The 61,382-nt window shown below is 38.9% G+C and overlaps 1 protein-coding gene across 5 annotated transcripts; it reads left to right on the top strand.

Moving 5' to 3' along the window:
* The first annotated feature begins 6,569 nt into the window (after positions 1-6,569).
* Positions 6,570-45,621, top strand: LOC136832753 (uncharacterized). Of its 5 annotated transcripts, XM_067094279.1 has the most exons (4): positions 6,577-6,687; positions 21,880-21,976; positions 35,833-36,010; positions 36,493-45,621. In XM_067094279.1, exons 3-4 carry the CDS (start codon positions 35,967-35,969, stop codon positions 41,600-41,602), a joined length of 5,154 nt encoding a protein of 1,717 aa, XP_066950380.1. In that variant the 5' UTR covers positions 6,577-6,687; positions 21,880-21,976; positions 35,833-35,966; the 3' UTR covers positions 41,603-45,621. The 5 variants fall into 5 exon arrangements, with proteins under 5 accessions (XP_066950376.1, XP_066950380.1, XP_066950377.1 ...); XM_067094275.1 differs by having other exon boundaries at positions 6,570-6,687; positions 35,833-45,621; XM_067094276.1 differs by having other exon boundaries at positions 21,880-21,967; positions 35,833-45,621.
* The last annotated feature ends 15,761 nt before the right edge of the window (positions 45,622-61,382 follow it).

The raw sequence follows: 61,382 nt of genomic DNA, 5'->3' as shown, positions 1-61,382 counted from the left end.
ATTATAAGTTGAATTTTTTCATTGCTAAAAGTGGGGTTGATGCTTTTCGTGCTTGCAATTGGTTATATTTAGATATTGTGATGTTTTGAGACCTAGAACTCTGAACAATAAAAAATCAAACACTCTTTCTTCAGACATTCTTTTTATTCATGTGCTTGCTGTGGTATTACAGGTTCCGAAGTTGTGTTGTTTTCGTGTAGGCAACCTAAATCTTTCATCAAGTCCAGACGTGATTTAACCTTTCTAAAAGGGTGTCCTGATTCCTCAATCTCTCCTGTTTCGCTGTCTTTCACTCCATAATAGGTTTTCTAGTGAAACAGATAAGAAAGAAGTTGGAAGGGATTACTAGGTGAGAAAACACCAAAGGAAATGAATGCAAAGTCAAACCAAGCATGAGTTACCTATCAAGACAAGCAGACCAGTGAAAGGATTCACGAATTGCTTATAGCTATAAATGGCTAATGTGAGAGGTCATAAGGACACTCCAGAGTACTGCAGAAGGTACCCTGGTAATTGCAATAGTTTTTTCACACAATATATCCCATTTATTTGTCTTTCCACCGAGTAGATTCGTTTAGTCTTGTCTTTCACCAAATACTATAGTTACAAAACACTCTTCACTGTATACTGCATCACCATTACTATAATGTCCGCAAGGCTATTCAGCTCACCTACTGTCTGCGGCGCCCTAGTAAACTTTGGTGACTATTCTTCGTGAACTATACTCTTTTCTTAACGTATGGTGGCACACCATGCACCATTGTCACTAAGCAAGCAATTGGGAATGACGTAACATTTGTTTCTTAATGATTCATGTGGGATGCAAAATTCTTAACGTTGTATGTGAAACTCTAGGATGCTGTATGTAATTCGTTCTTATTCAGGTGTATGTTAATGGACAGAAACTTTTATTTTTATTTCCGTAATAGCTGAGAAGTTTTATTTGCTTGTATGCCTAGCTCAGTTTGGTCATTTTTTCAGCATGGCAACTTTAGAACAAATGTGCTTGAAATAAAAGCAATAAAAGATAAGTGGTATTCTGCGTACCAACCATTTCAATGCATTTAGAGAGAATTCTGGAAATTCAGATTTTATTTGGAGATTTGAGTTCACAGCCCAACAATGCAGTTTCAGATTCTTCCGAAACATTTCTCATTCACTCGCATTCCTTTCCTTTCTATGGCCATGTACTCACTGTTACAACTTGTTCTCCTGCTACACTCTAGCTCCAGTGCTTATTATCCAGGTTTCCCTCCATAAAACAATCAGCTCGTCTCTTCGTCACAGTAGCATTGCAAATTATTTCAATACTCTAGGACTTAGTAATATATATATATATATATATATATATATATATATATATATATATATATATATATATATATATATATATATATATGTGTGTGTGTGTGTGTGTGTGTGTGTGTGTTTGTGTGTGTGTGTGTGTGTGTGTGTGTGTGTGGAAGCCTGGTTGCTATTATTCTTAGAAAAGGAGGCTAGTAACTTTGATTGCAAATTTTACGTGGTACTAACGGCGGTGGTTAGTTTTTCTTCATTAAGATGAGGGTAGTACTCTTCAGCTAATTTCTTGGGGCCCTCAATTGAGTTCTTAAGACTCTTGAAAAAAGGCTGTTGATTCCTGTATCGGGCAACTGAATCAAATTATTGCTTGTGTGATTTGTATGAGGCTTTTTCAAGGGATGTGGGTGCCAATTTTGAGACAAATAGTGTTTGAAGAGGGAGAGTATTCATGTTTACTCAAAAGGATATTAAATGGGGAAGAGAAGAATGGAAAAATATTTATGTAAAGAGAGAGAGAGAGAGAGAGAGAGAGAGAGAGAGAGAGAGAGAGAGAGAGAGAGAGAGAGAGAGAGAGAGAATTTCCATGTCTCATGGTAAAAACAAGTGTGACCATTGGTTAAAATGTTACCCATTACATTTTATGCTGATGTAAAGTCAAAACAAACGAGGGAAGCGTCTGTTAAATTCTAAGAGAAGAGTGTGCATCCATTAAGTTGGCAAGAACTTAAGTTGGCGTTCAGACAGCGAGAAGGTACAAAATCATAAAAAAAAGGAAAAATACACAGAGTTTGTCGAAGCGAAGAGTTCCAATGGCTGAGACAGCAAAGGAGGAAAATGCGGGTATATCACTGTACGAACCACGCATTTCTCAACAAACGTGTTCAACTAATTTTCCTTTAATTCTTAGAGGCGCAGATAATGAGAAAACGCAGGATTCAAAGCTAACTGCACTAAAAAGGCATAAGACCAAAAATAAAATAAAAAGAACATTTGAATTTATCCACTTTTTAATATATGGAAAGTTCAGTACTTATATTTTTTTTATCTGACCTTGTACTATTTGTGTTATGTCAACAGAAGCTGCTGAAATCACTAAGAAATGAAACAGTTAATATCAAAACTTAATATTGGCTGTAGAGCAGCTACAATACAAAAATGACCCCGGTCTTGGGCATATAGGGTGTCAAGAATCTCCCGATTATAAACACTGAGATAAATCGAAAATAGGAAATGAGAACGTAGGAGCCCTGAATGCCATCAGAAAGATGGACCAGGTGGAATATGAATTAAAGAGATGGCTTAGATGTTTGTGAATCACGGTGCATTGTAATGGAAAAAAAAGAGGCTGCGTGGTGCTAATCTGGGTATTTATTCCAAAGAGTATAATGATTTAGTTGAGAAGGAATAAGTATAAGCGTAACACCAAATGCAGACAAGGTGCTAAGTGGAGAACAGTGAGTAGTGGGTCGTTGCTGGTAAGTTATAAATCAAAACAGTCAAATGTGTGTATCACAGCATGTCATGTACCAGTGAACGAATTCTCCAAAGAGAATAAAAAAAAATTAGAGTAATATAGATGTGCAGAAAGTCATCGATGAAATACCATAAGGAGATACGAGAATTATTGTTGATGCTATGAATGCAAAAGTTGATAGGAACAAAGAGGGTATGGAAGATGTAAGTGGGCAAGAAAAGCCTGGAGAGAATGCAAAGGAAATAGGGAGCAATTTATGAGTTTTTGTACTCTAAATATTTGTGTAATAGGAGGCATTCTTTGCCAAAAAAAAAGTCAACCACAATCACACTTGGACATCTCCAGATGTCAGTCATGGAAACCAAATAGATCACATTGGCGTTAACCAAGAGAGATAAGGAATAATGAGGAGTGCTAGGAACTATAGAGAAGTAGATGTCCAAAATGATCACCAACTTGCCATTGCTACACTAAAGCTGAAACTGAAATGACCCAACAAAGCCTCCTTAGAAGGCATGCTAGAAAAAAACTTGGAAGCCTTCACCTGAGATAAAGGCCCACTCCTCCCTAAGGTTTAACCTTCGATCTCGGCAAACCTCTCAGGGTTTTCGATAAAAGTGTCTATAACATCGTTCTTCTCACCAAACCTGGGTATCTTGTTCAAGCTTATGTGCGCATGTTTGTCTTTGCATATTTAAACTCTCAGTCTTTCAGCCTACTCCCTCGCTTCTTCTCTTGCTTTCTGGCTTTTTTTTTATGGGCTGAGTCTTGCCGTTCGTTAACAAAAACTTCCAAGTCTTGACCTTCTAGTCACATTTCCTTAACTAATTCGACTAATTTACTTACATTTTTAATTATTTATTTGTTAATTTATCTGTTTTTCTAATAGCTGATCTCCTCTTTCTGTGTTTCCTATTACCTTCAGTTACTTTTTTCGAACGAACCCCATGTTCTTTAGAAGCTTGAATTTCAAGTCAGTACCCCCTTTGGGCTTGTTCCATGTGAATAGGGTTCTTCCGAATAATAATAATAATAATAATAATAATAATAATAATAATAATAATAATAATAATAATAATAAAAATCTCATAATAGCACGAGTCACTAAATGGTGAAGAAATCCACAGTGGTGTAGATGTAAACATATATCTCTAAAATGTATATTTACATCTACACCACTGTGATTTCTTCACCAGTAATAATAATAATAATAATAATAATAATAATAATAATAATAATAATAATAATAATAATAATAATAATAATAATAATAATAATATGTGTAATAAGGCTCTAAAGTAGCTCTGGCCAATACTTTTTAAAAAGCTTGATTAATATTGTCTTCACGTATATAAAATTATAATGTTTGTTCCAGTACTTATATAGCAACATATTACTGAGGACAAACAGTTACCTCTCAATGAGTACAGAAATTTCCCCAACAATCACAAGTAAAAGCACCAATATAATTCTATTGACTTGATAAACACAGTACAGTAGGCGTCTTCTTCTTGCTAAAATAAGCTAAAGAGGTTACAAGAGACATGTTTACAAAATGACTGGTGTCTTGAGACTCTTAGTTCTCTTACATTCTGAGTTTCTTATAGATGCTCAACCATCATCCCGTGGAGATTCTAGACGATCGACCAAGCAATGGAAAGACTCATATCCAACCCAATCAAAGGAAAGACGATGAACTACAATCTCTACCTACACCGAGTTGGTGCGTATGGACCAAGCGCGTGACGCGCTCTATGGGAAAATTTCTTCCCACAATGGTCTTCTAAAGTCTTCATAAAATAGAAAGCCACTCCATAGAGTGGGCAGTTTAATTAGGGAAACGTCCATATACATGAATTTTCTTCAGTAATTCTCATCGAATGAGACTGAGGTTTTAATGGTGCATGTCCAAATCCTGGTAAAGCAACCAAAGGTTGTATCACATGGGAAAACCTAAGGACTTTTCCTCCAGTCTGGATAAAATGCAGTCTAGTGTATGAAATATGTGAAACAGTCGTATTAAAGGTAATTTTCTATTTTGTATCACAGTCATTCGTATTTCTATGTTGCATGTTAGTTTTTTAGAGTGAACTTATGACATTTCATATTTTTTTCATATAGCTTTATTCCAAACCAATAAACTTTATCACAAAGAACGGAATACAGGTCATACAGGACTTATTTAAAATAAGAACAATAAAAATAGAGTAAAAAATAAATATAAATATACAAGTAAAAAATTAAAATTACTGAAAACAAAACCATATAGATACAGTTAGAACCAAGAGGAGCAGCTGAAAACTCAGTTGTTTGCGCATTCATGACTTCTAAAAACGATATATATACGAGTTACTGACAGGACCTCATTGAAACTGGATGGTATCTAGCGGAGACATTTATTCAACACAAGTTACAAACTTTCCAGGACTAACAATCCTCATTGTCAAGTATCCATCGGATACTTGACAATGAGGACTGTTAGTCCTGGAAAGCGTGTAATTTTTATTGAATATCTCCGCTAGATACCACCCAGTTTCAACGAGGCAATGTCAGTAATTGTATTAATGCACAGATAATTGTGTAAGTGATAAAGTTAATATATATATATATATATATATATATATATATATATATATATATATATATATATATATATATATGCGTGTATTTAAACTATTTTTTGTATTCAAGTACTCTTACAACACATTTAATGATGTATTTTCGGAGTATCTACAAATTTATAAGCGAGCTATTGATCGGAAAATATTTTAGCGAGTGTCTCTAGTTTTATTCAGTAATAGTTGATACATTTTGATGATATACATATGAGTCCACACACATTCGTATATATATATATATATATATATATATATATATATATATATATATATATATATATATATATATGTGTGTGTGTGTGTGTGTGTGTGTGTGTGTGTGTGTGTGTGTGTTTCATTACAAACTTTTGCAAACATCCTGTTACCTTTATTGCCTCACTTACTGTAATCCACCCCTTTTGTTATCTACACACACACACACACACACACACACACATATATATATATATATATATATATATATATATATATATATACTGTATATATATTTGTGTGTGTATCTGTGTGTGTGCCTCTCTCTCTCTCTCTCTCTCTCTCTCTCTCTCTCTCTCTCTCTCTCTCTCTATATATATATATATATATATATATATATATATATATATATATATATATATATATATATATATATATATATATATTATGTGTGTATGTATTTAAACACATTTATTGATGCATTTTCGGAGAGAGCTTCCATAAATTTTAGCATCTCTAATTTTGTTTAGTCGTATTTTGTACATATTGATAATATACATATGAGAGCATATACATTCATATATATATATATATATATATATATATATATATATATATATATAAAATATATATATATATATATATATATATATATATATATATATATATATATATATATGTGTGTGTGTGTGTGTGTGTGTGTGTGTGTCAAATTAGATTAAACTCTTCTCCTATAAATCCTACGCTATCTTTCCTGTTTCTTTCTGGGTGAATTTTGAGGAACCGCGTTCCAAGGTTTCAGTTTAATTGTCCCGCCTCAAGTTTGCGATTTATTTGATATTTTATTATGCTTTCTCGAAAGTTCTGGGTATTTGAAATTTTGGTGTTATAAAATAAACCTTCAGCAGAAATGGTAAAAGATAAAAATGAAGGTAAAATTAACATCAGATGATGATTGTTTGTTATTTGTTTAGTAAATAATCGCCAACTCTTACCATAACAAAAGCTAGACGCAGAGTAAACGCGCAGGAGTATCCTTTACATCTTGAAGGTGACCTACTTAATGAATTATATCATCCATATATCAGATATGTCGACGAGGTAAGAGTTAAATGTATGATCTTGTTAACCGAGGCAAATGATTAGCTCTGCGAGGATAATAGTAGTGGAGGATATCCGAGGTTGCTAGGTGGGGTGGTGGAGGAGGTCCCCGTTCTCAACCAATCTCCAATTGTAAACAAATGCTTCATTTTCTTTTCGAACTGCGAGTTATTTCCTGTTCAATACTGCTTGTGTGTCGAGGGCCTCCGGCCACTGGCCTCTCTCATCTGAGAATACTCAAATGCTTTGTGTGTGCGAGAGGTGGGCATTTTAAAATATGTAATTCGTAGAAATCAATTGAGGGATTCCTCAATAAAAAAAAAACCGATTGTTTCGTCTGTTGTGTCAGATTTAATTTTTGTCACGGCCTTAATTTTTGTCCTAGCTTTTGGTAGGCCTATCAAGTTTTCTTTCATGTTTCCGTTTTTTCATTGCCGGAAATGTCAAGAGGCTGTTGGCAGGGTGCCAACTGACCTGACAAAGTTGGTTTATTATAGGTATTGAGTTGCCTTTTCAAATTGGTTTAGTTAGGCCTATGAAAAGTGCGGTTAGACAACGGGTAACATTATTTTTCATTAATTTGGCTTTTAAAGAGTCTGTGAAGGCTGTGTGTGTGTTTTTTTTGTGACAATTGCCTCTACAGGATAGCCTAGCCAGTCAGAAAGCTTATTACAAGCTTGTTCGTAGGCCAGGTAAACACACTTCCAGCTGATTAAAATCTGTCAAGTTCAGAGAAAACAACTTTTTGAGTGTTAGCTAAAATGGGTGTGCAGTGGGGATAAGACCTTACAATAGTTGCGAGGCCTGATTCCCGCCAGTTGCTGACTGGGACAGGTTAACCGCCTTTTTGGGAGGATCCTGCTCCCCCTACCCCCAGCCAGGTCAGGGCATGTCACCAAAGTTAGGTTAGGTAGGTAAGATCTGGTTAGGTCAGGACCTGGCATTATAGGAAAAGTTAGGTCTATGTATGAGGAACCTGTCCCGGTTGATGAATGGCGGGAATCAGGCCGAGCAACTATTGTAAAGTTTTACCGCAATACGTTATTGAGTTTACTGCAGTAGGCTATTGTAAGCTAAATGGTAGACTAGTAGGTGAGGCTGTGCTCTCTGTGAGGCTGCTCTGAAATGGATGGGCATTTATATTAAGTTGGGCTATGTGAGGTTGGGTTATATGATTAGTATGTAGATTTAACTGTTCCATATTTATACTCAATTGGCTTTTGCTGTTTTAAAGTATGCTTATGAAGACTAGCTTAATTTTTATTTATTCCTAAGGAAGTGTAAACCATTGCCTTTAGTGTAGGATTTGGCCTATTCCTCAGTTTGAACTGGAGACTATAATTGAAGCTTGGTGACAGGGTGGTTATCCTATTCAGTGATAGGGAGATGAAAGGGTGAGTCCTCTGGTCACCTGCTGTGAGCCAGCACTTTTCTAGCGCCATTGTTGGGTGTGGATGTGGGTGAGCATTTTGCTTTACTTAGGGTTGAAAATATTTTATTTCTGTAAGTATGGTGTTTGTTTTCATAATGAGGGGAAATTAGAAGCTTCAACAACAAAGGTGTGCAATGTGTCAAGGGGTGTGTGGCAAATTTTCCGTGTCTTGTATCAGTGGATCCCCACCAGTTTTTGTACTGCAGGAGTAGGTCTTAACGTCTTGTGTTTGTAAGGAGCTGCCTGGTCTCCTTCACAGTGGAAGAGATATGGCAAGTAGTGGCAGTAGACCAGCAGACATTCAGTTGTCTTTATGGGATGGGCCGGTAATACTCTGCCTTTGACACGCCAAATTTTTTCACCTCCTTCGTCTCTCCTTGCTCCATCGGCATGTCCTCCTCAGTTTTGGTCCGAGCCAATAAGCATGCAGAGTTTGATGACCAACACATACTTTCTGACAGTGCTGACCCAGGTGTATGGGTTTATGGACTAAATGTACCATTGCCTCAATGCACCAACACTAGTCTGAATGCACCGTGTACCATGGTCCGAATGCACCGAGTTATCTGGTCCTAATGCATCACTTCCTAATTACAGTGCTTCTTTCCTTGTGGTCCCAATGCACCAACTTAATTCACATAACACCTGCTCTTTGGGGAACTGTAGGTATCTATATTCACTTTGCAGGATTATTTTTTTTTTATATAGTGAATCATTTACAAAATCTAAATACAATAAGAATATTACAAAACAAAACCAACAAATACATTATGCAATGAGAAGAAGATTAAAACCAACCAGTTAAAATGCTTTATTTCTTATGGTCCCAATGCACCAACTTATTTCACTTAACTCCTGTTCTTTGGGCAACTATATAGGTAACTATATATATTCACTTTGCAGGATTATTTTCTTTGATAAAGTAAATAATTTTAAAATTCTGAATAAAAATAGAACATTACAAAACCGACAAACATTATGCTTTGAGGGAGAAGTTTAAAACTTTACTACCTCTTAATTTAAACCACAAGCCTGACTGTTTTTGAATAAAAATAGAATAATACAAAACCAACAAGACACTTCAAGGCTTCTGCCAGAAAAATTCATAGCCTATAGACTAAGCTAGGGTACATAAAATTAAATAAATATTGATATCAAGTATGATAAAAGGGCAAATGGTATAAAAGCTTTAGTAAAGAAATAAGACTCTCTATTCTTTAAATTACCTAATAACTACTTTTAACAAGCTAAAAACTTTGATATTTAACCATTTTCTAGTAAGAATGACAAAAATTTGATATCAGAATCAACCAGACAACAAGTGCATTTTTATGCAGTGTGGTGGATTCAGACTATTTACAAAATGGTGCATTCAGACCAGGCTGATGGTGCATTCGATCTAGGCTAATGGGGCATTCGGTCTGGTGCATTCAGGCAATGGTGCATTTTGTCTAGTTTCTGGTGTATGTGCCGAGCTCTCCCCAGGTGAGACTGCGGCACATGGTAATGGCTTGCCCCCAAACATACTTCTTTGTCAGCTGCACCTGATATGTCTGTTTCACTGAAGTACATCCCTTGGTATTCAGGGCACCCCATCTTTTGCTGTAATTCTGGACCACTTAGCTTCAGCTGAGGGGTTCCCTGTTCCTGCTACTGGTGTTGATCCCCTTTTTGTAGTTACCTTCCCTGCATGAGGTATACCCTGTGGTATACAGGCCATATGTCTCCAAAGCTGCTGTCTGCTTTGGCTAAGCCTTCTGTTGTAGCTGAGGAGAGTAGAGTCATGGACATAGTAAGGTATTAAAGAAATTAGTACGTCTGCCTCCTTTTCGAGCTCTTCCTCCATGTCTTATTCTGACCTTTCTTCCTCTCGTAGAAAGTAGAGGAGGCTAAGGGTTTGGAAACCCTCCCCGAAGAAGTTGCCTCAGTCTTAGTGAATGGTTTAGTTGGTGGGGTATGAGGCTGAACTTCAGTAACAAAAACACTATTGATTAGCAGATCTTGTAAAGATTTTCCACCCCATTCTCTCCTTCAGGTGGATTGGACTGCTGAATGAGTTTGAAGCTTTTAACTATTCATGGTGTAACTTTTGACTCACATCTTAATTTTGAGAAACATATATAATGATAATGTCAGCAAATGCCACAGGAAAGTTAGGTTTTATATAAGTAACTTACCAAGTAATTACATAGCTATTAGTTTGTTCATGAAACTTACCTGTCAGATATATATATAGCTGTATTCTCTGTTAGTCCGACAGAATTTCAAAACTTACGACACACGCAGTGGGAGATCAGGTGGTTAGTACCCATTCCCGCCGCTGGGAGGCGGTATCAGGAACCATTCCCATTTTCTATTCAGATTTTCTCTGTCGCCGGTACTGTCAACACTTGTTTTCAGTACCTCCGTCTTGGATTTCGGATAAAACTTGATTGTCACTTGAGTATTTGTTTGATTTTTGGTTTTTTGACTTGGACTTGTGGCTAGGCATACGCTATTGTGGATTGTTTTGGATTTGGCTTTGTTTTTCCTGGGAGTAAGATGTCTGAATCTAGTTCTTCTAGTTATCGAGTTTGCCGTGTGCAAGACTGTAAGGTGAGGCTACCGAAAATTTCGGTAGATCCTCACACTGTATGCTCGGGTTGTAGAGGACATGTTTGTTTGTTGAATGACCGATGCAAGGAGTGTGAATCTTTGTCTGATGCTAGTTGGAGGACTTATGATTCTTATGTGAGAAAGCTAGAGCGAGATAGGCTCAGGAGGTCTTCCTCCAGAAGTGGTAGGAGTCAGGGTAGTGTGCTTTCACCTGTTAACCCTCCTGTAGACGTAGCTCTTCCTAACCCTGTGGTGTTGCCCCCTAACCCTGGGGTTGTGTCTGCGGATGGTGATGCCCTGGCCATTATTATGTCTTCCATTCGTACCTTGGAAGCTAATATGCTCGCTCTTCAAAGTGCTGTGAAGTGCAGTGATAGTGTCCGTCCCCCTAGTGTTGTGGAGGGGGCGTCAGATCGGCCGTATAACGCCTCTAGGTCTAGACCTCTGTCGGACTCCCAGGACTCAGGGAGTGGGCAAGTCGAAAGCCGCAAGAGGGTTACGCGGACCCCCCACCGATCTGGCGTCCCTTCGGCATGTCCTGATGACGCTTCCCAGGCTGCCAAGGATCGTGCACGGGCACGAATCCTTAAGGATTGCTTCTCTTCCCCCGATTCCTCCTCCCCGCGTCGGGAATGGAAATCTCGGGATTCTCGCCCTTTGAAGAGAAGCTTCAAAGAAGGGGACGCTTCACGTCCCTTTTCTCGTGACGCTTCACGTCCCTTTTCTCGTGACGCTCTTCGCTCTTCTCCGGAGGATTTTGACGCCATCCCACCGCAGAAGAGGACCAGGACGTCATCGGACGATGACGCTTTTGAGCGCTCCGCTCGCTCCAGAAAGAAGGCTGTTGCTTCCCCTGTGAGAAGCAAGAAGGCGTCCCCTCGCCCCTCTTCTTCTCATAGGATCAGTCCTTCTCCTGAGGTAGAATCTTCTCCTACTCGTAAGCTGCTCCTTGGCATGCAGGAGCAATTGGCTTCTTTAATGGCCCAGAAGGAGACCGATGCGTGTCGTCGTCGGAAGGATTCCCGGCTGCCGATCAAGAGGTCTAAACCTTCCCCTTCTCCTTCTCCTCGTTCGTCGTCGTCTCATGCTTCGCCGCCCGCTAGAAGTCCTGTTGCTCAGCGTTTTACTGGTCTTGGCAGGGATCGCAATTTCCCGCTTTCTGATACGCTTCACGCTGCCAGGCTTGACGCCCCTCGCTACGACGACCCTCTTGTTTCTCGTCATGACGCTTCTCATGCCAAGCGTGGCGCTAAGCGTGACGCTTCTCATGCTGCTAAGCGTGACGCTTCTCATGCTGCTCGGCAGGACGCCTCCCTTGCTGCTCGACATGACGCCTCCCTTGCTGCTCGTCATGACGCCTCCCTGGCTGCTCGTCAGGACGCCTCCCTTGCAGTTCGTCAAGACGCCTCCCTTGCTGCTCGGCACGACGCCTTTCTTGCTGCGAGGCATGACGCCTCCCTCGCTGCTCGCACTCACCAGGACTCTCGTCGGATCGATCGTCAAGAAGCTCGTCGGGATTCTCGTCAGGAAGGGGAGAACTCCGCTCGTCGTGACTCTCATTTTGATTCTTCTGCTCGTGACTTTCGTGACTCCTCTCGGACTTCTTCCAAGCAGAAGTCCCTTTTGCATGTTGGTCTGCAAGGACTTCGTCCTTCCGGTTCTTCTCCTGCCCCTTCCGTTGCTCCTGTGGAAGAAGGAGAGCTTTCTTGCGCTTCGGATCCTGCAGTTGAGGATCAGACATCTTCTTCTTCAGCTTCTGCAGACTACCAAGTCTTAACTAGGCTGCTGAAAGACTTGTTTGGGGACAAGTTTCAACCCTCTGCTCCTCGCCCTCCCCCCTCGCAGCTTACCTCGTCTAAGTCACAAAAGTCTTCTGGTTTTGTGAAGATGGCTACGTCTCTCTCTACTAAGAGGGCCTTTAGCAAGGTTCAAGAGTGGATGGACTCCAGGAAGGCTCAGTGCAAGACTTCTTTTTCGCCCTACCTCCATCAAGATTGAGTGGAAAAGCAGGAATTTGGTACGAGACAGGAGAGGAGGTTGGTTGGAGAGTTCCTTCCTCTTCCCAAGGGGATTTTGCCAGCCTTGTGGACGCTCCCAGAAGGTCTCTCCTTTCTTCAGCTAAGGTGTCCTGGTCTTTATCTGAGATTGATCACCATCTGAAAGGCCTTTTCAGGTCCTTAGAAGTTTTTAACTTTTGGACTGGTGCCTGGGAGTCTTGGACTTGCAGGCTCGTAGCCCTGACTCCATTAGCCTGGGAGACTTGTTTAGTGTCCTATCCTGTATGGACAAGGCGGTTAGGGATGGCTCCGAAGAACTGGCTGCCCATTTCTGTGCGGGCCTTTTAAAGAAGAGAGCCATTTACTGCAACTTCACGGCGAAGTCGGTCTCTCCTACTCAGAAGGCAGAATTGTTGTTCGCTCCGCTTTCTAGCCATCTTTTCCCCAACCCTTAGTCAAGGATATGGCCTCCACATTGCAAGAGAAGGCTACTCAGGACCTCCTGGCCCAGTCTTCTAGACGTCCTGCAGCCCCTTCGACTTCTTCCCTTGGACAGACTTCCAAGATTCAGAAGCCCTTTCGTGGAAGATCTTCCTCTAGATCGTCCTCCTTCGAGGCAGAGGTCCCTCAAGAGGTAGAGCCCCTTCTAAGACCAGGGGCAAGAAATGACTCCTTAAACCTTCAGACACCGGTAGGAGCCAGGCTCCTTTCTTTTGCAAAAGCCTGGAGAGAGAGGGACGGACAGCTGGTCCCTCAAGTCATCGAAAAGGGATACAAGATCCCATTCCTCGTATTGCCTCCATTGACTACGATTCCCATAGATCTGTCGCCATCCTATCATCAGGAGAAACAGCAAATTCTCTTCAACCTGCTCGATCAAATGCTCGAGAAGAGAGCTGTGGAGCAAGTCTCGGATTTACAATCCCCGGGCTTTTACAACAGGCTGTTTCTAGTTCCGAAGCAGTCAGGGGGTTGGAGACCAGTTCTGGACGTCAGCAAGTTGAACCATTTCGTTCTGAAGGAAAAGTTCGTAATGGAGACGTCCCAGTCGGTCATGGGAGCCCTAAGACCAGGCGACTGGATGGTTTCTCTCGATCTCCAGGACGCCTATTTTCACGTTCCTATACATCCTCTATCGAGGAAATACCTGAGATTTGTCCTGCGGGGACAGGTATTCCAGTTCAGGGCCCTTTGCTTCGGGCTCAGCACAGCTCCTATGGTTTTCACGATCTTGATGAGGAATGTTGCAAGATGGCTTCGCCTTGGAGGAATAAGAATCTCCCTTTATTTGGACGATTGGCTCATTCGAGCCTCGTCAATGACAAGGTGTCTGGAGGATCTTCACACGACTTTGACCTTGACGAAGTCCCTGGGACTTCTGGTGAATTTCGAAAAGTCCCATCTGACCCGACTCAGTCCATCGTTTATCTGGGGATTCAGATGGATTCAGTGGCTTTTCGAGCATTTCCGTCTCAAGAAAGACAACTTCAGTGTTTAGAAAAAGTTTCAGCCTTCCTGAGGAAAGAAACATGCTCGGTGAGGGAATGGATGAGTCTGCTGGGGACCATTTCATCACTGGAGAAGTTTGTTTCCCTGGGGAGACTGCACCTCAGACCGCTTCAATTCTTCCTTGCAGAGAACTGGCACGACAAGGAGAATCTGGAAGCTTCTCTGAGTATCTCGCCAAAGGTAAAGAATCACCTTCGGGTGGTGGCTCGATCCTTCGAAGTTGGCAGAAGGCCTTTCTCTTCAACTTCAGAACCCCGACCTAGTGTTGTTTTCCGACGCGTCCATTTCGGGGTGGGGAGCAACACTGGGGAGGGAAGAAGTGTCGGGCACCTGGAGAGGGGAACAGGTGTCCTGGCACATAAACCTCAAAGAATTGGGGGCGATTCAGTTGGCCCTTCTTTTCTTCGAGGAGCGAGTCTCGAACCGAGTTGTCCAGATCAACTCGGACAACACCACGGCCCTTTCATACCTCAAGAAACAGGGGAACTCACTCTCGGTCCCTGTTAAGCGCCTTAGCAAAGGACATTCTTCTGTGGGCACAGGCCCGAAAGATTACGATCCTCACGAGGTTTGTTGCAGGCGTAGAGAACGTCCGTGCGGATCTTCTAAGTCGGCAGCGACAACTGCTCCCGACCGAATGGATCCTACACCAAGAGGTGTGTCAAGGACTGTGGAAGCTTTGGGGACGTCCCTTGGTAGATCTCTTCGCAACCTCCAAGACGAAGAGACTTCCTCTTTACTGCTCCCCTGTTCTCGACCCAGGAGCTCTCTCAGTGGACGCTCTTCTTTGGGATTGGTCGGGGATGGACGTGTATGCCTTTCCTCCGTACAAAGTCATCGGAGAAGTCATCAGAAAGTTTGCGTCGTCGGAAGGGACGAGGATGACGTTGATCGCCCCATTTTGGCCTTCGAGGAATGGTTCACAGAGGTCATGTCCTTCCTAGTAGACTTTCCCGAGATCTCTGCCCATGAGAGTCGATCTACTCAGACAACCCCACTTCGAGAGGTACCACAAAAACCTCCCGCTCTGTGTCTGACTGCATTCAGACTATCGAGAAGCTGGCCAGAGCGAGAGGTTTTTCTAGACCAGTGGCGAAAGCTATTGCCAGGGCGAGAAGACTCTCTTCCAGCAATTTGTACCAATCGAAGTGGACCGTGTTAGGAGATGGTGTAGAAAGAAGGGCATTTCCTCCACCACGACCTCTGTGAGCCAGATAGCAGACTTCCTCTTATTTCTGAGGAGTGATGTGAAACTTGCAGTCTCGACTATAAAGGGGTATAGAAGCATGCTTTCATCTGTTTTTAGGCATAGAGACTTGGATCTGTCTAACAACAGAGACCTTCACGATCTCTTCAGATCCTTTGAAACCTCGAAGGTGCCTCGGCTAAGGACTCCTTCTTGGAATTTGGATGTTGTGCTTGGTTCCTCATGTCCAGTTCGTTTGAGCCTCTTCGTTCTGCGTCATTGAGGAACATTACTAGAAAGACTATTTTTCTAACCGCTCTAGCAACGGCAAAGAGGGTTAGTGAACTGCAAGCCTTTAGTAGGCATATAGGCTTTAAAGGCCATAACGCTGTTTGTTCCTTAAGCCCTTCCTTTTTAGCGAAAAATGAAAGCCCGTCTAACCCTTGGCCCAAGAGTTTGCGAAATCAAGGGTATGGCTGAAATCCTTATTCAAGAGCCAGAGAGAGTCCTTTGCCCTGTTAGGGCTCTCAAAGTCTACTTAGACAAGATCTTGAAGGAAAGTCGAGGTCCCTCAGATAGTTTATGGTGTTCCGTAAAGAGACCGGACTTACCTATGTCAAAGAATGCTCTGGCTTTCTTTCTGAGAGATACGATTAAAGAAGCCCATTCATCCTGTCAAGACTCTGATTTGAAACTTCTGAAAGTCAATGCTCACGGGTGAGGGCGGTTGCGACTTCAGTGGCTTTTCAGAAAAATATGTCACTCAGCAACATTCTGGGTGCCACATTTTGGCGGAGCAACTCTGTGTTAAGCTTCACACTACCTGAGAGATGTGAAGACGACATATGAGAACTGCTTCTCGCTAGGACCATACGTTTCATGAGATACTTTCCTGGGGGCAGGGGATGACACTCATCCTATCCTATAGAAAATGGTTGGATAGTGTTTTTTATGGTTGTTGGGTCGACTGCCTGTGGCGGACTTCCCAATCGTTAGCTTTAGTTGCGTTATCCTAACTTAGTTAGGCTTGGTCAGGTGGTTGGTTTTTGCTTTTTTGCCCTCATTGTATGGTCAATATGGTCTTGTCACACTGTGGTCACGTCCCCGTTGACAGATCATCTAGAACTCACCAGCTATACAGGTCACACCCTTGCTGGAGACTCTAGTTAAGCAGAAGCGGACTTGGGTGACAGTAATCACGAAGTCAGCTATGCTAACAGGTAAGGAACCAAAATATCTTCCACCTACTTGTAGTGTGTTTTTCCAAATCCTATTCTGTCTGTACCCACCTCCAATGGTGGTATTCAGCTATATATATATCTGACAGGTAAGTTTCATGAACAAAATGATATTTTAATGATAAAATAAAGTTTGTTCATACTTACCTGGCAGATATATATATTCATAGTGCCCGCCCACCTCCCCTCAGGAGACAGTGGCACTAGAAAATCTGAATAGAAAATGGGAATGGTTCCTGATACCCGCCTCCCAGCGGCGGGAATGGGTACTAACCACCTGATCTCCCACTGCGTGTGTCGTAAGTTTTGAAATTCTGTCGGACTAACAGAGAATACAGCTATATATATATCTGCCAGGTAAGTATGAACAAACTTTATTTTATCATTAAAATATCATTTTTATAGAAGTAACTTACCAAGTAATTACATAGCTATTGGTTCCTAACCTACAGCAGCTTAAAAAGTCAAAATTTGCATGGCGGCACTTCTATCGATTTTGCGTAGGTGATAAGGTGCCAGCCACTATCCTGGACTCAAAGGAACAACTTAGCAGAGAGCTCAGTTCATTTCCTGCTGGCTTCCGATCAACATCGGGAGTTTTTCCGCAGCTGCTTTGTTGCTTTTTGGATAGTTATTTGCCTGATCTTGGTGAAGTATTCAGAATTTGTTGTCATTGTGGTTGTCGCTGTGGCTTTCAATCGCTGGTGGATTGATGATCTGGTTAACTTTAGGACTTGCTTTAGTTAACAATGTCAGATTGTAGTTCATCCAGTATTCACTTCTGTTCTGAGGGGTGTAAAACTGGGTTAACCAAGTTTTCTTATAATTCTCATACTAAATGCACTAAATGTAGGTGGCAAGAATATAGTAAGGATAATACTTGCATAGAGTTTTAGGATTGGGAGGATAAAAAATGGAGAACCTTAAAGTCTCATCTATAAAAACTTGAAAGAGATAGAAAGAGGAAGGCAGGCCTTGGGGCTGAGAATAGGGCCAGTAAAGATTCTACTCCTTTTGCTAATGTAGGGGATAATAGAGCTGTTACTCCTCCAATTCCTCTTGTTTCTCCATTCTAAGTCCTCCTACTCTACCATCTACTCCTGTTCCAGGTTCCCATGATTCCGCTTTCCATGCCATTGCCAGCCTCGAATCAAGCTTCAATCAGAAGTTTGGATAATTATCCAATACTATTATGGAGATGGGGTCTGCTATTAGATCTCTGATGGAGAAAAATGTGAATAATGACAGTGCAGTGAGAAGTGACAGTGTTGTGAATGTTGAGGAGGTGGCTGTCTGTCCCACCAGTGTTCGTAGATGAAGGTCCCTGTCCTGCTCCCCCACATTGGGGAGAAGACATGCTGGACTAAGCGCCATTGGAAAAATGTTCCAGTGCATCAGCTTTCCTCAGATTTGGAAGCTTCCAGTCCAGACAAGAAGTGTCTGTATCGCTACCCTGCTTCATCATGCCCGCTCAAGAGACATGCGGATCTTGGCGATACCTCTCCTCTGGCAGTCAAGAGGTACAGGGAGGTTAGCCCACAACCTTCCTGCAGCTTGCAGGACCAGTCTGCTTCTGCAGCTCGCCCTCGTCGGCTCCCGCTGACTCACACCAGACTTCCACTTTTGAGCTTCCAGCACCAACAGCTGAGCGCCCAGCCACTTCTTCCGGGTGCCAAGCACCTTCCTCTCATCAGCCACCATCATCATCGGTTCAAGAAGATTCATTAGCCCCACTTCAGCGTTGGTTAACGGAGCTTATGAGTTTTTTGAAGAAAACCTCTTTAGTTCCTGAAACCAAGAACAAGTCTTTGTCTCCTATCTCTTCAGAGGAGGATGATGTTGTTCAGGTTACGGTCCCCTCTTCAGCATACTCGTCTCTTTTGTGATTTCTCCTGGATAGCTTTCCAGAATTCTTTGTTCCTGCTGCTCCTACTTCTCCTGCTTCTATCTTCCTCAGGAGAAAGCAGTCGTCAGAGGGTACCAGGTTGCCCAAACAAGTTCTTTGCTGCTCCTCCTTGAGGAAGACTCTGCGAGAGGTACATGACTGGCTGGCCTCTAAGAGAGAGCAGGGCAAAGCAACATTTGCTTTTACATCCAGCAAGTTATTGAAGATGAGATACTCGTTCTCTGCCACCGCGGAAGCTCCTTCCTTGGGAGTTTGTGCCTCCTCCCAAGGGGACTTCTCCAGTCTGGTGGATTTGGCTCATAGAACAGCCTTTTCTGTGGCCAAGATAATGTTTTCCTCCTCCGAACTTGGTCACCTTATCAAGAACATTTTTAAGGTTTTTGAGATTTTTGGTTTTCTCGATTGGGCCACCTGGGCACTAACAAGAAAGATCAAGGACTGTCCAGATCTCGCTGAAGACTTTGCTTCTGATTGGCTGGGAGTTCTTTCATGCGCCAATAGGGCAGTTAAGAGACAGCTCTTCAGAACTCGCCTCTCTCTTTTCAGTGGATGTCCTAAAAAAGAGGGAGCTCTGATGTTCTTTCACCTTGAAAGGAGTCTCACCGACACAAAAGTCAGCTCTACTTTTCACTCCTTTAGGTAAGTCTCACCTCTTTCCACAAGTCACAGTGAAGAGGAATCTTTCAGACTTGCAGAAGAAGTCTACCACCCACCTGTTAGCACAGTCCACTAGGCATCCGAGGGAGTCTGTGCCTTCCACATCAAGATCGTTCTACCCCTTACAGCCTCAGCCCTTTCATGGTGGGGAAGACAAAAACCCACACTAAACCCAGATCAAACTTGCGACTTCCTATGAAGTCCATTAAGAAGGCTTCCTTCAGGAATAACTCCAAGAAATGAGAAGTTGGTCCTCTGCACCCAAGTAGAAGCCAGACTTCTACTTTTTTGGAAGGAATGGGAGCACAGAGGAGCGGAACCTTGGGTGGTCAAGGTTCTCAAGAAGGGCTATGCCATTCCTTTTGTGAAAGCTCCTCCCTTAGTTACATCGCCAATCGCCTTGACAGCGTATTCAGAAGGTTCCATGAAGTTTTTGGCCTTCCCTCAGGAAGTTGAAGCCCTGATCATCAAGAGAGCAGTGGAAGAGGTGCTAGATTGCCACTCAGAAGTGTTTTTACAATCGTCCTTTCATGGTTCCAAAGGCCTCGGGGCATGGAGGCCCATTCTGGAAGTCAGCGCTCTGAATGCGTTCGTCCTGAAGACATTCATGTCTTCAGTGCAGCTGGGGGACTGGATGATCACCCTGGATATGCAAGACGTGTATTTTCACGTTCCTGTTCACCCAGACTCACAGAAATTTCAATGCTTCATTTTTCAGGGCAGAGTACTACAGTTTTGGGCCCTGTGTTTCGGCTTGTCGACGGCCCTGCAAGCTTTCTCATGAATTCTTGCTCCTCTAGGGAATTGACTTCACCTTCTGGGAATCAATATCAACTTACACCTGGACAATTGGCTTCTCTGCTCTTGATCGGAGAAGTGCATGGGAGGCTTGAGAAGAACTCTTCACCTGACGCAGGAGTTAGGCATCATCAGAAACAAGAAGAAATCCCTTATGACACTGACTCAGGAGATTCCCTATTTGGGGATGACACTGAATTCTCGGACTTTTCAGGCTTTTCTGTCACCCAAAAGAGTCGACAATTGCCTTCAGACTGTCAGTCAGTTCCTTGTAACTTCCTTCCTGCTTGGCAATGCAGTGGATGAGTCTCTTAGGGACCCTTGCATCACTAGAGCAGTCTGTGAGATTAGGCAGACTGCACATTAGACCCCTTCAGTTTTTCATGAAAGCGAACCAGTGCATAAAAACCAAACCAGACTCTTTCATCTGCCCAATTACATTGGAAATCAAAGAGGATCTCTAGTGGTGGTCTTATGAAGAAAGACTTCAGGAAGGGAAGTCTCTTCTTCCAGTGAGCCCCGACCTTCAGTTTTATTCAGACGCCTCCGACCTAGGCTGGGGTGCTCTCCTGGACGGCTGGGAAGTCTCCGGAACAACGTTGCAATTGAAGTCTCGCATCAATGTGAAAGAACTGAGAGCAGTTCACCTGGGCCTTCAGTCCTTCTTGGATCTAGTCTGCGGCAAGAAGATAGTAGTGCATGCGGACAACACCACTGCACTTTCTTACATGCGCAAGCAGGGGGCACTCATTCCTTCTCTCTGTAAAAGACAGCGAGGGATCTCCTGTTGGCAGAGGAGAATCAAGTCACTCTTATTACCCAGTTCATTCAAGGGAGAGTGAATGTTATTGCAGACGAACTAAGCTGCCTCAAACAGGCCCTTCCGACCAAATGGACCCTAGACCTGTTAGTCTGCGACAATCTGTGGAGACTACGGGGCAGGCCTATGATAGATATCTTAGCAACATCCAGAAATCACCGTCTTCCACTCTTTTGCTCTCCTGTCCCGGATCCTTGGGCATGGACGATGGATGCCATGCTTCTTGATTGGACAGGCTTAGATATGTACCCCTTTCCTCCCTTTGGGATGATCAGGGAGATAATCAACAAGTTGTCGACGCATCAGAGCACCTCCATGACCCTAGTCGCTCCCTTTTGGCCGAACAAGGAATGGTTGTCAGATCTGATTTGACTCCTGGTGGAATATCCAAGACTCCTTCCACAAAAATGGTCGCTGATTAGACAACCCCACTTCCTCAGATTCCACCAAGGGTTGTCTGCTCTGGCCCTGACAGCTTCAGACTGTCAGGCGCCTCGTCAGAGCAAAAGACTTTTCGCAACAGGCTGCAGAGGCAATTGCAAGGTGCAGACGAATGTCTTCTACAAGCTCTACCAATCCAAATGGGCATTCTTCAGAAGGTGGTGCAGCCACAGTAACGTCTCTTCCTCTGAGACATCTATAAATCAAATAGCTGATTTTTTAATATTCCTGAAGTCTGTCAGGGAATTATCTACCTCTACCATTAAAGGGTATAGGTTGATGCTCAGTTCAGTTTTTAAACATAGAGGAACGGATCTGTCTTCTAAACAAGACATCGGTGACATAATCAAATCCTTTGATTTTATGTAAGGTAAAGTAGTTGTTGATCAAGTGTGCTGTGTATGACTGTTCCATAGGTGTGAATGGTTCTTTAGAGTAAATTATTTGCAGAGCATACCTGAAGCATTGGGATAGGGAGCTAACAATTGCTAACAGCTCAAGTATTTATTCATTGAAGGTGCATTTTGTTCTTATAAGTAACATCAAATTATGTTTAGGAGTACTGTTTGGATTTAATTGTCAGCTTTTTCATTAATTTATGATTTCTTTTCAGATCCATCAGTATTTGCAGCTTTTAAAAATGTTGGAGTGGGAAGCCTTGTTGAATGAATTTACCCATATATCTTAAGATTCACGAACAGGTAACAAAGGTATACCCAGTTTATTAGTTTTTGTTACATAAGAAGTACTTTAGTAATTGTTTCCTGTTTTCTAACTGTTGACTAACGATAGTGCAAGATACATTTATAAAACTTTTCTAACCAAATAGGGGTACTGTATTATAAAAATAACATACTTGTTCTGACATGGTATACAAACCGTGGTTCCTTTACGTTGGGAATTACTTTCAGCGTAGGCTGGAAACGGCCGTTAAACTCTTGAGCAAGGTTGTTAGGCAGTAACTACTGCCAGGTAGGCGGGAATACCCACCTGCCCAGATGTAAACATTCCAGTTTGCTTTTGGCCATCATGCGTTGCAGATGTGGTTTCGGATCTCCTTGCCTGACTGTCGTTAAGCTCTTATTATCCCGGTGGGATCTTAATGTATTTTGTGTATATATTACGTGTGTTTGATATTTATTAATACAAACCCACGATTTGTGATAACCTTGCATAACCCTGCACTGTGTCTTGGTTGACGGCCAAGGGCATATTTAAAGGGGCGTAACTGAGTGGTAATGCTTCTCTCCAGTAGCCCCTTATTTAGATACTGAAGGCATTCCCCTGTACAATCAGAAATACAGTGATCCCTCGTTTATCGCGGGAGATAGGTTCCAAGACTGGCCACGATAATTGAAATTCCGCGAAGTACGAACAGAATATTTATTTATTTAATGTGTACAGTATTTGGACTTTTTAAAACCCTCCCTGTACTCTTAACAACCCACCCTTTACTCTGTTAATAACAGGGACAACTGTTAAACAATATGACTTCAGTAGGTAAGTTTAAAGTACCATATAACAGTGGCTAATTTACTGTGGTAAAGTAGCTATAGTATATGACGTGATCGGCAAGCTTTAAATTTTAAAGAATACAGTATACATACAGTAATAATATATACAGTAATACAATACAGTATCATGTTACTGTACTGTATTACATGTAATACAGTACAGTAACACTTAAGATTAAAAAAAAATAAAGATTGTTACTGTACTCACCACAAAAGAATTTGAAGTAAAACTTGAATGAAGATGGTGATGAATTTGCTGCGCAGTAAAAATGATGACGATGAAGGTGATGATGACTTTTACTGCGCAGTCAATGATTGTATTTTATGTCTCTTCAGATGGCGGTGCCATTTCCTGGGGCACCTTTTCCACTTCTGCGGTTTCCGAAGGTGTAACCGTAGTAGCAGCAGCAGGAACTGGCTCTTTTTTGCGAGGCTGCAAAAACATTGTGATTGGCAGTTGCTGCCGCTGCTTCTTTTTCTGGTCGAAGAGCATCTTGTAGGCAGAATTGAACCGATCGAACCTTATTGTCGTCCCATTCCTGCGACCGCTCTTGCAGTTCTTTAGCCAGGTTGCAGAGCCCGGCGAGCCGTTCCAAAGTCAAGCCAGTTTGGGAGACAACTTCTGTTTCTTGCTGCGCTGCTTCTTCTTCTTCTCTCGCCGACTTCATCAACTCTTCGAGGTCTTTGTCAGTTAGCGGCTGGGAGTGGCAGTCTAGAAGTTCGTCGACGTCGCCCATGGTCATGTCTGCAAAGCCCTCACCTCCAAGGATTGCAGCCAACTGCATAGCTTTCTGTACTGCCAAGTGTTGGATTTCGGCAGGTGTAAATCCTTTGTTGTCGTAAACAACCTCGGGCCACAACTTCTTCCAGCTGGCGTTAATGGTGGCAGGCTTCATTTCTTCCAATGCCTTGTTGAAGGGTCTGGAAACTGGGTGGAGATTCAAGAAAAGGGAGAGAGAGGAAAAAAAAAACAAGAAACAAAAGAGAACTGAGATGGGTGGGTGAGGCTTGATAGTGACGTTTTCGCGAAGTCAAGGTCACTCGTTCGGATTGGTATCGTCGTTGTTGGAATTTCTCCTCATTTTCAAGAACAGACTGACTTAACTGTTAACTTTTGGTACTGCACTATGCTAACAAAAATTACGGCAAGTTGTGAATAAGACTCTGCCAAAATCTCTTACTGATCCAACTATTCTTTTAAAGAAGTTATTCCAAAACCATGACTTAAGGCGTGAAATGCATAGTAGTAGCTTTTACACTAATCACTTATTGACCAACTCAAGTAAGCTGGTCATTAGGGTTTGGTGTTTCGCTTTTCTGGGCTTTGAAATATAAATATTTATAAATTTTTGCTATTTTACGCTTGTTTTGTTGTTCTTAGACTAGGAAATACTATTTATTATTAATATTTTAATGGATTTGATGAGAAATTTTGGGTGTTCATATATCGCAATTTTTCTAGAATTTTCCAGAAAATCCACGCTATATTTTCCATTAATATATATTAAAAACTCCGCGAAGTTGTAAATTAGCGATAACGGAATCGCGAAGTAGCGAGGGGTCACTGTAATAGATTGGGACGTAGTATCTTCGCTCACCTACATTGATTGGGACGTAAGAGTTCGCTTCCCTTCTTGGGCTTCCGTCCTCTGTGTACAAGGGCATGACTACTTCCTTCCTACTTGTCTGAGAGTTGTGGGGCAGGTGGGAGGTTGCGGGCGTCATCGGTAAGTTCCACTTCCACGGCGCTCTTGGTGGCCTCCTCTCCGTCCTTTTCTCTCCCTGTAGGTTCTTCCTTATCTCTCCTTCGGGGAGGGGGCGGGTTGTCAGGCGACCTCTTCTTGGATACCTCCTCTCGCTGCGTAGGGCAGTTCCCCTTGTAGCAAGAGGAGTTTCCCTCTAATCATCTTTGCTTTTTCTCTCAGGTTGACAGTGAGCATCACAGACACAGCAGTAGTTGGCTGGATATCTTAGGGGATATCTCGCATGAAGGAGTCCCGACGTTCATTAGTGTTGCTTCAGGATCGACCACAATGCTGGATGACATAGTTTCACGTCGGGATCGTTCCGACTCTGTTCCTGCCTATGTAGATCAATCGCTGTCATTGCTGGCCTTCATGTATGCTGTGGCAATGCCTCTGGCATATCTGTGGTCCATCTACTCCTGCTCTTCCTGAGTTACAGATAAATGCCAGAAGACTTCGCCTCTCGCCCAACCTGATAGCCGAGGCATCAGGAAGAGTTCTGCTTGACCCACCCTCCTGTAGCAGCTGCACAAGAAGCGGTTCTTTGGGCAGCACATCCCAGTGTGTTCGGGACTGGGAGAGGAGACCTTCCAGCTTCCCTTGCAAGCATAGGCTTTCTCACCAAGCGGCAGTGGCTATAGGTGGATATCTCTTGAAGTCCTCTGCAACGCTCCCAGGGACTGGAGCCGTCTTCGCTGATGGGTGTCATTGCAGAACTCCTTCTTGGGTGAGAGTTGCTCTTCAAGTCTGGACTTCTCGTCTTCTCTGCTGAGGGTTGCTTCTTTCCCTTTCATTTGTGAAGAATGCAGGCCCTTGCGACCTAGTCTTCTATCTGAAGTGGCCTTCTCAGTCAAGATTTAGCTACGGATGAGAAGCTTCTTCGGTCTTGCTGTCCCAGGGAACTGTTTCCTGGGTGGCATGTGACTCGTTGAGGGTTCCTGTCCCATGCTGCACGCACCCTTACAAGAGTCGTTGGATAGAGATGTGCCTTCATAGGACCATCTCTCATCTTGCTCTGGCCTTGGCATAGAAGATGGAAGAATAGGTGAAGGGGATCAATACCTCGAGTCCTCGGATGTCGTAGGTGGACTCCGAATCCATCGGCATCTATTGTCGGGTTCAAGTTGTCCTTGTTCCCCTCCTCCTTGGACTTTGTATCGATGATCCAGATTGTTCGTTACTTTGTTCTTTTAGGGAGCTGTGGTACTTTCCAAAAAGGCTTGACATTCCTAACCTGGATGTCTTCAACATTTTTGCTAGTACTCTCTCTCCCAAGGAAGAATTGTCTAAGGACACATCTTCCTCCTGGCTTTGTGAAGCAATCAAAGGAGGTACTCGGCAGCTGACGACAATGATGCAGGTACCTTCCACCCGAGAGCTCATGAAGCCGATGGCTTGGTCCATCCCTCGCATTCTGGAAGTTTCTGTTGGGCTGGAAGCAAGACATGGTCTCATGGACCACACTCTTGTCTTCCTATGGTCTTGCCCACAGGCCCTTGGAACCTTTTTCCTTGGCCCTGTGGTGGCTGCTCAACAAGTTGTGTTTTCTTACCCGACTCACTCAAGAGGACGAGTAGCATCTCGCCTAAGGTGTTGCTTCTGGAAGTGAGATACCAAGAGTGACTGGCCTCTCTTCCTCCTCCTTCCCTGTCCTTCTGCTTCTCCTCCTTCGGAATGAGATTAGGACTCGAACCAACACGTGCTGGACCTGGCGCTGATGCGGTAGGACTACACATCGAGCACCTGTTCTATTTTTCACATAGAATCATAGAAGCAATTCTGCTCCTTCCTCTAGCAAGGGGAGGAAGGAGAGTCTGGCAGTAAGGGAAACCCTATCTCAGCTTTTCCTTACTGCCTCTGACTCTAAGATTCTTCCAGCCTATTTTGTATGAGTCAAGTTCCTTACTCATGTGAAAAGGTCCAGTATCTGACATTTGATCTTGCAGTTCCTACACTCCGATCAATATGTCAGAGGCTTGGGTACTCCTTCTCGCTCTTTCGACCAGGGGGAGTATCCCAGGTTTGCAGAACTCCAGTCAGTTCTGGAGGCTCACTCAGATTCCTCCCTCCAACCAGTGAGTCTTCCTACTGTAAAGGACCGATGGTTTGCATATTGTGTCGGAACAAATCACAATTTTTGAAAGTAAATTGCATTTTTCCTAACTATACAAACCTGAGGTCCTTTACATTACATATTATGCCCACCTCATGCCACCCCTCAATCTGAACTTAGACCGAAAGGCAAACTGGAATGTTTACATCCGGGCAGGCAGGTATTCCCGCCTACCTGGCGGTAGTTACTGCCTAACAATCTTGCTCAAGAGTTTAACGGTTGTTTCCAGCCTACGCTGAAAGTAATTCCTAATGTAAAGGACCACAGGTTTTTATAGTTAGGAAAAATACAATTTACTTTCAAAAATTGTGATTTTACAGTGATACATTGTCCATCAGTGTTTCTCAAGTTAATTTGGGAACAATGGGTCATGGTATGCTATTTATTTCTAGAGCCTAGCAATTTAAATTCTGATTATGCTAGTTGTGCTCATAAAGGTCAAGAAGAGCCTTTAAAATGTATCATCATTTTCTGTGCACTGTAGGGATTACTTAATGTTCATTGCGGTGTCCCTTCGGCCCCTAGCTGAACCCCTTTCATTTCTTATATATATTGTTCCTCTGTTCTTATTCTCTCTCTTCTGTCTTACTTTCCACCCTCTTCTAACAATTGTTGCATAGTGCAGCTGTGAGATTATTCTCCTGTTACAACTTTTAAACCTTTTTATTCTCAATTTCCTTTTCAGTGCTGGCTGACTTTATAGGTCCCCGCACTTTGCCTTTGGCCTAAACTTTATATTCCATCTAAAATTTGTCATCAGATTTTTCATTCTCTGTTGTTTGATACTCTTGTTTTATGTACTTAATTGTTTTTATGGAAAACAAAAAATACAAACCATTGTCCTACATGTGCCATTACTATACTTTGAAAAGAAGTTACTTGAGAAGAAAAAAATTTGTACAACAGAATTGTTCTTCCTCTTCAAAGGCCCATCCTACCACCACAATAAGGTGGACCTCCTCCCTCTCTTCTGCATTTGAATTGAACTGAATTAAATATAGAATTTAGACCAAAGGCCAAGCACTGGGACCTGTGTGGTCATTCAGTGCTGAAACGGAAATTGACAGGAAAAGGTTCGAAAGGTGCAACAGGAGGAAAACCTCGCAGTTGCACTATGAATCAATTTTGGGAGAGTGTGGAAAGTAAGATGGAAGAAAGAGAATATGAAAGGAGGTACAGCCAAAGGAACGATGGAAAGTAAGGTGGAAGAAAGAGAATATGAAAGGAGCTACAGCCAAAGGAACAAAACATGTTGCAGTTAGAGGCCGAAGGCACGCTGCAAAGAACCTCAAATAATACCTACAGTGCACCGCAAGAGGTGCACTTAGGGCACTACCCCACTACGGGGTCTTCTGCATTTGGAAATCCTTTAATCCATTTATAGTCTGAAATATTGCGATCTGCTACATTCAGTGCATTATGTTTAATTCATCCCCCACACCTCTCCATTGTCCACATGATAAGTTTCCTGAGGTTTTTTTGCTATAACCTTGTCAATCATGCTATGCCCACATTCACAGTTGAGTGTCCTCAGACATACTGTATTTTTTCACCCAAACAGATGAAGAGCAGTTTCTGAATTCATGCTCAAGACCCTCCTTTCAGTTCATGTGCCCAAAGCACTTTACATAGTTCCACTACAAACTTCTGAGCTTTTTGTTTCCTAAACAGTTTCCAGTTGTCTGCATTCATGAATTTTTCTATCATTTCATAACTACTTTATCTTTTCTAGTTTGAAAGGCGCAAGTGTAACATTTGCTACTTTGGGTTTTGTCAGTACTGGTTCATACTTTTCAGCTATGAATATACTCTTCAGTGTTTTATATGTATTTCTGGTAATTCCAGTGATTTTTAGTAACCTTGTTTCATTATTTTGGTTGTATGTAGTTTTTGTTGCCAACTAATTAGCAGTGAGTGGTAGTTTCATCATGAAATTTCCCTTAAATAATCACGGTTTTACTCAGTTTTATTTATCCTGACAAAATCTACAAGTTTGTATTTTATATAGGAGTATTTTTTGGTGGTAAGCTGTCCTTAGTTGCTGAGCTTGTTAATAAGGTAATTACAAGGGGTAAGTAAGTGAGGGGGAGAGGCTCCTCTCCTCTGGCTGCATACCCTCACTTTTTTTGGCTGCTTCAAGTTGACAGTTCTTTGCACCTGCTCTAATGATCAAGGAACCATGACTTATGGTTGCTTAGCTTTTATTCATTGTGTGCATATGTGTATCTGTTCTTAGTTAAGGACAACCCACTCAGCTGACCATATCATCTTGCTGTGGCTACAGTAGACATTTTGATGATTTAAAGTATGCAGAGGAATGGCTAAGGGACATGATCATCCAGTAACCTCATACCGCACTCCACCCTACCTGACCACCAGCTGAGAAGGTTTCATAGGCTTCTGGTTTGCTCTTCCCTGATGCACCATCTTTCTTCTTATGTGAATGGAATACACTAGTGAAGTAGTGTCCAAATCCATCATCTCACCTCTAATAACCCTCTTGTTTGCTGAGGCTGACATGACCAAGTGATTCATTTGGGAGTTCATAGTCACTAGCTGGCAAGAGTGGCTCCTTTGGTTCAAGTTCACTGTTGTTGGAGAAGGTCAAGGGAGATGGTCTAAGGTCAGGAGAATGGTGTTTCTGTTTGGGGGACCATCAATCCTGCACAGCTGGATTGGATGGTTTTGTATCTACTAGTCAGCATTGTGATGAAAAAGCAGCGGGTAGCAACAAGACTCTGATCCTCTGTCTTCCTTTGGTCTTGTAGACCTTAGGATCTCAGACACTCCCAGCCTGTTCCTGTTTCCTAAGGCTGTGGTGCTTGAGCTCTGAGAAAATTGTACATCAACCCTCATTAGAATGATTTTTTTTCTTGGTCCAAAAAAGGTCACTTGGTTTACACCTGATTATCAATTTCAGGCTGTTGAAAGATTATCTTGAGTAACCTCCTTCAAGATGGGAATGTTGGGTTTGGTGTAGCATTCTATCAGGAGGGAGGGCTATCTGGCGCCCTAGGACCTCAAGGATGGTAACCGTAATATTACAAACCTTTCATTATAAATACCTTCGTTTTATGTTTTTCAGGGAATGTATTACAATTTCAAGAACTATGTTTTGGCTTAGCTACAAATCTGCAAGTCTTCACCTAGACTTTGATGTATTGGTCTGACAGTAAGACTTCCAAGGTGTTTAGATGACTGGCTTTTGACGGTGGGAATGGTGGCAGAATTACAACATCAAGCTTTGAGGATTGTGTCAGCTCCTGGGCCATCACATTAACAAGGAGTCAGACCTGGTTCTGTCGACCAGGACAACATTTTTGGATACAGGCATTGACAAGGCTACAGTGTCAGGAGATTGCTATTCATAATTTGGCAATTCCATCTTTAACAAGTCATCAGCCTAGCATTTGTAGTCCCTGACTGGCGCCATCTTGTATCTCTGGAGAAGTTGGTCCTCCCACAGTTGTTTCAGGATGGAGTCATGTAATTTTCAGCTGTCAAGTTGTGGTCTGCAGCATTTCTCCCAGATGTTCACTCAGCCGTAGTCTCATAGGGGGCGAGACCCCTGTCATTTATATGTAGAAATTCTGTTGGTTCTTTGCTCTGTAGAGGGTCTCTTGTTCTTCTTGGTCAGCAGGCAGTGGAACATAGTTGGCAATGAGCAAGATGTAGTATATCAGCTTCCTCATTTTGAAGGCATTTTTATAGACCTCAAAGCTTTTTCTCTATATGATCAAAAGGAATGGTGGTTGGAGTCATGACAGGCAACTTGATAATGGTCACTTAAGGAAAAAATCTGGGAGGAACAATAACGCAGTCTTCGTCATTTAACAGTAAATATCATCTGTGGGGCTCATGCCAAGGTTTCTGCTAGGGAGACTGCATTATCAGACAGTCCTAGCTGAATAAAGCAGGTTCTGCCCCCAGCACTGTTGCTGAATTTGGAGGTCTGCAAGGCACTGTGATGACTGTCTGGGGAAGGAAGGCATAAATATCCACGTCATCCCACATATTCAACTTTATGTTAAGCATCTCAAATCGAGCAGATTGATTGATTTTAGATTATTTGGCATCATAACTACCAAGGTCACCAACTCTAGCCATAAACATGGATCTGTTTTCTACAAGTTTGAACTACAAGTTCTTAGCTTACAGTTGGAACAGTTGGAGTTGGTAACCTTGGTAGTTGATATACTAGATAACCCACAATGGATCAGTCTGCTGGACTCAGGAAACATTTGTGGGATGATGTGGATGGTCATGTCTTCCCTCCATTTGGCTTTATAAGATAAGTTCTGGCCAAAGTTCTCCCAGCTGCATGTGGATAAATCAGATTGTGCTATCCAACCTCCCACTTTGCCTGTGGCAGTGGGAGGACTGGTTCACAGACCTCCTGTTTGCTTATAGACAGTCTCAGTAGTTTTCCATTGTGGAGGAGGCTTCACACTTCATGCCTGCAAACTTGCAGCAGGTTTTTCTGAAGTTGCTGCTGCAGTTATTAACCAATCAGGCTGAACATTATGAACCTTACTAGTCAAAAAAAAAAAAAATATATATATATATATATATATATATATATATATATATATATATATATATATATATATATATATATATATATATATATATATATATATATATATATATATATATATATATATATATATATATATATATATATATATATATATATATATATATATATATATATATATATATATATTATATATATATATATATATATATTATATATATATATATATATATATATATATATATATATATATATATATATATATATATGTATATATATATATATATATATATATATATATATATATATATATATATATATATGAGTGGCGCAGTGTAATAAGGTGCCAAGCGCGTTTTTAAAAAATGATAAAAACGCATTTAAAGTTTGCCAACTATGAAAACGCTTATAAAAGAAAAACCAGCCAAACGATTTCTATGAATCATACCTCATTTTAAAGGAAATTTATTCGCCTATTACATATGCAAAAATCATTATAGTATGTTTTGTCATTTAGCGGCCACAACCACAAAAGTGAGGTAATGTAAGATTGTAAAGTGTTAATGAACACAATGAAAATGTTTTCATACGGCAATTAAAGCATGTTTTTGTGAAAACAACCTAAAATATTTATCCTAATAATGCTCTAAAATTATTATTATAACATATCTGAGTAAAATTTCCATGAAAATATTATAAAACAAAAACAATTACCGTACCAAAAACAGACTACATTACAGAGTATTAATAACATGATGTAGCAGTGAGAACTCGCTAAGGGCGAAATTTCCCTTTGTTTTGCATGGATTTTCAACCTTTTGCCAGTAACATAAGGGGACAAAAGTGTGCGTACAGGATAGTGCTGTACTTTAGCTGCTCGCTCACAATAAAAAAAACCAGTTCGGCGCGGTGGCGCTTTGCCACCTTGTTACGCCCCTCATATATATATATATATATATATATATATATATATATATATATATATATATATATATATATATATATATATATATATATATATATATATATAATTTTATTTATTTATTTATTTTATTTATTTATTTATTTACATTCTCACCTGGCCTACGTACTGTTTTCCTTGTTCAGGGGTCCAATCTGGGGTCTAGCTCTTGAACCGGGAGCCTTGCTTGTATACCTTGAAAAAATCTGACTGCAATTGCTAGGTCAGGCAGGAAATGTAATAGAAAAAACAGTTGGGCTGAGGGCCATAATTCAAACAAAGGGCTTGCAGTAAACACTTAGGTTTACTTTAACTGGAATATATTTAAATTAAACATTAATCAGAAGACTGCAGAATGATAGGCAGATCCAACAGGGGCTGCCATGAGATTAGTTATGCTATTCACTGTTAAAAATTTGAATAGTTTATGATTAATCCTCTTGAAAGGGATACTGAAGAATTGATCGCAGTGGCCTTTTCACTGCAAGAAGCACAAGACAAATTGATGTTTCCACAGCCGATGTACCGTCTGCAATTTGATGATGCCAGCGGTTACACAAGAATAATTGTAACAATCTCGGGCGAATTGAGGGGTGCACAGAGGGTGCCTAGATAACTCGATTCTGGTACGATATACTTGCATTAAAATTCACACTGAGCAAAGCGAGTCAGGTCTTTGTGATAACTCACACTTCAGAAAAGAAAATGAGAGTGCAGTTGGAGATTAAAGATACGTGACTGTTGAAAAAACCTTTAGTCAGGACGTAACCTTATAACAGGGCGATGGAGGGGCCTCGTCAGATTTCACCAGTTTAATGGAAAAAATGCACAGGTAATGCGATTGGGTGGCTGAAAGGTGACCATGTGGAGGGGTCAGCTCAATAAGGGACCATGCAAGGGGTAGTGTGTCGACCTGATGACGGGGTGTTCTGAGAGCGATGGCCGCTGCTTCTCACCTTATATGACCTTGGGGGCTCATTTTCTTGCTCCTCCCAGAGGTCACTGTCATCAGAAGATAGCGGTCATGTCCTGGTTTTCTATGTTGGGATCTTTCCCAAATCCTGGTGACTTCTGGCAACCCATGTTCGCCAGTTTTTATGGGGAACTCAACCTTTTTGGCAGATTTTCGTCAGGCTTCGTCTCCATTCGCCTTTTATCTGAAAAGAGGTAATTCAAGCAGTCACCAGGCCTTTAGAAAAGATAAACAGATGCACCAAAAAGGGGAGCATGGAGAGAAATTTGCATAGGGGCTGAGTTTCTCACTCCCTCTTCTGTTAGGTATCAGTGCGAAATTATGTTATTTTGGGGTGCAAAACAGTTTGGAGGTTTGGGCTTGCTTTCAGAAGTGGTTTTCCACTTAATGTCTGTGTATATATATATATATATATATATATATATATATATATATATATATATACTGTATGTGTGTATATTTATATTTATACATATATATATGTGTACACAACACACACACATATGTGTGTGTGTGTGTGTGTACAGTATATATTTATATTATTTTACTAAAGCCTTTTTGTTACACTTCGAGAGAGTGGTTTGTGCAAAGCTTAATGAACTTGTTTCAGTTAGCTTATGTAGTGTTGGTGTTTTTAATGTTGGTTTGAATATTGTTTTCTCCCTAGTGCATCTAGGTTGCATAAGATTGATTAGTTTTAGATGTTTCTGTATGATCAGTTCATTTTCTTGAGAGTCTTTTCCTCTGTTGCGAGTATTCTTTTCTCTTGAGCCTATTCAGTGATCTGATTAAATTACTTACTCAAAAATAATAATAATGGAGCCCATTCTGCTTGTGCAGAAGGGCATCACTGCTCTGCTGCCAGCCTTGGGATTGTGATCAATGGAAGCCTTTTACCTTTTGGAGGGGAGTCTCTCTCTCTCTCTCTCTCTCTCTCTCTCTCTCTCTCTCTCTCTCTCTCTCTCTCTCTCTCTCTCTCTCTCTCTCTCTCTCTCTCAGTGAAGTTTCTTCAGATCCGAAGTCTTAGTGAAGTTTCTTCAGATCCGAAGTAGAGCATTTCTTAATAAATATAATTTATTCTTAATAGAAGATTCACTTTTGTGCATTTGATTAATTTTGTTTACGACATTCACATTTGGGGGAATATCCCTGTCTGTAGTTGACAAATAGACATGGCGGGGCTTACATTGTAAACCCTCACAAGTTTTCTAGGGCATTTTCATGCAAGATGTAAAGCAAAATATAGTACAATAGCACAAAAACATAAAATCATGACTAGTATACAAACACCAAGGTAACATTCTGTTAGCAGTGATTAAGTTGGCAGTTGATTCAGAAATAATAATTGTTAGCTAATTAGAGTGCAGTGTAGTTACTGAAGTACAGTAATCCTGACCTTGCAATTAAAGCAAACACAATAAAGTATATAAATACAAATAATAAATTATATGGTGAACTTACACCATATAATGCAGTTATTGAAAATAATTAACAGCACACGCTTGTGGGCTCGGTTAATGCAGATCTGGTTTTACAGCGCTTGTTTAGCAACGAAAATTGGCAACTTTTGGCGCCAAAATTTGCCGATTTCCACTTATCAGCGCCGATACATACCAAACAGAGGTGCCGATAACCAGAAATTGGTGCTTTTTGGTGCCGATAACCAGAAATTGGTGCTTTTTGGTGCCGATAAGCCCCGAAAATCGCAGAAAAAGCACCAAAAATTGCTGATTTTCAGTTAGTGGCAATTTTCGGTTATTATCACAACCTCAGGATGCGACCCCGCTGATAACCAGGGACTGCCTGTACTTAGGTAGGAATCATCCCAGAATATGTCAAGGTGAAAAAGTATGGAAGGTGTAAAAATCAGTGCTTATCCTTTGCAAGCAATGCAAATAAAGTAAGTCATAATCAATATGGCATACAAAAAGCATAAAGCTCATGAACACGAAGGGGAAGTAATTTGTGAACCATTAGCCATCTAACTACGCATTACTCAATTAACATCAAACACTAAACTTGCTTTACTGACACCAAAAAACTGTTAAGTATAAAAAAAAACTGGACCTATCACTAACTGCACAAAAAGCATTGGTCTTAGAAAAATATTAAAGCCTAATTACTGACAAAAGACACTTGATATCTGGAAATCAGCAGTTCAGGAGAATAACACTGGCAAAAGATGACTATGAATAGAAATTAAAAATTACTATAGTGAAGTTGAAGGGATAATTTAGGGGGAACATGATGAATGGGGAGTAAATTGTGAAAGGAATAATGGAAGTACTGTACAGTATAGAGGTCTATGAGTACCTGAGTATACTGGTGGTACATGGTAGTGGGAGACTGTTCTTTCCATTAGACGAAAGACTGTAGTGCTGAGGACATTCTAAGATCACAAATGTCAGCTGAACATGAGGGATGTGCTGGTGGTGAAACAAATGCCTGATGGAATGTGTAGTCAAAGGCGTTGTTGGTAATACTAACATTAGTCATTTGTCATTTCTGTTAGTTTTTCAGAGTGTAATGAGTTATTTCATTTGGTTGTAATTGTTTTATTGAAAAATTTTAAGATATTTTAAAACATTAAATTTAAGAAGCTATATCTGGGTGATCATAGCATGGCTGTCAGTTTGAGTTTTTCTTGATTTTGTTAATATTATTACAGGATGTAATGAATGTTTTATACTTTGGATTATTAATATTAGGTAAATCTCTTTCAGTGGAAGGATAGGGCTTGGAGCTATGCCAGGGCTTCGGTCTCTGGTAGCTCGGAGGAGATCTGCCCTCATTTCTCCTCAGTACTCACCTAGCAGCAAAACACCACCTCCACCTAGCACTCCTGGTGCATTCTACAATGCTCAAAAAATTGAAAGGCGTTGCAACAGTCTTCCAGGACAGGTGAGTTTAGATGAATCAGAGGCAGATGAGGACTCTAAGCTTGTGCGTCCATGTGTGAGTGGATCAGATCTTTTTAATGGAATAAATAATGGCTCTCTGTTTGATGCAAAACAAACCACTATTAGTGAGAAACATGATGACAGAGCCAGTTCTTCAGTTGGAGAAGTAAAGTCTAGTGAGAGGAGCAATAGTTTAGATTGCGCAGATAATAGTAGTAGTAATAACAGTAGTAGTGTTAAAAATAGATCTGCAATGGAAATAGAGTCCAAGTTAGCAAGACGTGGTGTAACTGTTGTCAGACGAATGGTAGATGGAGAAGAGGGTATGACGAGTATCAGGAAAGAGGTTATAACATTTCCTTTGAAAGATTCAGTCATAACTGCTAATCCACTTGTTACCAAAGAAAATAGTAAATCTAATATTGAAGAGACTGTAAAGGAACAGAAAACCATTCCAACCTCTATTTCATCTGGTTTTTCAAGCTCAACTGAGGAGCCTAGGCATGGATTGGGAGGGGCTCAGGACCATCATTTACCAGATGACTCTCAAGAATATTATGAACAGCCTCAAGTCTCAGAGTCGTATGGCAAGTCAAGCAAAAATGTAAGTGATGGACACAGAGAATCAGGTCAGTCTCATTCGCAGTCAGATTATGAGCCAAATATTCCAGTTTCCCCACAATATCCAGCTCAGCCAGCTAATTCTGACCCCTCAGTCAATAAAAATGTTCAGAGATATAATAGTCACTCATATTACAGTCAGCATCTGCCCCAGCAGAATGTCAAAGAACATGGGATGCGGGACAGCCCTTCAAAGACTGCTGAATATCCTTGTGTCAAAGAATCTGCCAGTTCAAATACCCATGGGGCATTGAAAACAAATTCAGGTGAAATGTCAGCCCCACTTGGTCCTTCAGGTTACCCTTGTAGGTCTGCAGCTCAATATTCCCCACAATCAAGGTCTTACCAGCAGGCAAACACACCTGTAAGAGTTTCTCAATTTCCTGAAACTCCTTCTCCATTGTCAAAGTCTTGTGAAGTGTCTCCACACTCCAAATCTGCAGACATGTCACCTTACTCCAGATCTTCAGAAGCATCACCATCATCAAGAACTGCTCAGATGTCCCCTCATTCTAGGTCATCTCAGATATCACCATTGTCGAGGTCTGTGAAAGCCTCTCCACAGTCGAGATCATCTGAAGTCTCTCCCCAGTCAAGAGCACAAGCATCACCTTTAGCTAGGTCTGATCATTCTCCAAAGTCTAGGTGTGTTGGATTATCTCCACAGTCTAATTCTGTAGATTCTCCTCAATCCAGATCTGGGCATCAGTCACAGACTATTCAGCCTTTACACCAGAATCATAATCACCCAGGCGTGAATCCCTCTTTGCATTCAGTTGGTAATCCTCACCTATCTAACTCTGAGAGGCACATAACACAAAATATAACTATGTCTCATCCTTCACAGGCCATATCTGCTGGCTCACTTCAGCAAGGAAACCAGTCAGGTAGATTGACTAGTTCTAGTGCTCCTAGTAGTTTTTCAAATAATCCAGCTTCAGAGTTTCATAGTCGCTCAGTGTCAGACATGTATGCTTCCTGTAACAGTTCTGAAGTGTTGTCCTCTCAGTCAAATGCAGTAGGTTTTCCATCACAATTGAATTCTGGGGGGTTTGGTATGCATCCAAATGCTGGAACTTTTCTAGGTCAAGGTAGTGGTGTATCATTTCCAGGTCCACCTTTAGGATATCCTCAGGAAGGGACTACTGCTCAGTATCCAAGTATCAATGCCTCAGGGGGGATGGTCTCAAATTCGAACACCATGGGTTTTGGTAATATTACTAACTGCAGTGGATTTCCATTGCATGATATCTCAAGTCTTTATGGTTCTCATCATAATGCAAGTGTTTATAATATCCACAGTGGTGCAGGTAACATCCGTTGTGCCAATTCTTCTGAAGTGCTAAACTATGCCACTCCCCGTGACTTTTCCATGCATACTCCTTATAGAGATTTTCCCTCGTATAGTAGTTCCAGTCATGTACCAAATCAAGTGCGTTCCCAGGAGATTTCACATAGCCAAAGAGAGGTACTTCCTAACTCCAGTTCAAGAGATACACCTTTACAGAATTGTAATCAAGTAATGCCAATTCATCATAGTGTAAGAAATGCATCTGTTGGTTCTATGGGACGTGAAAGTCATGTACTTCAGAATTATGGTGATCAGCAGTTGCAGATTGGGTATAGGGGATCATCACATTATCAACGGTCAAGCTCAGAAATTTCTTCTCATCCTGATAACAGGAATTCTAACATGTGTCAGAACTTTAGGGAATCTGCATCACATTATAAATCAAACCAACTTTCAAGTAGCTACAGGGATTCAATTTCCCTCGACAGAATGAGAAATACACCTGCTCCTTCCTCATATCGAGAACATACTGTTCTCACTAGTCCAAATGACTATCAGTCCTCTGATACAAGAACCTCGAATCTTCATAGTGGCTATAGAGAACAGTCAGTTCTATCTGGTTATAGAGATCCTGAAACATTGAATAATTATTTAGTAACACAAGGAACATCTTTACCACCAAGTTTTCGGGACTCTAATTCACATTCAAGTAACAGAGAGCAAGCCCCTTCTGGCTACCGAGATTTGGTATCTCAAACTAGTCCAACAGAACAACCTATACCTCTTCCTGCATACCAAGATATTATGAATCCTGTAAATTCTAGAAGTACCATACGGTCTAATTACCCAGAAGCAGTAAATCATGCTAGTCCCTCTGAGACACTTTCATCCCGATATAGAGATGCAGTCAGTCATACTAGCCCTGGAGAGCAGATTCAAGGATACGGAGATTGTGTGAGTCATGGGAACACTAGAGATATGTTGCCAGGTTTCCAGGAAATGCAAAGTCCTTCATCAACTGGTGAGCAAGAATTACCTGGTTATAGGGATAATGTTACACATTCAAGCCCCAGAGATCAAGTCATGCTTGGTTATCAACATTCATTGACCCATACTAGTCCAAGGCATCATCCTGTACCATCTCATGGGATTCCCGTGGAGCAAAATATTCCATCTTATCAAGGAATGGATCACTCAAGTCCACGAGATCAACAAGCTTATTCTTTAGTACAGAAGGATAGAACTCATGGGTATCAAGAAAATAATCATACTAGCCCAAGACAAAGCCTTCCTAGTTATGGTGAGGGAGTTGGACATGGTAGTCCTAATAAGGGTCTTTCAGGGTACAGAGAAACCATAGAAAGTTCATGTTCTAATCAGCATGTGTTGTCAAGGCTTAAAGAGTCCGCTGGTTATGGGAACATAAGAAATTCTTTAGATTGTTGTAACTCTGTCGAATCAGTAAAGAGAGACACACATGATTTTGAATCAGGATATGATGAGTCAGTTGGTAATACGTCATCTCAAGAAGCTGTTGGTACAAATAATTATGGAGACCTTCATGGCCTTCAGAACTTCCGAGTCTTGTCTCAGCATAGATCCCATAGTGAATTTGTGGATACATCTAATGAAACAAAAACTGCTGTGCTTCCTAGTTTTACTGAATCTTTTGAAAATGCTAGTCACAATAAATTATGTATTAATAAGTCGTCTTATAAAGATACTAGAGATCTCTCTTACTATGGTGATACAAGGCTCAATTCATCCCCTCTCAATTGTGATAAGTATAGTGAAGATGCATCATATGAGAAAATAGTTGCAAGCTCAAGTGGTGAAGTTGCACGGGAAAATCATACAAGTGATGGAGTAAGTGGTGACATAAGGAGCACATCTGGTTGTGGGGAAGCATGCAGTGACTCCTGTGACAGAAACCCATCAAGCTCCATTAACAGGAGTCTTTCCAGTTATTCAGTGGTGGAGAAAGCCCCAGAGCAAATCATATCTTCAAAACATTTAGATGACAAAGTAGTCGGAGATGCTTCTTGTAGTGGCAACCCTACGTTTGTAGATGTTGATGATGATGAGGATGGTGATGTTGATGGGGTTGAAATGGAATGTGCACCAGTAAAATCAGACAAGTCAGCAACTGAGTGTCACAACCAGAAATTAGGAGGAAAGAGTCATGGTGCTTCCCCTGAGATGATCAGTAACCAAAGGGAGCAACCTTACCCATCTCACAGTTCACAGCATGAAGAAAAACTTCATAAACAATCTGAGTTTGGTCCATTGAGGTCTGCAGCTGGTTTGAGTCCTGATGAAAATTTGGAAAAAGAAGATGAAGGAGAATCATCTGGGAAGTCCAATCTCGTAGCCTCTCCTAGTTCTCAGGAGAGAATTGTTATTAAGATGAAATTACTGCATAGCAAACCAGATGAAAGTAGCTTCCATAGCGGGAAGTATTCAGGTAACAGTGATGTTGGAGCTGACCGTGGAAATCACATTAGGTATCCAATGGTCAAATACACAAGATGGACTATTGATAGTATTATAAATGGGAGAGAAGATGGTGGTGCTGAAGTTTTAAGTCCTGGAACCATTAAAAGGGAAGAGGAAGAGAACCCTGACAATCATATATCACAACCTGAAAGCCCTAGAAGAACTCGCAAACGAAGGAGCTCAGGCTCACTTACTGGTTCCAAAGTAACGAAGTTTGACACAAACAAGAATGTCATGAAAAAGCCTTTGAAAATCACAATCACAAATCCGTTGCGTGCCCGTGTTTCTCCTATGGAAAATGCTGATACTAAATCATTGCTTGTGAAATGTGAAAATGTAGATAGTGCTATAAAACAGGAACAAGAAGATCCCTATGTAGGATCCAGTGATATGGTAAAATTAGATGAACCTAAGAGTGAAGTGATATCTTTAAGGAATATCAGGAAGTATCAAAAGTGTGCTAATGCCCCTAACAATGAAAGTCATTTTAGCTCAAGTAGTGCCTCACGTGCAACTCGTGCCAGTCGGAAACAAGTTGATCAGAGCAGAGTGACTAGTGAAGACTTGGCACTGATTTCCAGTGCTGCTAGCGAGGGCTTTGGATGTTCTATACCCAAGATTAAAAAGTGTAGTATTGTTATAAAACGCATATACACTGAAGACAATTATAGTTGTTACAGCAGTCGTTTATGTGACAAAAACCAAAAACCAAATGTGAAAATTGCCAGAGGTTCAGTATTTGGAAGCATTATAGAAGAAAAAAGGCCAAAACGCAAAGCTGCAATAGAGGCTAATGAAAGAAGACACAAATCTCTTAGGTCTTTTGACCGATCACTGGAGTTATTTAACAATGTTAATTCAGATAAAGTTCCCTATAATGGGCCTATCAGTAAGTATAGAAATCTTTTACCAGTGCTGAAACCACCTCTGCCAGTAGTAAAGACCTCTCTGATGACTGAGGAGCAGAATAATTTACCTCAGTGTTCGGTTTTGCTGTGTGATATATTCATGAACCGTCGTATCAATAAAATGACATGTCCTGGCTGTTCAAGAAATTACAACAGCTCTGATAGTGTTCAGGTGAATTTGACAAAGATGGAAATGTCATTAATATGTTTCCAGTGCCATTGGGAAGTGATTAAGCATATTAAACCACGTGAAGTGGAGGCAATGGAACCTAGATGAGACAGGCTGAAGTCGTTCTGTTGTTATTATATTTGAGTTGTGTTATATTATTTGCAAAAGAAAATTATACCTGGTGATAATTATAAGTGAATAAGTATGAAACATATTTCATTTTTCACATATTGAAAGTGGTGTGTGAATTGAGAACGCAATGTACATTTTTAAGGTCTTTAAGGAAAAGTACTGTAACTATGTTTGTGAATGATGGTGTTTGAAATATTTTAGTCATTACCTCATCTTGTTTTTTAATATTTGTACAATGTTTTCTTTTAAGAAAAATAAGATAATTGCTATAGAATATCAACCTGTTTCCTTTATAGTTTTGCCATAGTTTTGCCAATAAATCCTAATGGTTGAAAGAAACAAATGAGACATTCTTATCTTACCATTGAATTTGATGGTAGCCAGTGTAATTTTACCCCCATGGTGCCATCATTATTAGGTCTTGTGCCATTACTTAAAGAATGCTTCTTTGAAGCCATATGCTCTGCCAGGTGTGTTAATAGTTGTGAAATTTCCATGTTAATTGCTCCATTATTCTTCTATAAATGTATTTGATGTAAGAAGTATGGAGATTTTTACTGCCTATTCTTACATGTAATACTCCTTGTGTCAGTTACTATTCAAACATTATATCTTGTATATGATGAGAGAAGCGATTATTTGTGTATATCTTAATTTTAAATATCATTGCCTCATATTGTTGGCATAATATTAATTGCAGTTGTTTCAGATTGCACAAAGGTATAGTACTAAATACAGTTTCTTGAATTTGAGATTACTAGTTTTATTACAGCAAACTAGTCAAGGGAAATAAATTTTGACAGGATGGTTTGAAGTGATGGGATGTAACAATTAGGGTCTTAATGGTGAGTTAAGGGTTACTTCGGATTCCTGATTTTATGATTATGCTGATGTAAAGGTAGAGGTAACCTTGATGTACATTGCAATGCTAAGAATTGATAAAGGCAAAGATACAATGTAATTTGTTTGTTAGTTGCAGCACATGTGCTGCCAGGGCACGTGTGTCCTCAAGGCGCCTCATTTGAGATGCTTCCCTAGGTTTCCTTGTGCATTTGGTGCTCTTTAACATTTGAGGAATCTCTCTCTCTCTCTCTCTCTCTCTCTCTCTCTCTCTCTCTCTCTCTCTCTCTCTCTCTCTCTCTCTCTCTCTCTCTCTCTCTCTCTCATGTAGAGTACTGGTTAACCCAAATAACATTGTTGAGTAAGGTTGTTGTTTAGTCAGATAATTTTGTTTGAGTAGACAACTGAAGCAAATGATAATTATATTGTCAATGATGAGTGAATGTCAATGTTCTTTAATAGTTTAACAGCTCTGGCATCTAAGAATATACTTTACTAATACATACATAAATGTCTTTCCATCAGTCAGCAGATTATTATCATTGTATTGTTTGAAGCTTAAAACAGGAGAGCAAATGATGACTGGTACCAGTACCTTACATTAATAGAACCCCTCTGGCATACAGTGTTTTACATGATAGTTATATCTTGAGAAATAGAATTTTTGTTTGTCTTAGGAACCTATGGTAGGTTTATCATGTATTTGTATTTTTGGTATGTTGTAATTGGATAAAACCTTTGAGAGTTTTACAGTGCATTTCTCTTATTTTTAATGGCCAAAAATGGAAAGATTTTATGTAACCATTTCAGTATTGCATTGCAATGGATGCAATTTATACTTATGTACAGGTTAGCCTATTATGTTACAATGAGATTATTTTTGGTAAAGAGTTTCTGCTCTTTAAGGTAATTCAGGTGCAAAAACGTAAAGACATACTTTGAAAGTGGTTGCTATGTTTCATGATAGTGTCATGAATAAAGATAGTATATTGAGTGTTTCCATGTTGTGAAGAAATTTTAAAGATATGAAATTTAATGTACCCGAGACATTAATTAATGTCAGCGGTTTTCTTATGGTACTGAACTTTTTCTTTTCAAAGTTGTTTACAGTGAGTGTTTTGGGGAATTTTATGTACCATTATGTATATTGTATGATATATGCCAGGATTGCTTCTAAGTTGACATCAGCAAAATGTAAGGAATATTGTGCTTGAACGATTCAAGAAATTCCAGATAATTTGTTGTAAGGGAGATTTAACAACTCCTCCTTGTAGCAAATCAGTACCTGATATTTGTAACGTAGAATGTGCACGCATACTTTTCTTATTCAAGCATTTGTAGAATTTAAAGATGCATATTGTGACGGTTAATAGATTTTTGTCTTTTTTTTATATAAATTACTGAATTTTGAAGAGAACCCTTTTTTTATATTGTATAGAAGGCTTGTGTAGTGAAAGATATGCAGAGAACTTGCTTCCCAAGAATGTTAATGAAAGTGTTAGTGCTGTATTGAATCATTATCTGAATGAAATCAATTTTCATTTTTCAATTCAAAGGCAAAAAAAGTGACTTGAGATACAGATAAGCATTCTCTCTAGTGATAAATGGTATTTGTCTAATTTCCACTTAAATTTTTTCTGTTATACCTTATTTACCCCAAAGATCATTTTAAGTGAATTTTATTACATAAACTTCATAGTACATCAACCCCTCAACTTGTTAGAATTTGTACTTATTGGCTATATTATTATGGTAGTTTTTGTTAGGCTACCGTTTTAGATGTGATGCATTCTGCAGATAAGTCTCTTAAATTGAATGATAAGTGTAAAATACAGTTAAGTTTAGCTTAGGAATTACATGGAATTGCTGTTAGCTGTGGGATATCTTTCATGTTCAAGTGTAGGCTACTCTGTAGGGTCTTTGTTATCTATCAGTTTGTTACTTATCAGAAGGCCAGACTGCTGAAAGCATCTGATAAGTTGAGGGATCTGTATTTTGAAACAATTTTGTAATTTTTCTCAGCCCTTGATAATTTTCATGTTTTGAGAATACTATGCTGTTATTTCATTGCAATATTAAACACTTGTCTACCCAGTGTTTAGATTTCTGTTTGTCTAAGATTGCAGGTTACTAATCTTCATAAACTGTACAAGGAAGATAAATTAATTGCAAAATGTTTTAGACATTATTGTTGTATTTACCATTTACAGTTGTCAGAATGGTGGAGTTTACTGTCTGACAGTAATGTCAGTTGATAAAAATCAAAAGTTTGCTTTCAGTTTCTTGGGAAAATGTTTTTGTAATATTAGGTACATTTTTTTCACATTGTAAAATACAAGCTTTCTGTATTGCATTTCCTAGTAACTTTGAGTTATGTAAAATACAGTATATATTTTTCTATTTTAAGAATAATATTTGTATTGTTTTGCTTCTAGAATTTTTATTTTTATACTTTTGACATTAGCTTAAGTCTTTTCAGAATGGTTTTATTTTTTATTTATATTTGGATTGGATGACAGGTTGTGTGGTATGTGGCATTTAAACAGTTTTTATTTCAAGCAATTTTTTTTTAAGGTTTGAATATTTGCAGATACAAGCTAATTTATACTGTTATGGTTACCAAAGAGCTTTTGAGGGCTGTGACTCCATCAGTGATGTTGCTCTCTTAGCCGTAATACTTTAGAATATACTTTGACATGCCCCATTCTTTGTAGTCTTTCTTTTGCAAATTTAGTTCAAGTACCCTATTGTCAACATTTTTTTGTAGTGAAAGTGCTTATGGTATGATTTATAAAGATGTCTCTAAGAGTCAGTTACAGTATTGAAAAAACAATGAGAAATAACCTAACACCAAAATTTGTGTGTTTAATTTTCAGTGCACATTGAACTGGAAAGCTCATATTGTCTATGTAAAGGCTAAAAGTAAGATTGTTTTGTTAAATTATCAAGTAAAATTTGTAATGGTGTCACATGAATTCTGATGCATTAGTACCATAAATCATAAAAGGATTGTTATTTTATAGGATATGGAAAACCAATATATGGCTCAGCATCAGACACTGTCTTAAAATCCTTAGGTAGAATTCATAATGAAGGGCTTGCAATCTGTACGAAAGGTTACAAATGTTTCTCAAATAAATCCAAATAATTTGAAAGGTTGATAAACTACCTCTATCATGACCAGCCTTCTGAGAATTAGGAATGTTATCTCTGTGGTCTGGTTGAACTACAGTATTTATAAATAATGATAATTTGCATCATGAACTGGCAACTTTGCAAACTGCAGTGAAGATCAGGCAAGTAGCTTAAAAGGAAACTGCTGTTAGAAAATTTTTTTTTATAAATGTAGTTATTTGGTGTCTTGCTCAGATTGTGTTGACAAACTTTTTGAGTAAAAAAAACGTAAACATTTCTTTCAGTGCTAGGATTCCTTTCTTGGATTAAGCATAAAATAAAAGACTCTGTACTAGCTGAATAGACTGATGATAGATACTCATTTTATCCACAAGTTCATCCTGGAGGGTGATGGACTGCCAATGTGTGATCTTTGTGATATCCACCTTACTGTGGATCTCATATTGGTGGACTGTCCCAGATATGTAGATAGAGAAGGTAACATCATATTTGAGGTTCCATAGAAGAAGTTTCAATAATGACATTGATGTTGACAACGTCGTGAGTTTTTTAGAAGGTATGAAACATTTTTTTATAATCTTTAACTACTTTTGTCTATTACCAGATTATTACTAATTAATTTATTGCAGTTTTACCCTCTATTACAGTACTAAATAACAAACAACAGTTTCAGTGCCAGGTCATTAGACTAAACTTTCATAAATGATTCAGAAGAATTTTTATTTGTTTAATCAGCTCTAAGTGCAGTAAACAGCACACAGATGAACGAGAGTTGTGATACTGTAAAAGGTTATAAGAGTTTTTATGTGAAACAGTCTTTACCACTACATGTTTAGTACTCATTGTGTGATTAACATGGGACATTTATATCATCATCATTATGGGTTTATATTGGGGGTTTTCCTGTTTTGTGGCCTGAATTCTCATTTGGTCCGATCTTCATCTTTGCCATTCTCTATGATCTTTGAACCATCTCCCTGGTGGTCATGTTTGGAAGTCTTGAGTCCAGGTTCTCTAGGCCTTGAAACAAAGTGACTCAGACTTAGACTCTCTCCTATGACTTTTGGTCATGGTGACTTTGGTCAACCAGCTTTTAAGGGTACACAAATTTTAATGGATGAGAACTGAAATCTTCTGGTGGGAAACACCTGTGAATTGTTTCCACTTTTCACATTTGTTACAAGATGAAAACATTTAGCACCTTTATCACATTAGTGTTTGGAAGGTTAATATTGCAAGGTACAAATATTGCTAGTCTCCATTACACAAAATATAGGAACCCATATCTTATCACTTTTTATGTAATAAAGAGCATTTGTCTCTCATACTTTGAAATGTTTGTAGCAGTATCCAGAACAACTCACTTAAAGTTTTTACAGTATTATGAAGTTCATATTAGTGTTATTTTGCAGTTTACAAATGCCACCCAGCTTTGTACTTATACATTATAGCAGGACAAAGAAAGAAGAAATTAATTATAGCAACACACAGCCATGTATTTACACATTATAGCAACACACAGCATTGTATTTATGCATTATAGCAACACAAAGCTTTGTATTTGTGGTATAGCAACACACACCACTAAAATCTTTTAAAAACTGACTGCTGCTAAATAGATTCCAGTTTCATGTTAAGTTTAACACTACTAGGTTACATGCGTGGTTTGGTTTGCCAGATAATCATGTAATTTTTATGATGTTGACCTTTATTTCTATTGCCCCTCTTCATTGGAAATTTGTATCTTGGCCAGGGACAGAAAATCTGGTAAGATGAAATATTTAAATTTAGTTAACTTTTGGACGACCATAACTGGCCTTAAAACTTCCATCTTTCATATCAGTAATCCAGTACATGATCTTATGGGCTACACCGTCATGCCAAGGAAGCATGTCCATTATATTTTGTTGATTATTACTTTGTATTTCATAAAAATAACTGTTATATATAATATTGTTATGTTTTAGATATCATTATGATGAACTGCAGATCTTAAAAGGCCATTTTCAGCTTCATGTTTCTTTTCTTTTTCATTATTTAAATCTTCAGCCAGAAACTTATGGGTAGTCAGTAGCCTATAAACCTGATAGGGCTCCAAAGGAAAATCAGCCTGCAAAGAGAGGCAGCTTATAGGAAAAGGTGATAAATAACTAAATAGGGAATGGACAAAAAAAGCGGATTCACCAGAATTCAGGAGACGTCTGCAAATTATTCCACATTTTAGTAGTAGCCAAAATAAAACTCCTAGAAAACAACAAACTGTTTGCACCAGCAGCCTGCTTAGTGTTGGAAGCAAAAACTGGTAGTTCAGGTAAAGAACATTGCAGAGGGTTGTCATTGCAGTACATTTTATGCACCCAACATAGTAAATTCACTTTACATGTATGCCACAAGCCAACATTAAAAATATAGATGGCAAAATAAACTTTACTGAGGACAAAAGTCTGAGAGTTTGAGATGAAAGTCAGCATCTGACGACTACACTAGAGAACAGTGCCCCAAACAAGGTAGAAGAAAAGAATTAAAACACTTAGATACAGTAGCTTCATGACAAAAAATTACAAAACATTTCTGCCAGATTCCATCATTTTGAGAAACAAAGGAAGCAATATTTTGTATATTCTCAAAAGTCAATTACTTATGTAAAGTTAAACCTTAAATCTTAAAAAGAGTCACTGACAATTAAAATCATACCATTTAAATGTAAATCAGGATAACAACAGCAAGAAGAGTACCATCATTGGTGTATGCAATCAGTTCGTTTGCCAGACCTTGCCACATGTCACTAGTGTAGATAATAAATAGGAAAGGTCCAAGAACACTACGTCAAGGAACACCTGCAATGACGTTACAAAAACTTGTACTGGTCATCAACACTGACCCTTTAGGTTCTGCCTATTAAAATTTGATTTAAAATAATAAAAGATCCACTACTTCCTAATAATCTTAGCTTTTAGATAAGTGCTTTATGATTCACAAGATAAGAGACTATATTAAAATCTAAACTGACCATGCATTCCTCTTCACTCCCATCAAGAGGACTCTGCAAGATCGTAGGTGTTGATAAGAATACCTCACAAGTACTAAGGTCTTTACGAAACCCAAATTGTAATGCTAGTAACAGGTTACTATATTCAAGAAATGTACAAATGCTTAGAGCAGCTTCTCAGAAATCTGAGATAAAACAGGGGTATTTGAAATCTGCTTATATTTTGAAGGGCATGAAGATGGGCTTGGTTCTATAGGTATTGCAGTAATGTTACCTTTCCTCAAAACAGGGAAAAATTGCAAGTCCAATTAACTTTCAGAAAATGTAGTCTTTTTAAAAAAGATGTTAAAGATCCTGTTAGTGTATATGCTGCCATGAATCTCACAGCCCAGAAGTAAAGTTTTGATGTCCCTAGACCTTAAGGCTATTGAACACAACTTGGGGTCTTGAAAGCATGATTGGAGCAACACCAGGGACTCACCACACTGCTCACAAAGACTAGAGCCAAAAGTTCTGCCTCACTTTAATACTTCCAGTCTACAATGTAGTCTCCTGGCTCCATTAAAGAAAATCCAGTTGTGTAGCAAGACTACAACAAAGATTTAAGCCAAGCAGCCATCAGCCTTTGTTAATGAAATCCAGGTGAGCAGCCACTGCATCAGGAATTAAACAGTTATCAGAGTATAGCATTTGCTGTCAAACAGACATACAAGGTGAAGTATTTTCACAAAGCAGTAATACATAATGCACTAAAAAGCTACAGTATAGCTATAATTTGTTCCCTGTGATTATTTAAGCACCCAAATAAAATTTCCTGCCAACTAAGTTATAGGCATTTATTTGAATGTTTGCATTAAACTGATCAGTTGTAGTAGAAATGTTAAACCTGGACTTGAACACAAAATCAGACATTGATCCTGAGGTTGGTCTCAAAGCTGGAGAGCCAGAGGGTTTGGACTGAGACTTGGGCTCTGACTCTACCTTGGCCTTAGATGTGTAGATTTGCAATTGGTTTTGGCCTCAAAAGATGTGGTCTCAATTATAACACTGCTGGTTGTTGCCTCGATACTTCCATATCTATTAGGTTTTTCATATTTCATTCCTAATCTATCTTAGTCCATGTCGCCATCTTCCTAATTGAAATGCGTTTTTCCCAATATATGTATGTCTTAATCTCAGCATTTTGTAGCGTAAGCTCAGTACGGCATAATGTTGTGACACCTATTCAAAATTTCCATACATTTTCTTTGCAAATGCCCAATTCCTCACTTTATAGGGAAGCATTTGCTTCAACTAATTAACATAATATTTTTGCTGTTTTATAAAGGGATAATGTCCATTACCACTAATCCAGGCCTGTAAAAGTTGAGTGCTTTGAGTCAGTGGTTTGGTTGAATATTGATAACAGTAGTCTGGATACCTTTCCACTGGATCATCTCGCTACCAGCTTCACATTCCAGTGTGTTGCTTCTTCCAGTCTTTCCTTCCAGTATAACATACTGTTATCCTTCACTCTTCATCACGGTAGTTTTTGTCACCACAAACCCATCACACATATTTAGCCTACATTTGTGGGCTTCAAGTATCCAAACAATGCAGACCCCTGTCTTACAGTTTTAAGAGATTTTGTCAGAATCTCTCATCATTTCTAAACCTGATTATTAATAAAGACATCTTTCAGGCCAGCCCTGTGAGAGCTAAATAAATTAGCTGAGTGGTTTGGCTAAACTACATAATAAGAAACCTCTATTCACAAGTCCATAGGAGGTAACTGGCTTATGTTTTGTGTCTGCACAGCAGTTCATAGATTGAGTTTCCCAGACTTTTTCATTCAGGATTGCCTTAAAACCAGCAAAAACATTAAAAAACATGATCATTCTTTTCATTTGCTTTATACCTTCATCATTGTGTGTAATGAATTCATTCTAATTGTCAAATGAAAGTATTTCTTCTTGACAGATGTTTTAACTTCACCTTCAACTAGGTTGATTATTTATCAAGAAGGAATTGTAAATACCTTTGACCTCTTCCCTCTATTTGCTTTTCGCTGGCATCAGTTAACAGCATTTTGGTTTTACAGCGCTTGACTAATGACATCGTTTACCAGATTTTCGGTGACAGTAAGCAATTTTCAGTGTTGGTAAGCGGTTTATCGGCATTGGCATAAACGGGCGCTTACAACATTGTAAACGCCATTTATTACCATAATTGTCAGCGATTTTTGGTTATCGGCGCTCAGTTGGGAATGGAACCCCGTTGTTAACTGGGACTGCCTGCATATATATATATATATATACTGTATATATATATATATATATATATATATATATATATATATATATATATATATATATATATATATATATATATATATATATATATATATATATATATATATATATATATATATATATATATATATATATATATATATATATATATATATATATATATATATATGTATATATATGAATATATATGTGTGTATATATATATATATATATATATATATATATATATATATATATATATATATATATATATATATATATATATATATATATATTTATAACTGAATCAGGAAGATATGGAATGTGATAAATATATGAAGACAAATGCCATAGCAGACTGATAGAAATAAGTTCACAAAGAAAGCTTGTATAATTGACAGAAGGGGATTATAAAACAACAGATGTACCTGAAATCCAGCACAGTTGAAGAATTAGTGGACCTAATGTACAGTTGATCCCCGCCTATTCGCGGTTCAGATTTGCAGGTTCACCTGTTCACGGATTTCTCTGTGGAACATATATACATTATTTGCAGAAAATTCGCCTATTTGTTTCTGGTGATAGAAATTCATTTCTCGACATAATGTGGTTCGGATTCCACAGTAAGCTGTAGGTCCCATTGCTAGGTAACCAGTTGGTTCCTAGCCACGTAAAATAAATATGATCCTTTGGGCCAGCCCTAGGAGAGTTGTTAATCAGCTCAGTGGTCTGGTTAAACTAAGATATACTTAACTTTCGCCTATTCGCTGTATTTTTCATAGAGAAATATTTACAAATAACTGTATTTTCTTATAATTTTAATGACTAAATACACTTTTTGTGATAAAACTATTAAAATATTTAGGTATAAACATTTTTAAAGGGTTTTTGGGCATTTTGAACTCAAAATAGGCAGTTATAAGCATTTTTAGAGGGGCTTAAGTATTCGCAGATTTGAGCTATTCGCGGGGATGTGGTATGCATCCCCCAAGAATACTTGGGGTCGAATGTATTTTTTTTTAAAGGTTCACTTTGCAAAAAATTGTTATTGTTTATCAAAAGGAGAATTATTGAGTTGTAATTTTATAAACATATGTAATCAGCTTTTCCATGGTCATTTTTTGTTGGTCAGTCTCTCCCTGTATAGTCTTTTAATTGACTTTTCCCTGCTTCCATGCTATTGGGCCTAATCTTTTGTAAAACCTCTTAAATATTTACCCCTGTTTTGGTAGGTCCACTAATTCTTCAACTGTGTTGGATTCCAGGTACATCTGTTCCTTTATAATCCCCTATTGTCAGTTATGCGAGCTTTCTTTGTAAACTTATTTTTATATTTCTATCAGTCTGCTAAGTAAAGGACAGTAAGTCGAAAGGCCTAGCACCACTCCGCTGTTTCACTTTCCTCGGTGGCATTTGCTGTTACAGGCAGTCCCTGGTTATCGGTAGACTCGGTCATCAGCGATTTGGTTTTACAGGGCTTGTCTAGTGATGAAAATCGAAGATTTCTGCTTATTGGCGCCGATATATACGTAACAGAGGTGCCGATCTCAGGTTATTGGCACCGATAAGCGCCGAAAATCGCTGAAAAGCACTGATTTTCAGTTATCGGTGATTTTTGCTTATTGTCACGCTGTCAGAATGGACCCCTTGCCGATAACTGGGGACTGCCTGTTTTATATATATATATATATATATATATATATATATATATATATATATATATATATATATATATATATATATATATATATATATATATATATATATATATATATATATATATATATATATATATATATATATATATATATATATATATATATATATATAAGCGGTCCCTGGTTTCATTTTACGGGGGTTCCGTTCTTCTTGTCGGATACGTCAATACCTGAAAAATCGTCGTAAGCCGGAAAATCGTCGAAAATCGTCAAAAATCATAAGAAAACCTTACTTTTAATGCTCTGGGTGCATTGAAAACGATGTAAACTGCATTATTATTGAGTTTTACATAAAAAAACCTTCAAATTATGATTATTCTGCCGTTTTGGGGCCATATTTCTTCCGTCGGATCGGGCGCATTTATGTGTCGTAACCCCGAACATGCGTCGTAAGCCAGTAAATAATTTCTGATGAATATATTTGAAAAGCTTCAGAACCTCGAACGTCAGAAGTCGGAACCGTCAGAAACCGGGGACTGCCTGTATATATATATATATATATATATATATATATATATATATATATATATATATATATATATATATATATATATATATGTATATATGTAAAGTGCATCTATATATACTGTACATATGTATATATACATATATATATATATATATATATATATATATATATATATATATATATATATATATATATATATATATATATATATATATATGTGTGTGTGTGTGTGTGTATGTGTATATAATATATATGTATGTATATTATATATATACACACACACGCCGGCAGTCCCCAGTTATTGGCAGGGTTCCGTTCCGACGGCGTGATAACCAAAAATCGCCTGGTTATCGGGGCTGGTATCCAGTTATCGGCGCCGATAACTGAGGATCAGAGCCGCTGATAAGTGGGGATCAGCGTCAATAACTGGAGATTAGTGTTGAAAATCCGGTTATCGTTGTCACTAGACAAGCACCATAAAACCGGATTGCCGATAACCGACACACACACACATATATATATATATATATATATATATATATATATATATATATATATATATATATATATATATATATATATATATATTTATATATATATATATATTCTTACTGATTTGTATTTATTACAGATGAAGACTCCCTTCCCTGCATTTTGTTTGTATAAATTAGTTTGTTTTAGTTTATGATTATTTCATTTTAGATGCTTCAGCAAACTTATTTTTCTGTTAACCCCACTTTCAACAGTTCCATGAGAACCTCAAGGCACTAGACTCCGTGCTTGGGCGTTATTCAGTGAGTTCTTAGTGATAGAGCATTTTTGGAGGTGGCAGTCATTAGACCAAGCAGACCCTTTACAACAAACCTCTTTCAGGCTAAGTGGAACTAGCTCTGTATTTGGTGTAGTAAAAATAGTATCAGTTAAGTCAACCCCTCCACAACCCTTTTAGCCAATTTCCTTTCATTCCTCAAGCTTTGTGCACTAGACACTTTTCATTGGAGTTAAAAAGGGTGTGCTAACACTGAGAGGTACCTCATGAAATGTCTATTCCAGTCTGATACATTTCACTGGTATTGAAGAATGTGAAGCACATAAACTCTTGGAATAAGCATCCCTACTTTACTCACACTGTAACAGTTTCCTTCCAATCTTTTTTTTCCTTCTAGATTGGGTAGCAAACCTCATGCACTCTGGAGTGATGTTATAGACACCAAGGGCTGGAGTTAAGTGGTATTTTTGATTGGAGTTGACTTTGTGACAAAAACATTTAAGTGTAGTTAGGACCAGTCACTGATTCTGACTTTTAACAATTCTTTCTCGTCCTCCTTCACTCAGGATGAAAAGGTTCTCTATCTAGTCAGGACAATTCGTTCTTATCTCGGAAGGACCAGTAACTGTAGAGAGGGTACATCCAGACCGTTTCTCTCCACAGATGTTTAGGGAATTAAGATATCTTGACCCTTTCTTTTATGACCTTTATAAACATTTACATATGTGGGAAGTGGCAGTGACTCAAGCGGTAGGTGCAAAAATATTTATATGGTTTTTTTTTTTTGTTCAAAGACACGTAGCTCTGACTATTTTCAAGGTAGACTGCTCAATCTTGTCTCATTTTGCAGCTGAATAATTGTTCTATACCATAGCATAAAAAAGCCCCTAAAATAATTTTATGTAGGTGGCATAATTAATAGAAGTTACGAGATATGAGAAAATTTTCCACTTTCACCCCAGAAAAATTTGCCAAATTACCTAGTTATTGCAATGCAAAAGTAGTAATTATACCAAGGAAAATATGAAAAAATTAATGACAAAGTAGCATCATGTTTTTGGTAAAAAAAAAAAAAATAGGTGGCATTCAGTCAGATGTTCTCTCTCATGCTCTCTCAGAAAAAACATAAATGATGTAATCAAAGAATAAAAATTTAAAACTGTACAAAATAAATAAGCATAATGTTACACAGGTAGTCCCCGATTATCGGCGGGGGTTCCGTTCTGACGGTGTGATGGTAACCGAAAATCAGCGTTTCAGCGAAATTTGGGGCTTATTGGCGCCGAAAAGTGATGATTTTTTATTGTTGCCGCCTCTGTTAGGCATGTATTGGCGCCAATAGCCAATTATTGGTGCCAATAAGCGGAAACTAGTGATTTTCAGCACCGAAAATTGCTGATTTTCGTCACTAGACAATCGTCATAAAACCAGATCGCCGATAACCGGGAACTGCCTGTATATGCATTAAAAATATCAGGAACACTCACCAAAAATAATCCTTGTCTTGGCTGTGGGTTTGTGCATTTTTTTTTTACATCATCAAAAGTGCAAAGGACGTAAATTTGGATGACGTCTACATAAGTCATTGGTAAATGAAAGGGTTAATGGCTTGGACAGTTTATCTTGAAAGCATATAGCTATGTAGGGGATAATGAAGCAGCATTTCTAGTCTATGAAATTTGTGGCATCTCCAGAGTATTAGTTTTTAAGTGAACTACCTTTTTTATTAAGAATACTGTGGTAAATGATTTGATATTTATTCATTTGGACTTGGTAGTGGTGGGATATGGTAGTACCTGCATCATTTGAGGATGTAAGTACTCCTGTTTCTCATCCTAAAACTTTATAGTGTTTTTTATTCATGGCATTCATTGAGACAGGGGTTCCAGGCAGTTTGTCACTGCATCTCACAAATGTGAAGTGCCTACAACTTGTTTTACTATTTAACAGGGTTTCTCCTTCACTCACATGACAGCTCTTCAGTTAATTTAACTGTCCCCAGTTGGATGGGAGGGAAGAAGCGGTGACAGTAGTTTTTATCTTAAAAAATATTAATTTGAAAAAATTATTATATTATACTGTATTTGTGCAGGGTACAAGCTAGTACTTTGGTGAAATGAAAATATGAGATGGTGAGATAAAGCACTGTTGGGCAGGTTATGGTTCTTGATAACCTCAGTGCTAAGCATTTGTGAAAAAAAGTAAGGAAACTAGAAGGTGACATCACTTGAGCAAGGGGTAGGAGAGGTTGAATTTGTACCTTTAGCATTCTTTACATGTGAACAAACAACAGAGTTGCTCTTCAACAATGCATTGTATTCGATTTTAGTGAGTGAAGTCGTCTTGTGCAGAATTAAGGGTCTTATTAATTTATTTCTCATCAGGTAAAAGTTATATTTTGAGAATGTGCAATGGGAAGCTGAGATTATGACAGAAAAGATGTTAACAGTGATGTGGAATGGACTTTTGGCAAGGAGTTATTACTTGTTCCTAGCTGGGCACATTGTGTTTTTCTCCTTCAGATTAGAAAGTAAAAGGATGACAGAAGAAGTCAAAGTATTTTCCAGATGCTTGAGTTGCTGAGTCTTATGAAGATATTGAAAAAAGAAGATTACAGTATATGACTGCTTATTTATGGAATATATTAAGTAATCAGTAACTGATTTACACTTTTGAAACATTTTGCAGCTTTGTAGAAATTTGAGGCTAGTTACTGAGGTAGGAAGCAGAGTAATTTGTGTGGGTGATGCAAAAAGTTCATTAGCAAACGAAGAATGATGACTAGGGAACATTCTTTTGATGGATCTCAATCGCAATACAAGAAAATTCCCTTAGGTTCAGCCTTAAATGAGACTTTTTTTTTTTTCTTGCTCATTGTTATTAAAAGTGACATGGTAGAGCCAAGTGAGAATGGCTTGTTGGTTGTGGAATGTCTATGACTTGGAGCTGCTTCTAGGCATTAATTAATAATCTCAAGACTTAGAGGTTGGAACTTCAACAAGTTGAGCATACATGGGGAGTAAAAATTCTGGTGTTAAAGAACAGAACAAAGTTGGGGTTGAGAGGATTATCACTAGGTTCACGTTAGAGGATCTGTAGCATTTGTGTTACAAAGAATTTGGGACTGAGATTCCCTTAATTTATTATACAAAACAGTGAAATTTTATTGTCTAACATGATGGTTAATGTTTGCTCCCTAATGTAAATCAGAAGGGTTTCAAACATAACAAGAGTTATTTAACTTCAGGTGTTTGATGTGTAGGTTCTGATTGTTTGTTTTGTACAGGATCCTTGTCATTTCTGGAAGGTGAACTGCTCAGGTTGTTGGTGAGGCATTAGTAAAAGGTGTTGGTAGGAGGTGCTTGTGAGGCACCATTTGGAGAGAATACTTGCCTTGATTTCAGAAATTCATAGTATATTGAAATAGACTTTATGAGATTGCACTGGGAACAGTTTTGAAACCTGCTATTCCTACACAATTCAGGAAGAGACTGCAGTAATGAAGTCTAACCATGGCGATGGTATCTGTCCATCAGAAGAACCAATCTATTTGATGAGGAGAACCATAGCTTCAGTAAGTTTTGTTCAGCAGTGGTTGTTGTTCTTTGAAATGTGAGTAGCATTTGGTGCTCTGATTGTCTGTGTCTGTGATGTTGAATGTTATAGAAACAGCTGTATGTGATGCTTATTTAAAAGCTTTCTAGAGAGACACCTGTAAAATAACTTAGAAGGCTTGAGCTAGGAGCAGGAATACTGTACACTTCTGAGTCTCTTTGAGTAAGTAGGATGTTGGCTATAAAGAAAGAGTACGGAACCAATGAAGATGAATTTCGAGTACTAGTAAGAGCAAGGAGCCAGTTAAAATGGCAGCAAATTTCAAACAGACCCCGATTCAGCGAGACTTCTGACTAATGCAGGAAAATATGAGGAATGCAGGACGGAAAGATTTGACTTCGTGATATGATTATATCCACTTTTAGGTCATGACCCTTGAACATGCTTGTTCAAGGTTTATATTCAATCCTTTATTCATTAAAAATTCTTGGCTTTGTTTCATGAAGATTGATCAAGGACTTAACATAGGGTACAGCACATGTATAAAAACATGAAAATATAAAAAATTGGAAAAATACCTGTCTTAAATTTGGATGTCAATGTGATACATATAAATTTGAATCCATGTTCATAACTGCCAAACCCTTTAGCTGCAGGTAGTTGGGGAGGTAGTAGCAGAATTATTGCAGAGGAGTACTAATTATGACCAAAATAAATTTTATCTTATATGTAACTAGTCATCTGTGCTGTAATTTAATATAACACAAGTAAAAAACAAATCGTTGGGGTATCTGCGTATGAAATTCAGAACATAAGAAGAATCATTTGAAGGTATGAAGTGCAAGTCTATGGAAAACTTATTCATGAACACATAAAAGTATTGTATTCCAAAATTTGACGGGAGATTAAATCATACTTTTACTGACACTGTATTTTATCAATAAACTTACGAAGCGCTACCAGGAAATTTTGAGGGTAAACCTTTAAAATAATGTGTTAAATTGTATGCTGGCCTAACAAAACATACATAACCTAGTCACAGCAAGAATGCATTTATGTACAGTAGGCACAAGACCCATTGAATGTCTGTTGTGGTAATGTGGTTAGTGAGATAGCTGAATAATGGACTACAGCCATTACCTCTTTATAAATCCTGGTCTACATATTTCACAGCATTTAGTCAACTTTGGCTTTGTTTTAGGTCATTTTAAATCTTGCCACAATATGTATGTTTTTAATTTTTTAGGTGAACTGAATACAATGTTATATTGCTCGATTCTGCTTTTCTGTTCATTTTTTGCTATATTTTTGCTTTCTTAATAATTGTTTGCTTCATATTTTACAAGTATATTTGACAGTCAGCACAAAGGATGAACAGGATAAAGTAGCTTTCTAATGTCAATAGGTATATAAGCAACTCTTTGATTGTCACAGTAGAAACAAGGTGGATGCACAAAATAAAAAGCAGTTACTAATATTTCTTCCACTTATGAACACTACTGAAAAACCATCTCCTCCTAACTTGCTTCAGTTGAATGCATTTAAATACTGCAACCACTTTGGGGCATTTCGTCCAAATCATTTTAAGCAAATACAGTATCTGACAACCAAGTTTGCCTGGAAAACCTGGTCATGATGGATCTGTTAGTTTTGGCTCCTATGGTATTTGCTTGGGTTTCTCATCTGATTATTTTGAAAGTGGAGGTTGGTTGTTATACATTTGTAAGGTTAAGGAATGGGGCTTTGTAGCCACATGCTGTGCTGGCCGTGATGATGAAATACATAGTTGGGACTTAACTTGTATGACTTTCTGCTTCCATTCCTCTCTTTACTATAAAGGATTTACCTTGCTTAGCCATGTAGGGTATATTATGATCCAAGTACAGAATGGTAAATGAGAGTGAGACACAGCCATGCACTACTTAGGGAAAATCAGGGCAGATAAGCAAGTTGCTTGAGCATTGGAAGGTCACTACTATGTACTAAACTTTAAACTTTCATGCTATTTTATGCTGATGACAGCCTGTATTAGCATCTAGGCCTGGGGAGCTAACTTGGAAATAAAGATATAACTTATCTCTGATTAAAGTGGGTTAATAAAGAAGTCTGATGCACAAAGATATGCCTAAGCCTAAACACCATTATAGACAAAACTTGCAAAAGTTTTACCATGATTTTGGAAGGGTGCACGGGTTGAAAGTAATATTCCATGTTTGATCATCCAAAAGCACCTGAACAAGAATCAGATTTACAGCATGCAGAATGACTGTTGTACTTGTTTAATCAAATTTAAAAACTAAAGTTGTTTTAGAGATGGAAGTTATAGCCACTTGAATTGTTTCTCTGACTCCCTAAAAGAGCATGATTGTTATCTTGGTTAGTGCTTAGCTAGTTCCTCTGATTACCAAAGTGGTAGGGTGTTTCAAGGCCATGCTTTGTACTTTGTATGAGTAAAGAATTTTTGTTTTTTAAGGTAACTGTGAAATGTATGAGTATTTGTTCAGTATATGTACTTGTCTGACAAGTTCTTTTAAACTTACAACCAGTCATTGGGATGTATCACTTGTAAGTCAGGAACTATCTTTACAGTGCAATGATTGACCCATGGATTTTTCATGAACAACACTCATGACCATTTCATGAATGTAGAGAAATGCCAAGGTGTTCTACTGTTAAACAGATTTTGTTTCAATTTCCTAATTTCAGTGAATACAAAATAACAAATCTTGGAACTAACTATTTTAAAGAAATTGTATTAGAATCCTTAGTATTTTCAATTTATCCAGATAACCAGGTGTTTATAAAAGCTGCAGCTTATTCAGTAAGATGTAATTGTATTGCATACTTGCACCTATATTTGTGTGTATATAGCAATAGTCATTGGTAGTTTTCCTTAGATCCTTGAGTGGAGGCCATAGGCTGTCTGTGAATTTGATTTAGCTAATTTATTAATTACTTTTTGGACCATAGTATTGTTTTAGCAACATCATTTGATCCAGAAATAGCTGTTCTGAGTCCAAATGCTCATATTTTGCTTTTGGCTACTGCCATGACCAAAATGCCATTTTTGGTTTGCAAAGGAGTAACAAACTTAACTCAGGATGTGTGGGAAAAAAAAGATAATGGCTTGTTTTCTAGTGAAAAAAAGTGTATGGAAGGTAGCCAAGTAAAATCAAATTATAACTAAAAGCCCCATCTAGAGAGAGAGACCGATACACCAAATAATAGCATAAAAAATCTGAAGCACGTGACAATTATTTCATTATATCTGTAAAAGTATAACACCTTAGGAGCAGTACTTAGTTTTGAAGAAAACCCTTCATTAAATGAGAAATATCTGTATATAGGTATGTATGTGTATGAATGCATGTCTGTATATATATGTGTGTATATGTTCCTGTAAATACTGTATATACATATATAAAAGTCTGTTTGTGCATCAATAGACAAAAATAAATTCTTACAGTATCACATAGAGGTAACATTTGTAATTAGGTGGTCTGGTAATAAGATATAATGTAATAGCAATGATAACAACCACCTGATAGTATTAGGTAATATGAAAAATCTTTGAATCCAAGGGAACACAAAGTACAATATTATCACACCCAGAATGATTAAGGGGTAAGCACAATGCACATAGGGTGCTTTTTATTTTTACAAATGTACTTAAGGAAATGTATTGATTGTCTATGACATTTTCTTTAGCTCATTTTTATTTACTTTTTATAATTGTATGGAGTCTCCTTCAACAGTGCACAGTACCACCATCTGTTTTATTAATGTCAGAACAAGATGCTTCAACAATGCACAATACCACCATCTGTATTATTAATGTCAGAACAAGATGCTTCAACAATGCACAATACCACCATCTGTATTATTAATGTCAGAACAAGATGCTTCAACAATGCACAATACCACCATCTGTATTATTAATGTCAGAACAAGATGCTTCAACAATGCACAATACCACCATCAGTTTTCTTAGTGTCAGAATAAGATTCTAAA

This window comes from Macrobrachium rosenbergii, chromosome 50 (assembly GCF_040412425.1).
Source record: "Macrobrachium rosenbergii isolate ZJJX-2024 chromosome 50, ASM4041242v1, whole genome shotgun sequence".
NCBI lineage: Eukaryota > Metazoa > Arthropoda > Malacostraca > Decapoda > Palaemonidae > Macrobrachium > Macrobrachium rosenbergii.
Note: the sequence above shows the minus strand (reverse complement) of the source record. Positions and strands in the feature narration are given on the sequence as shown.

What these genes read in the sequence shown, in the direction of transcription:
- LOC136832753 (XM_067094275.1), top strand. Translation starts at nt 35,855, where the DNA reads ATGCCAGGGCTTCGGTCTCTGGTAGCTCGGAGGAGATCTGCCCTCATT.